This window comes from Euphorbia lathyris, chromosome 10 (assembly GCF_963576675.1).
Source record: "Euphorbia lathyris chromosome 10, ddEupLath1.1, whole genome shotgun sequence".
Taxonomy (NCBI): Eukaryota; Viridiplantae; Streptophyta; class Magnoliopsida; order Malpighiales; family Euphorbiaceae; genus Euphorbia; species Euphorbia lathyris.
The window spans coordinates 72,395,577-72,467,665 of NC_088919.1; the positions used below are offsets into that span (position 1 = coordinate 72,395,577).

The following is a 72,089-nucleotide window of genomic DNA, read 5'->3' on the forward strand; positions in this document are numbered from 1 at the left end:
ATATATATATATATAGATATGCAGAGAATTAGAGAGATTTTAGGGATTAATTTAAATTATATAGAACTTTTAGATATAGATATGCAGAGAATTAGAGAGATGTTAGGGATTAATTTAAATTATGTAGAACTCTTAGATATAGTACGGATAAAATAATCTTTTTATAAATAAATATAATAATATAACTAAAGTTAATATATTATATTTTATATTATATTTTTTATCAGTAAAAAAGGAGGAAGTGACACCTCAGCTCCATCGTTACTGTTTTATATTATATATAGATAGATTATATATAGATATGCAGAGAATTAGAGAGGTTTTATGGATTAATTTAAATCATATAGAACTTTTAGATATAGATATGTAGAGAATTAGAGAGATTTTAAGGATTAATTTAAATTCTGTAGAACTCTTAGATATAGTACGGATAAAATAATATTTTTATAAATAAATATAATAATATAACTAAAGTTAATATATTATATTTTATATTATATTTTTTATCAGTAAAAAAGAGGAAGTGACATCTCAGCTCCATCGTTACTGTTTTATATTATATATATATAGATGAAAATTTGTATTTAATTTCATAGACTTTAAATTATATGTAAATTTGTGTTTGTATGTAATTTGTATTTTTAATTTAAATTAGACTCATTTTTATTTAATTTCATAGGCTTTTATCGAGTCAAGATTCCCGAGCTTTTATTTGATATTCAATTTAGTTTTATCTTAATAATATATTTATTTATTATTGATATTATTAAATTTATTAGAACCATTATTATTATTATAAGTTTATTAATGTCCAATATTATCATTAAAATTATTTTAAAGTCTAATATCATCATTATTGTAGCATTCAGTTAAGTTCAATAGCATTCAGTTAAATTCAGTTCAGTTCAGTTCAATTCAGTTCAGTATTCAATAGCATTCAGTTCAGTTCAATTCAGTTCAGTTCAGTTTTTTTCAGCGATAAAGAATATGAGTAACAAATTAACTGAGAGTTATTTACATATTTTCATCTCATTTTATGTTAATATTTGATAGAAGGACTAAACCATTAAAAGTGAAAAATTTAGAGACCTTATAATTAAATAGTGGATTGATTAATGAGTTATGAAAAACTATAAGGACTAAATAATTGTTTACCCATATAAATAAATTTATTTTTATATTTTTTTAATATTTAATTGAGATCCGGTCGGTTTCGGTTAACCACTGTCTTTGGAATAAAAAAATCGTAATCGTAATCGTAACCGTAACCATTAACCATTATTTTTAAAAGGCCTAATGCTCCTCCAGCCCCCTTAACTTGTTCAAATTGGTCATTTTACCCCTCCAACTCATCGAATGTCCTATTTACCCCCTTAACTCTATAGAAATGGTATTTCCCACCCCCTTAGCTTGTCCAAATTAGTCATTTTATCCATCCTTAACTCATCGAATGTCCTATTTACCACCTTAAGTCCATAAAAGTGGTATTTCTCACCCCTTATGATCACATTTACCCTCTTAACTCCATAAAAGTGGTATTTCTTACCCCTTTATAGTGCAAAATTAATAGCACTTATTCAAATGAGTTTGAAAACATATATTTTTAATATCAGCCTTTTATTTTGTTTTAATTTGATAATTATATCGATCCTTCATGTGTTTATTATAATAATATTGTATTACAATAATTAGATAATCAAAATTTAACTAGTAAAAAAAATTGAAAAGAGAAAGAATGAATAAAAGATGCAAATAACAAAAACAATTTTTTTTGATAAAAAAACAAGAACATTAATATTGTATTTCTCACTTATTGTTTGCAGATGATAACTACTTCTTCTTTCGAGCAACAATGGAGGAATGTGGAGCAATACAGAATATCTTCCAAGCATACGAAAGAGCCTCTGGTCAGAAGATAAATTTTGATAAGTCCAAGATAATGTTTAGCACGAAGGTATCTCAAGGACTAATGACGGAAATGGCTCAGTTTCTAGGGGTGCAAATGGTGGACAGCCAGGACACTTATTTGGGGTTACCCTCCGCAGTTGGTAGAAGTCGAACAGAAACATTCTCCTACTTGATTGATAGGCTGCGCAAGAAGATTAGAGGATGGAATGGAAAGCGAGTTTCACAAGGAGGGAAAGAGACACTGATCAAAGCAGTAGCACAGTCATTGCCATCATATGTAATGCAGGTTTTCTCTCTCCCTAAAGCTATATGTGATAAAATTGAAGTAGCGTTAAACGGGTACTGGTGGGGTCGTGGTGTAAAGTGGAAAGCATGGAAACATTTATGTGTTCGAAAGGAGTGGGGTGGCTTAAATTTCAGACGATTCCAGGAATTTAACACTGCATTTCTCGGTAAGATAGCCTGGAAACTGACTACCCAACCCGATTCCCTTGTGGTCCGTATTTTGAAGGCGCGCTATTTCCCCAGGACTGACTTCAGGGAAGCAAGATTGGGATATAATCCTAGTGCAATCTGGTCCAGTGTAATAAAATGTCGTGATCTGATCTCTAGTGGAGTTAGAAGCCGTATTGGCAACGGAAAAGCTACTCGAATATGGAAAGACCCGTGGTTAGATTCAGACTCTGGAATTCCGGGCGGTTTAACTACTCAAAACGAGGACTGGACTGTTGACAGACTAATTCACTAAGGGCAATGGAACTACGAAATACTTCATGACCTGTTCTCCCCGGAGGATTGTCAACAAATATTGAGTATTCCTATAGCGGTTAATGATGTAGAAGATATGTTGTGTTAGCGTTGGGAGAGGAAGGGACACTACAGTGTAAAAACAGCTTACTATGCTCTGGTATCTATATATCCAAAGCCCCCCGAGGAGACGTGTCGAGCCCCTTGGAGTAAGATATGGCAAATCCCTTGCCCACCGAAAGTAAAAAATTTCTTGTGGCGAGCCGCCGGAGATATACTTCCAACCAATTATAATCTACAAGAAAGACATGTTGATATTGATTCTACTTGCCCACTATGCGCCCAATCTACAGAAACTGTTTCACACTTGTTCCTCAGATGCTCGGTTACAACAGCAGCTTGGAATAGGTTATCGCTGGATATTAGACAGCAAAGGAACTCAACGACGAACTTTGCAATTTGGTGGCAAGCGGCTGTACAGAATCTGTCTCCGGATAAAATTGCAGCAGTAGCAATGTTACTTTGGTTTATCTGGTATAACCGTAACAAGGTGGTTTGGGAGCAATCGGTTTTCATCCCCTCGGATATTGCAATGCGTGCTGTCCGATTTTTAGACAGCTGGAAACACGCCCAAAAATGCTACAACCCGGAGCCTCGGGATACTCGTGTTATTACCTGGTCTCCTCCGCGCTCGGGGCTAAAAATTAATTTCGATGCATCGGTGAGATTAGAGGATGGCAGATTTGGGTTTGGAGCGGTAATAAGAGACTTCAGAGGACACTTTGTGGCAGCCAGGTTCGGAAACTACGCAGGGACGTTCTCACCACTATTGGCGGAAGCAATGTCATGCCAAGAAGCCCTTAGTTGGATAAAACTAAGGGGAGACAACAATATTTGCGTGGAAGGTGATGCTCAGATGATCATTAATGCTTTACTCCACGATGAGGAAGATGATCGCTCAGGTTTAGGACTCGTTCTGGCAGATTGTAGAAATATTGCTAAGGACATCCCTACTTGTAGTTTTCATTTTGTTTGCAGAGAAGCTAATCGAGTAGCGGATGAAGCTGCTCGGTTGGGTTTCTATGCCACTTCGTTGGTTGTAACTTACTCAACACCTCCATCCATTGTAAGCCTATTGGCTATTTAATTGATTTATTCAAATATTCTTTCATTCAAAAAAAAAAAAAAAGTTAAAGACATTATATGTAGGGAAAAGGTACCAAAATAGGCCTATGATTTTGGTAAAGTATCAATTTAGGTTCCACATACAAAATATCACTAATATAGGTTTAACGTTTAAAAAATGTATCAATTTAGGCCTCGATGACGGATTGTAAGGGGTGAGAAAAACCACTTTTATGGAGTTAAGGGGGGTAAATAGGACATTCTATGAGTTGGGGAATGGGGGTAAATGGACAAATTGAGGGGGTGAGAAATACCACTTTTATGAAGTTAAGGGGGTAAATAGGATATTCTATGAGTTGGGGGGATAAATGGACAAGTTGAGGGGGGTGAGAAATACCACTTTTATGGAGTTAAGGGGGTAAATAGTGTTGGTCCCTTATAACGTTACAAGTATAGTTCCAAAGGGGGGGGGGGGGGTTAGGAACTATTCAAGAATTTTAAGCTAGGGCAGACTTCTTTTTCGTGAGAAAAAGGTTTGGACAGCGGCGCTGAGTGAATAGCAAGATACTGGCTTAGTCAACTAGTGACTAGGTCAGTTTCTTTACTTGAGTCAGGAGATAGCACTTAGAGTCTATTCCTGAGCTCAGATATTCAATGCCCACAACTCAGCTTGACCTCTTTACTTGGTCAGTTTTTGTTTAAGCAAGCAATAAATATATAAAGGAGTTAAAGGTTAGAAATATGTTACTCAGCAGATTTATCCAGGTTCGGCCTCCAAGCCTACGTCCTGTCCCCGGAACACGTTCCGAGATTTCGAATTCTCTACTGAGCTATTTAACGGTAGAGCATCAAACCTTTTACAATCTTAGCAACTGAGTATAACAAGAGTACCTTCCTCTATACCTCTACTCAATCCTAATCTCTTGCTGAGTACTATAACCGAGTACTCAGCCTCTCCTTTCTAATCTCTAGAAATGATAAGTGTTTGTCCTAAACAATGATTGCTAAGACACCTTAGATGATTGAATAATCACTCTAGACTTTTACACAAAAGATATGAAATTTAGTGTAAGATTTGCTTTGCTTTTTCTTGCAGAACTTTGCGTAGAAATTTGGTCAGCGTAATGGCTTGATCAAGTTCTGTGTAGGTGAAGTATCTGGATGGCCCTATTTATAGAGACGTCTGAACACATCGGTCATTTCGAATTTCGAAATAACCGTTGGAGGGAAACGGCTTCCTGTTGTTGTCATCCTGACTTGCTCAGAGCTCTCGGCCAATCAGATTTGAGTATCTTCTGTCCTCGGTCAGCTTTTGGCCAGCTCGGTAGAATATCTCTCTATTTACGGTAAAGTCAACTGGACAGCATTCTGTGTCTTCTGAACTTTACCCAAAGTGGAATTACTTTGTCTGGAAGTTGTTCTTGCTCAGCTGCTGTCTTGTACTGTTTGTCGAATCAACTCAGCAGCTTCGTCCCGAAGTTGTTCCAGGAAGGTCTTCTAGATCCTTCTTCCGCTGAGCTGTGTTTTGTACATAACGACAGCGTTTTGACATACGCGGGCCGAGTTGCCTTAAACTGTTTGACTTGGGCTTTGAGTTCCGTATTGGGCTTGGGCCTTTTAATCCTTGTGTCTTATAAACAATTTAACTCAACATTGAACAAACACGTTAGTAGAATAAATCAAAGCATTTAAACTTAGTGTGTTTAGAATATATTTTAATTACACTTAAACAATTTTGTCAAATCAAAATTATGTGGAAAGGTGTTTCAACAAACTCCCCCATTTTGATGTTGGCAAAACTATTCAGCGAAGAACTCAGTATTGAGCTCCCCCATGATAGTTGACCTAATATTACTTAGCAAACTCCCCCGTAAGGGTTGAGCTACTGACTTAGTTTTACTCTAAACATTTAAAGGTTTAATCGAGTAAGTCAGTTTTCATATATAGGTCAGCTCATGAAACATATTCTATTTACTCAGTGTTTAAGCGGAAGGTTTTAACATTCAGAGGGCGCTGAGTAATTTGTTGTTCAATGAGTTTTATAAGACAATGTTTTATAAACATACAAGTCTACGTCAAACATATTATCAGCATTGGATGTGATTGAAGATACATAATGACTTAATACTCAGCATCATATTGAATAACTCATAACTCATGTATTGGATAAAAAGATGCAAGTATTGATATTAATATAAGTAGTCAGTATACAAGAAAAGATAGGCTAAAAGAAACAGGATAACACAATCATAGCATAAACTGATCTCGCCTATTTCTATTTCTTTTTCTTAGACTGTGTCTGACTACGCTCAAGCTGTGTTCTAGCTTGTTCTTTCTCCCCCGTTTTGTCAGCACGGGAGGAGGAATCCTAAAGGCATCAGTTAAGACGGCTCTGGTCAGTTCTGTGGACAGTGCCTTAAGTCTATCAGCGCTTTCATTGACTCCGTCAAAAATAGCAACTCCATCATCTGATACCTCGGCGGGTATATTGAGTTCAGCAGCACTGATCATGGGAGAGCTGAGTTGTATCAACAGTAGAAGACCCAGCAGCAGGTGGAGTGGTTTGATGAAGGTCTTTGATTAAAGTTTGCACCGAGTCGATGATTCTTTTGCCAGACTCGGTGGCATGCAAGTAGCTGAGAGAGCCTTCATGAACTTGCCTGGTTTCCTCAGTTTGACCGGTTGAAAGAGGAGTCAGTGGGATAACATGGTCAGTGACTGGAAGTGTGGTTCCAATCTGTACTTGAGTCTCAGGTAAAGCTGATTGATCGGCAGAAGTGTTGATTGGAGAAGAAGTAATCCGAATGCTGTCTGTGCTGACTGGAGCATGGATGTTTTGAGTCAGCACTATGCTTGTTGTAACAGCATTGACGGGTATTGGCTCTACTTGGCTTGTAGAGTTTGCAGAAGCATTTAAGTCGGCGTGTTCCTTTGGTGAAGAAACAGAGGCTTTCTTTTCAAGGGAAGCCGATGGAGTTGAAGATGGTTGTTTTCTAAAAAATTTCAGCTTGAGTTTAGAAGGGTCTTGGGTCGGCTTCTGAATGACAAAGTCAGGGACAGATGGTTTCTGAACAGGAGGGTCAATGACAGACTTCTGACTTGCCTTGATTAATCTTCTTCTTGGAGGAGGAGTGTCAGCTTGTATAGATTCTCCTGAGTGAGAGGGAGAAGTTTCCTCTTGATCAGCATTAAGCTGGTCAGCTTGTTCTTGTTCATCTCCAGCAGCTAACTCAGTGTTGGCATGCTCAACATCGACATCGCTAGCTGTCTCCTCAGTGTCCTCAACGTCATCCTGACCGCCTTCTTCTTGTTTTTCATCTTCTTCACTATCGCCATCTAACTCTTCCTCAACTTGTGCAATGAACTGATCGTCCAGATGCACATCATCTTCTTGATGCTCAGCTACAGTTCCTAGACACTGTGTATAGTGAGAATCACCAGGAACAACGACGTCAGTAGGAATAGCATCAATAGGAGTTGGTGCAGAAGACTTCTGCTTCTTTTGAGGTTGCTCATCAGCATTTGTTGTTTCCTCAATTTTAGGCTCATCTTGCCTGCTCCTTTTCTTAGCTGACTTAGGTCTCTCCTGACCAGGTTCAGCAGCTGACTTAGGCTTCTTGGCCTGAGACTCAGCTGTCTTTGAAGGAGTCCCAAAAGCTTTCCTCTTTCGGGCAGCTGGAGCCTTTGTCCTTTGGCTTTGCTTTGGAGCTGTTTCCTGAGCTTGTTGTTCAGCAGCAGCTTTTCCTTTCTTTAGTGGCTGATTGAACTTCAAAGCCCTCAGCGAAGCCGCGGTTATCTCAGATCCTCTAGCCTTAGTTTCCTCAGATAGATTAATTTGATGATCTAAGAGGATTCTGGTGATGAGTGATACCAGCCTGAGAGTTCCAAAACTCCTTTGGAAGCCAGCAATCAAGAATACTGGCATGTTTATCGGCTTGTACATCAGCATATGCCATATGAAGCATTGCTCAAAGTTGGTTGCTGAGGTTGTGCAGTTGATCTTTGGATAAATGAAGAAGGTCAGTAGATAGTGAGCCATCTTTTGGTGCTGACCCATTGAGGTGCTCGAGACTTCTCCTGAGTGGCCAGCGGGCTTACAGAAGGTGGTATCGTACCCAGTACCTTCATGATCTCCAGATCGCCTCAGTTTTGTTCCCTCATTCTTTAACTTCAGCAGGTTAGCGAGATAAGTAGGGTTTATGAAAATTGTCTTTTCCTTTACCACAGTTACCAGGTAGTCCTGGTTATCATCAGCGACTCGGAGATTGTGGTAGAACTCCCTTACTAGGTCAGGATAGGTGTGATCCCTAATGGAGAACAGCTCGATCCAGCCATTTTGCGATATCCATTCGCAGAAGGGTTGCTCAGATGTCACGAAGGCCTCAGAAACCCATCGTGAGAAGTCTACTTTCCATTCCCTCACGTTTTCGAATACCTTTGTATAGGTTCTGGCCTTGGTCGGCTTACCCTTAGTTGAGGTAGCTTGGCCAGCTTTGCCTTTGCTCGGCGTAGTGACCTTGGTGGTTTCAGGCACAGTAGTTTGCCTGGAGGGTTCATCGGAGCTGGTCTTAGTGTGACCGGCACCGGAGATGTTGATGGAAACTCTAGTCATTGTTTCAGAAAGAAGATTGGGAGGCTTTGAGAGTCTTAGAGAGAGAATGCTTTGCCAGAGAATTCGGTAAGTGTAAAGAGACTAAAAAATGGGGATTTACCCATTATTTATAGCGGTGAAGTGTGGATCTTATCGAATCCATGTGTCAGTTTTGCCTTGGGATTGTCAACCGACAAAGATCCTGGCTTTTATGACACATTCAGTGCATACGTCATCCTAGGTGGCTATTCGCGTGCTTTTGCATTTAATGCAATGGATCTAACACTCAGCGTTTAGAATACAAAGCGTTTTATATTCTGAGTGGTTAGTAGTATATGAAAGGATGATTTCTCAGTTTTGAGATTACTACTCGGTGTGCATATTTACTCAGTATTGATATGTATTTTGTGTTAAGTACTCAACATAACAATCACTCAGCATGCATTTGCATAAATCATTCAGCATAGTAATTCACTCAGCATAAATTACATTTTAGAACAGGAATTTACTGAAGAGGATTAAACATACCAATGGCTTCTCCCAGTATGCTGAACTGTTCACGAGCCAGTGGCTTTGTGAAGATATCCGCAAGCTGCTCATCCGTTGGGACATAGGTCAGCTTTATCTCACCCTTGAGTACATGGTCTCTAATGAAGTGATGTCTTATGCTGACATGCTTCATCCTGCTGTGTTGAATTGGGTTCTTTGATAGATCAATTGCACTTTTGTTGTCTCATTTGACCTCAATTGTCTTTGTTTGAACACCATAGTCTTCAAGCTGTTGCTTAATCTATAGGACTTGAGCAACACAGTGACCAGCAGCAATGTACTCAGCTTCAGTGGTAGACAAGGCTACTAACGCCTGCTTCTTGCTGAACCAGGATACAAGACAGCTTCCTAAGAAGTGACATCCTCCAGAGGTGCTTTTCCGTTCTAGCTTGTCTCGACCATAGTCAGCGTCAGTGTATCCAACAAGTGTAAAGTCATGAGTGTTGGGATACCATAAACCTGCGTTCACTGAGCTTTGCAAATATCTAAAGATTCTTTTTACAGCTATGTAATGAGATTCCTTAGGGTTAGATTGATATCTAGCACAGTAGCATACTGAGAACTGAATGTCCGGTCTACTTGCTGTTAAGTAAAGTAGAGAGCCTATCATACATCGATACAATTTGTTGTCTACCGACTTACCATTCTCGTCAGTGCAGAGGACAGTGTCAGTGCCCATAGGAGTGGATATTGGCTTGCAATTTTCAAGATCATATTTCTTCAATATCTCCTTGGCATATTTAGCTTGACTGATGAAGATGCCATTCTTTCCTTGTTTGATTTGGAGTCCAAGGAAGAAGTTGAGTTCTCCCATCATCGACATTTCAAACTCAGTCTGCATTTGCTTGCCAAATTCCTTGCACATTGACTCATTAGTAGCACCGAAAATAATATCATCAACGTATATTTGAGCCAGCAGGGTATCTTTACCTTTTCTCTTAATGAATAAGGTTGTATCAGCTTTGCCCCTGACATAGTTTCTAGTCAGCAGGAAACTGGGCAGCCTCTCATACCAAGCACGTGGTGCTTGCTTGAGGCCGTACTGAGCCTTTTTGAGTTTATAAACGTGGTTTGGGAATTTAGGATCCTCAAACCCTGGAGGTTGATTAACATAGACTTCCTCGTTTATAACTCCATTAAGGAATGCACTTTTAACATCCATTTGGAATAATTTAAAGTTCATGTAAGATGCATATGCACATAAAATCCTAATAGCCTCTAGCCTTGCCACTGGGGCAAAGGTCTCACCGTTTTCAATACCTTCTTACTGACTGTAGCCCTCAGCTACAAGCCTTGCTTTGTTCCTGACTACATTTCCTTGCTCATCCAGCTTATTGCGGAAGACCCATCTTGTTCCAATGGTTTTCTGACTCTTTGGATGTGGCACTAGTTCCCATACATCGTTTCTTCTGAATTGGTCAAGTTCCTCTTGCATTGCGCTCATCCAGAATTCATCTTCCTCAGCATCAACGAAGTTCTGAGGTTCCTGAACTGAGACGAAGGCTACGTTGCTGAGGTACCTCCTGAGTTGGTTTCTTGTCATCAGAGTATTCTCAGCGGCATCAAGGATTGCACTCTCTGAGTGCCCTCTTGGAATCCTTATCTCTTTTGGTAGATTGATGTCTTGTGCTGTCTGTGTTTCAACAATCTCTGCAGGAGTAGACTGGTCAGTGAAAACAATTTGAGGTTCACTTTTACCTTTGGTCAGCCTTTGAGGGAATGACTCAGCGGCTGTTTCTTGATCAACTGAAGCTGAGTGTGGATCATCCTCAGTCAGCGGTTGGTATCTACCTGCAGGGTTAGTTTCATCGAACTCTACATGTATTGATTCTTCTAAAACTTGAGTTCGTTTATTGAAAACTCTGTATGCTTTGCTGTTTGTTGAGTAGCCTAAAAAGATAGCTTCATCAGCTTTTGAGTCAAACTTAGCTAGGCTATCCTTAGTGTTTAAAATAAAACATTTACAGCCAAAGGCACGAAAGTATCCAATGTTGGGCTTTCGTCCTTTCCAAAGCTCATAGGGGGTTTTCTTTAGTATAGGTCTAACAAGAGCCCTATTAAGAATGTAGCACGCTGTGTTAACAGTTTCTCCCCAGAAGTACTTTGGAAGCCTATGCTCACTCAGCATTGTCCTGGCTATTTCAACCAGTGTTCTGTTCTTCCTTTCAACAACCCCATTTTGTTGAGGCGTTCTAGGAGCAGAAAAGTTATGGTAAATGCCGCTGGCTTCACAGAATTCAATAAACTGTTGGTTTTTGAATTCTCCACCATTATCACTCCGGATGTGAGCCAGTTTTAGGTCTTTATCATTTTCAAGTTTTCTAACCAAATTTGAAAATGTCTCAAAGGTCTCATCCTTGCTACTCAGCAAGATGACCCAAGTGTACCGAGAGAAGTCATCTACAATGACCAAGGAAAATCTTCTTCCACCCAGACTCAGTGGCTGGACTGGACCGAAGAGATCCAAGTGTAGTAATTCTAACGGACGCTTAGTTGAGACAATGTTTTTGCTATGAAAAGATTGTTTGGTTTGTTTTCCAGCTTGGCAAACGTGGCATAATTGATCTTTTTCAAATCTAAGTTCAGGCAGTCCCTCAACCAATTGCTTTCTTGCTAATTTGGCCAAGAGGTCCATGCTTACATGACCAAGTCTCCTGTGCCATAGCCAGGAATTTTCTTCCCTTGAAACTAAGCATATAGTTTTTGAAAACTTTTTCTCTAAGTCTAGCATAAAGACATTATCAATTCGAGGGGCAGTTAAAATTAACTCATTTGTTTTTCCCTCGTATATTTTACATCCAGTAGCATCAAATATAACTTTTCTCCCATTGTCACATAGCTGAGCTATGCTGAGTAAGTTATATTTGAGTCTGCTGACTAGGGAGACTGACTCAATAGTAGGATTACCTCCGATGGTTCCTGACCCTACTATCTTACCCTTTTTGTTGTCTCCAAAACTTACGCTTCCTCCTCGTTTACGCTCAAACGTGATGAACTGAGTTTCATCACCAGTCACGTGCCTCGAGCATGCGCTGTCAATATACCACATCTTTGACTTCTCAACACACCTCAGGCTTACCTGCATTGTAACTAGTTACTTTTAGGTACCTAATTCTTTTTGGGTCCTTGCTTGTTAGGTTCAATAGGTAAAGCATCATATTTTATTTTATGGCGGCATACATGGACAATATGGCCATTCTTTCCACAGAAGTCACAACTGACCTTCTGTTTAGGATTTTTCACTGACTGGTCAGCACCCCAGTGCTGAGCGTGCCATCACACCTTTGTGGTGTGTCCTCTCTTTCCACAGAAGTCACAGCTGACCTTCTGTTTAGGATATCTCACTGACTGGTCAGCACTTAAGTGCTGAGCGTGCCAGCACACCTTTGTGGTGTGTCCTTTCTTCCCACAGAAGTCACACTGGAAATTCCGCTGAGGATTCCATCTCTGCTGACCAGTACTTCGGTACTGAGTATTCAGAGGAATATTTCTTTTGTTTTGGACCTTTAGTTGGTTCTGGATATTTATGACGTCCTTTCTCAGTTTCTTTGAATCTGATTGGACTTTAGAGACAGACTTATGTATGATCTCCATATTATCATGCAAAGTTGAGTTGCCCTGAAGAAGGAATCTGAGGTCACTTAGCTTGACCTCTTCAACCTCGTCACAGCGCCTGCTGAGTGCTCTAATTTTCTTATTACACTTTTTGACAAGTATATAGAGATCACTCAGGGCATTACCCATTTCGTTTCTGAGATGGGAAAATGATATTACCTCATTTGATTGCTCCTCATCATCAGATGCAATGGAGGGGTCAGCATGCTCAGAGACGCACGGCTCAGCAAGTTCGTCAGCCATGAAGCATATCTTCGCTGACTCGGTGGCCTCAGCTTCTGTTGATGAAGACTCATCACTGTCGCTCCACGTTGCCACCATTGCCTTTTTGCCGTTCTTCTTTTCTTTCCTCAGCGTGGGGCATCTTGACTTGATATGGCCAGTTTGATGACATTCAAAGCATGTAATTGGCTTTGAGTTGTCCTTCTTATATTTGCTGTCGCTGGACTCAGCTTTATATTTATCAAACTTTCTGTAAGGCTTCTTAGAATATTTGTCATTCTTTCTGAACAGCCTTTTCATCTTCCTTGTGAACATAGCCATCTCCTCATCATCTGTTGAGCTCCCATCAGTGGAGTCAGGTTTCATGACAAGAGATTTTTGCTTCTTGTCTTCAGACTTTTCCTTCACCTCGAAATTCTTCATTGAGATCTCATGGGTCAGCAGCGAGCCGATGAGCTCATCATATTTATAGGTGGTTAAGTCCTGAGCTTCCTCAACAACGGTCTTCTTTGCTTGCCAGTCTTTGGGAAGGCTCCTGAGTATCTTCTTAACTTGTTCTTCCTCAGTGAAGATCTTCCCAAGTCTCTTGAGCTCATTGATGATGTTGGTAAACCTTGCATTCATGTCAGATATTCCCTCATCATTGTTCATTTCGAACAGCTCGTACAGTCTCATCTGCTGGTTCACCTTGGACTCCTTTACTTTATTGGTTCCTTCGTAGGTGACCTCCAGCTTCTTCCAGATCTCTTGCACCGACTCACAACCTGAGATTTTATTATATTCTGCAGCATCGAGCGCACAGTGAAGCATGTTTATAGCCGAAGTATGATTTTGTAGCTTCTTGAGATCATCCTCTGTCCATTTGGCCTCAGCTTTAACAACTGTTTGGCCAGCCACAACTTCGACAGGTACAAATGGACCTTGGACTATGGATAGCCAGACACTTATATTTGTAGCCTGAATGAAATTTTTCATCCTATTCTTCCAGAAGGTGTAGTTAGACCCGAAGAATAGGGGAGGCCGAGTAATGGACAGCCCCTCAGGTAAGATCTGAGTTGTTTGGTTTTCTGGGAGAAACCGAGTGCTGTTTTCGCCCATAGTGGGGATCAGCTCAAGGTGGTTAAACCTTTTACAGTGAGCTTTTAAGCTCTGATACCACTTGTTGGTCCCTTATAACGTTACAAGTATAGTTCCAAGGGGGGGGGGGGTTAGGAACTATTCAAGAATTTTAAGCTAGGGCAGGCTTCTTTTTCGTGAGAAAAAGGTTTGGACAGCGGCGCTGAGTGAATAGCAAGATATTGGCTTAGTCAACTAGTGACTAGGTCAATTTCTTTACTTGAGTCAGGAGATAGCACTTAGAGTCTATTCCTGAGCTCAGATATTCAATGCCCACAACTCAGCTTGACCTCTTTACTTGGTCAGTTTTTGTTTAAGCAATCAATAAATATATAAAGGAGTTAAAGGTTAGAAATATGTTACTCAGCAGATTTATCCAGGTTTGGCCTCCAAGCCTACGTCCTGTCCCCGGAACACGTTCTGAGATTTCGAATTCTCTACTAAGCTATTTAACGGTAGAGCATCAAACCTTTTACAATCTTAGCAACTGAGTATAACAAGAGTACCTTCCTCTATACCTCTACTCAATCCTAATCTCTTGTTGAGTACTATAATCGAGTACTCAGCCTCTCCTTTCTAATCTCTAGAAATGATAAGTGTTTGTCCTAAACAATGATTGCTAAGACACCTTAGATGATTGAATAATCACTCTAGACTTTTACACAAAAGATATGAAATTTAGTGTAAGATTTGCTTTGCTTTTTCTTTCAGAACTTTGCGTAGAAATTTGGTCAGCGTAATGGCTTGATCAAGTTCTGTGTAGGTGAAGTATCTGGATGGCCCTATTTATAGAGACGTCTGAACACATCGGTCATTTCGAATTTCGAAATAACCGTTGGAGGGAAACGGCTTCCTTTCGTTGTCATCCTGACTTGCTCAGAGCTCTCGGCCAATCAGATTTGAGTATCTTCTGTCCTCGGTCAGCTTTTGGCCAGCTCGGCAGAATGTCTCTCCATTTACGGTAAAGTCAACTGGACAGCATTCTGTGTCTTCTGAACTTTATCCAAAGTGGAATTACTTTGTCTGGAAGTTGTTCTTGCTCAGCTGCTGTCTTGTACTGTTTGTCGAATCAACTCAGCAGCTTCGTCCCGAAGTTGTTCCAGGAAGGTCTTCTAGATCCTTCTTCCGCTGAGCTGCGTTTTGTACATAACGACAGCGTTTTGACATACGCGGGCCGAGTTGCCTTAAACTGTTTGACTTGGGCTTTGACTTCCGTATTGGGCTTGGGCCTTTTAATCCTTGTATCTTATAAACAATTTAACTCAATATTGAACAAACATATTAGTAGAATAAATCAAAGCATTTAAACTTAGTGTGTTTAGAATATATTTTAATTACACTTAAACAATTTTGTCAAATCAAAATTATGTGGAAAAGTGTTTCAACAAATAGGACATTCGATAAGTTGAGGGGGTAAAATGACCAATTTGGACAAGTTAAGGGGGCTGGAGGAGTATTAGGCCTTTTTAAAATTAAAAACCATACACTAGTCCATCGGTTTTTGTTAACCTTATTTTCGATTTGGTTTCGGTTTGGTTTTTCGGTTTTCTGGATTTTTGTCTGCACCCCTAACATCTAGTATACGTGTGTACATATAAAATACTGTAGGATATGTATATATGTGTATATATATAAAATAATGTAGGATATGTACAATTCAGTGCGGTTCGGTCTTTTTACATGCTTCATTAAACCGAACCGAATACCGAAATGCACCTAAAACTAAAACCGACGCCGAACCAAATTGTAAAAAAAAAACCGAATCGAAAAACCGAATCCAACCAATTCAGTTCAGTATGCAGTTTTAAACCGAACCGATGCACATCCCTACATGTCATACGTAAAAAAAATTCTTTCTAATGTAGTTATCACGTTATTTCAGTAAAATTATTTTATTGAAGCTATTCGCACAATTTTAGATAGAAAAAAAAATCACAAGAATGAATAATATTATAAATACGTTGAAAATGATTGACTTCACCTATGACATAACAACCGTGTCACAAAAAAAATTATATTTGCTGATTATTTAATTCATCAGTTACTGTAATGTGGTAGTAAACAAATATTTATTTTTTTTTATTTTTTTGGTTGTCACGTCACGTGGCATATACGTGGTTGCCACTAAACCTATTTATAGCCGGGATGGGTCTAGTGGACTTTTATCTAAAAATGCTTAGCCTAAAACTAGTCTACTACGCTGTTAATTTAGGGGGGCTCGGGTCAGACTGGACCGGATTCGGATTCATCCCAAACCCAACTCATATAAGCCCACCTAAATATATATGTATAATTTTTAATAATAAAAATAAATTTTTTACATAAAAATAAATATTAATATATAAATTTATTAATTAATATTAATAGGCGGATCAGACTGAACCAGTCCATACTATTTCTATACATCCTAAACCTGTCTAAAAAATTGACAGGTTTTAATAGGTCTGGACCGGACTTAATCTGAGGACAATTTTTCATATTATAGCCCAGGAAATACGGGTTTGGGCTTGTCTCTACACATATGAACATGTCTAATAATTGTTGTATAACTATTAATATTTCAATAATTTTTTTTTTCCTGAATTAGTTGTATTGTAACGATGTTAAATAAAGGCCTATACTTGTCTAAATATTACAACTGCCCCTTCTAACTTTCTAATTTTCAATTGTAACAACTTACTCTTTAAACTTGTCCAATTATAAAACATAACCCCAAATTGAGAATTTTTTTTACCCCGTATTTGAAGCAACCGTAAAACGTTTTTTTGGATTCGTATCATGCCAAAGATCTGATTATCACACTCCACGAGTGTTGCAGCTTTTGTATTTCACGTGTTTCTTCAATTGCGGTCCATATCAGCAATTTGAGGTTATGTTTTACAATTGGACAAGTTTAAGGGGTAAGTTGTACAATTGGACAAGTTTGAAGGGTAAGTTGTTACAGTTGAAAGTTCGGAGAGGGGGGAGGGGGGGCAGTTGCAACATTTGGACAAGTTCAGGGGTTATTTGTGTATTAGGCCTTAAATAAAACATAAAATTTAATGCTTTTATTGAAATAAGATAAATATTTTTTGAAGCTTGATTTCAAATTTTATTGACATTGAGTTTAAGTTACCCACAAAAGAGACAATACTATTTCCAATAGATTTGAAGTTGGCTGTAATTTTGTGCTCTTCAATATATGTATACACATTGTTTTTTTTTTTTTTTTTTTTTTTACAACTATGTATACACATTGTTAAAAACGAAGGCCGCCTCGACCGTCTAGGCCTCACATTGGCACTCGAAATCGAGAATCTATCTGGATTTTCTCCGCTTAGTCCCTCTAGGTATTTTGTTGGCTCCTAGCTGATTTTTGGCCGCTTGGGCTCCACCTTAAACATATATTTGTTGAAATGTTGATGTTTACACATTTTTAAAGATATATGTTCCAAATATACGTGTTTTTCTATATTAAATAATTTTATACTATTGTTTTTAGACAATATAATACATATTAATTGAATTTCTATATTAACAAATAAAAATATTAAAAATACAAATATGATTAATCCCGAATAATCCCCGATAATCCTTGAGGGCACTGTCCGCCCGACTAGCGTCTAACGTTTTTTACAACCTTGTGTATAAATAAGAGGAAACAATTTATTAGTTCTCAAATATATAAATTATTACATAATATCCATTTGGCTCCCCAAACTAAGGCTTCAAAGTTAATTAGGACCTTAAACTATCAAAATCATCAATCATGTCCCTAAACTAAGCAAAAATCATCAATTAAATCCCCATTCTAAACAAAAATTATCAATTGAGGCCTCATCGAAAATCATTCGATTGAACAATTTCAGACTTTCTTCCCCAAACGCATTTTAAACCAACACAGATTATTACAGTCTATATCAAATAGTAACAATTTCTAATTTTAGGATAGACATTACACCTATTTGGGTCCCTAAACTAAAGTTTCAAAGTTAATTAGGACCCTCAACTATCAAAATCATCAACGTGACGTGTGGAGCCCACCTACATAAACTGTTAGCAAGAGTGTAACATAGACTCATCACTAGGACCGAAAAAAGTACGTGCTCACAGAAGCTTAGCGTGTCCCTTCCGGTGTATGCATTATTTAGCCTTTTATCATGTTTTAGGCTAAATTAAATTGTTAGAGTCGCCACCCGGGATTAATATCCGGAAACATATAAATTAGATGATATACAAGCTCACAACATACCATCTTTTCAGAGTTAGGTTCGTGAATTAAACATTTAAAGGGTTAATTAATGAATACATAGACTTGACTTTCATTAGAATATCCTTTATAATCTAATTCATTTTCAGTTTATATCAATTTATTACATGAAAGCAATAAATAAATACTGAATAATAAATTACATTTCACAAATGGCACAAATAACACTATACAACCGAGCTAGCCCTACGAAATAAATCTATTAAATCTATAAATAGATAAACAATAGCCGCGGGACATTGGGACATGTCTTTTGGATGTAACTACGACACCAGACTCAATCAATTAGGACTCAATCAGATCCTATTGATTAATCACATCGGCATGCATTTAAACCCGTAAACTAAATCTATCTATTCTAACATATTTAATATTTATTCCAAAAATACCCCTAAACCCGTAATTAATCACATTTTATGTGTTTAAACGTTTATGCGCCTATTTAAGCCTAAATAAATATAAATTTATCGAAATAGAAAACTACAAATTATTCCCTGAACTTATTGAAAATTATAGATTCTTCCCTGAACTAAACAGAAGTTATAGATTTCTGTAACTTTAAAACAGTAGGTGATCAGCCACCATCACAGAATTACAGAATTCCGCAATTCAGATACCTGCAACTACATTGAATTAACTTGAAATGAAATCAATTTGCACAGTAAACGGAAGGCTTTTAAACCCTTCAAAGTGTTACCTTTGGCACTATAATTCGGTTTTACATAGAGGTAGACTCACAAACGCAGACGAATGGAACAACAACTGAAACTCAAGAATAGATTTCCAAACTGGTGGAATTGGACCCGAACATAACTGAATTGATATTAATTGGTTGAATTAATCCCTTTCCTTGCCTTTTGGAAGGATTAGGATGAAGAATTGGGTGATTACCTGAAGAATCAGTGAGAGGAAGCAAGGCTTTCACTGACTTTCACTCACTTTCAAGTGTTTCTCTCTCTAGAAACTTTTCTCTTAACTTTCAATTCTAGTCTTAAATGATGATTTAAGATGATTTGGGATGAGTTGCAAGTGTTTGGGATTGATTTGGATGTGTTTTAGGATTGAAGGAGATGAAGCATAAACATTGTTCTTCACTTTCTCACTCTTCTTTCTCTCTCTATCTTTTCATAACTTCTTTTTGGGAAGTTATTGGGCAGTTTACAACAATTTTTATCAAAAAACTACTGTAATTTCCTGACAGTATCCGATCGGATATGGGGGTATTTGATCGTCTACCACCCTGTTAGGGGCATATTTGCCCTTAAACCAGCCCTAGATCATTTCGGTTTTCGAAAATGATCTTTTCGACCTCTAATTTTGATGATTCTTGTACCATTGGATTCATCTCAACAATATATATATTTCATATTTAAAGTCCAAGGCTAAAAATGACCCGATTAAAAGATATGACTCTAAGACCGTCTGGAGCTTCCGTTCGGGAAACTTGAAATGGTCATAACTTCTTCGGATTGAAGAAGATGAAGCATAAACATTGTTGTAGACACCGAGTCGGAGGACCTGTGATGAAAACCCACGATAAACGGCCAAGTCGGTTGATTCCATTAATTAGAAAATTTAAAAATAAACAGAAAAGCTCGGAGAGCCGGCACTTGAAAGCCCCGCTAACAAATTCGGCGTCTCCTGAGTGAGGTCGGGCACATTCAGTATTGCGACGATGAACGATAAGGCCCCGGAGGCCGAGCGTCGGCCTGCGAGCGACGAGTGACGCTCCCAACGGTGATCGTCGCTCCGTAAACCACGATGCGCGGCACGTCGGACGCCCGTCCGACTTGCCGGGCGTCAGACGTCGCTCGTCGGAGAGAGGACGTCGCCCGTCGAGCGCCGGGCGCGGCCTGACGCACGGTCAGCGTCGCTCGACGGCCGTTCGACGACTGCCCGGTCGTGTCAGGCCTCGCCTGACCGCCGTCGGGCGGATGCCCAACAAAGGTTGGGCGAACGCCCAACATAAGTTGGGCGTGCGCCCAACATAAGTTGGGCGTTTGCCCAACCATTTTGGGCGTAGCCCGACGCCCGTCGGGCCACGCCCAAAATATTTTGGGATCCGTGCCTATAAAAGGCACGGATCCCCATGCAAAAAAGAGGAGGGATTTTTGGAGAGCTTCTCACTCTAAACATTTTTAGAGAGAGAAAATAATTTTTTTTTGGAGAAAACATTTTTTTCCTAAAAAAATCCAAATTTCCTAAAAGTTAAATATTTTACCAAAACACCAAAAACACCGAAAAATCACGATTCGTGGAATCAACCGACTTCAGCTGTCAATACCGATCTTGAGGTATTATCCGAGGACTAGACTCCTGTCATTTATTTATTTCCTTCATTTTATAATTTTAATTTCTTTAGTTATTTATTTATTTCTTTATCACATTTATTTACTTTCTCGTATTTATTTAATTCTTGTCTCGTATTAAATAAACGTTGGTTTTGGTTTTGAAATAAAGAAAAAACCTCGTTTTAACATCCCAACACGAACCGTGATCCCGTTTGAGGGTAGTTCGGGATTAAAACGTTGTACATATATAGATTTTAGAAAAGCCTTTTGAATTAACGTTTTAAAAATAAAACATCGTTTTAGGAGTCTCCGTTGTAGACTATGATCCTATTTGGGTAGTTCGGAGGTCCCAAAATGATAGAATAGATCTAATTTAAAGTGTTCAAATAAATCTGAAAAGTATAGGGACTGCTGTTGATATTCTGCCTTTTCTGTCATTAACAGCAGATTAGCAACGGATTTTCCATCGGTAATCTGCTGGAATCCGAAAAACTACCCTTTTAACCCTCTTTTCTCAACTTTTTGATATTTATACTTGTAGGAGAGGGCTCTTGTGAGAACCCTCCCCTAGGTGAGAACTCACCTTAGGTGAGAACCACCCAAAACTACGTAGTTTTGGGTGTTTTTCATTAACCAAAACGTTGTGTTTTGGTAATTCATTGCGCGCCTTTCTGAAGTTGAAGAGTTGAGTCTCTTCGTTCCTCGACTTCGTTCCTCGACTTCGTTCCTCGACTTATTGCTCTTCCTTCCTCGACTTCCTCATTTCTATCTTCTGTCATTTCTTTTCTAATCTAGCGTCGATTAACTTTGGTTTTTATAGAAGATTTGCACTGTGTATTTCATCGATTCTACCGTGTATTTGTTCCTCTTAAATCTGGTTAGTTGCTTATCTTTTTCGTTTTTTCTGTGTATTGTTTTTGTTTGCATTTTTTCATTTTTTGGTTTTTTTCTGTGAATTTGTTCTTCTGAACGAGGTTTCTTGCTTTATGTGTTTCGTTTATTTTGTTGTTTTATGTTCTTTGTTGATTTTGAGTTCGATTTTGTACAGTTTTTTGATTTTCTAGGTTTTCGTTTGTTTGATGTTTATAAAGAAGTTTCTGTGAATGTTTTTCTTTGATTTTTGTATTAAAATATATTCAGTTTGAGAATGTTTTTATGTTGTTCTGTTATTGTTCTAAATTTTGTATTTGTTGTTCTAAAATTATGAACGTATGTTCTGTTAATGAGATATTGTTTTGTTTTATGTTTGTTCTCTATTTTTAAGTTTTGAGACCTAATTTTTGTATCTTTTTGTCTTTTAAGTTGTTCATTTGTGTTAACTTTGATATTTTGTTGTGGTTTTATTTTCCAATTTAATGAGTTTCAAAATGATTTTATTTTCGTTCTATGTTTGTTCTATATTTGCATGTGTTTTGTTTTAGAATATTGAACAATTGTTCTGTTAAAACAATATTGGTTTGTTTCGTGTTTTTGCTTGTTTGAACTTTCAAAGTTTGTTGCTGTATGATTTTGTATGTTTTTTGTATTCAAATGTAGTTAGTTTTAGAACGTTTTTGAGTTTGTTCTATTTTTGTTTTATGTTTTTGCATTTTTTGTTCTAAAATATTGATCATATGTTCTGTTGTTGAGTTATTGCTTTGTTAAATTACTTTATGTTTGGTTGATGAGTTATTCGTTTTGTTTTATGTTTCGTTGTGTATTTGTTTTATATTTGCATTTGTTTGTTCTAAAATGTTGAGTATATGTTCTGTTTCTTTAGAAAATGGGCGGCAATGGAGAAGAGATTTTTCCAAAGAATGTTGTTGATCAGAATTTGCTGGATGATATTATTGAAGGATATTGTTCTGATGAAGATAAGAAAAATAAGAAGAAAGGTGAAACTATTGTTCCTGTTGAAGTTAGAACTGAAAAAAGACGTTCTTCTAGAATATTTAAAACGGACTTCTAAAAGACCTTCAATTTCGAAAAGACCTTCAATGCCAGCCATTCCTGCTGACAATGATTTGTTGTCTAGTTATGTCGTTCCGTCTAATAGTTCGTTGAGGCGGCAAACCAGGAGTGAATCTATGAAAGGTGAGTTGATTCGGCAAACTAGTAGTCAATCTAGGAAAGGTACATTTAGGCGGCAAACAAGGAGTCTATCTAGTAAAGGTGTTGATTCTTCTCAAGTTTCTGAAGGTTTGGTTGATGCGTTAAAGGAAGATGTTGATGCTTCAAAGGAAGATGTTGATGCTAAGAAGGTAAAGAAAGTGAAGTTTGCCAGAAACTTGTCTGTTGCTTCTAGTTTTTTAAAGAAGAGGAAGAAGGTTGTTAGTGTAGGTGATGATGAAAATGTTTTTAAACGGAATAAGGTTACTCTTGGTCAAAGAATACCTCCTAAACAGTTTATGGGTATTCTTCATGATATTCTGGAAACTCATAAGGATGCAATTAAGCGGATTGGATTTGGTGGGTTTTTGCATCTAAGTTTAGATGTTCATAATGCTACTTTTTGTGAAAAACTTGTGAATAGTTTTAATGTTGATAGGTGTAGCCTTATGCTGGATAATAATGAAGAATTGAAGTTTGTTAAGGATGATTTTAAGGCTGTTTATGGCTTGCCTTGTGGAGGTCTAGAGATTGAGGAGCCACAAGATGTTGGGGAAGACGAGTCTTCAGATTTTTTTGCTCAATGGAGGTCGTATTTTGGACTTGAGATTGGAAGTCCAATTAATAGTACTGTGATTGCTAAACTGAATGATCTGAAGACGAAACCATTGTGTGATGAGTTTTTGTTGCATTTTGTATTCTGTGCTGTGAATTGTTGTATTCGTTCTACCAAGAACCAGGCTATGAACTATAAGTTTCTTTATAGTTGTAGGAATGTTAAGGAAATTGCAAATCTGGATTGGTGTTCTTTTGCATATAAGCATTTGTTGGATTCTGTCAGTGAATGGAAAAGGAGTCCTACTTTTTTTACAGGTCCCCTTCCTTTCTTGTTGGTAAGTGTAATTTTCTTTTTTTGATTATGTGTTTGATAATATTTGTTTGTTGTTTATTTTTTAATTTGGGTATAACTTGTTCATTTTTGTTATTTTGTTTGTAGATAAGTTATTTTGATAGGCTTCAATGAGCTAATGTTGTTAATCCAAGAGATTTTCCACTAATATCTGTTTGGAATAAAGAACGAATACAAAAGAGGATGGTTTTGAAAAAGATGAGGAGACTTGGAAGTGGGATTATGTTAGACAGAATAGTGGTGGGAGAAAATTTGGTAAGAGAAAATATGGATATGGATGAAGGAAATGTGCCAAGAGAAGATAATCAAGATGCTGAAGGAGGCAATAGGAAGGAATGTGGAGAAGCTTCTTCGAGTGGACCTGCTCAAATTTTTGTACGTTATTACATCTTTATCTTTGTTTTTAAATTTTAGAACATGCTTATTAGATTTTAGAACATGCTTATTAAAATTTAGAACATGATTAATATTATTTATAACATGCCCTGTTTTTTTATTATGGATTTGTATATGCAGGAATTTCTTGCTAAGTTCCAATCATTAGCTAAAGAATTGGGTTCTAAAGTTAATGAAATGTACTGTATGTTGAAAGAAGCTAATGTTGTTTTTGGTGAAGATGGTACAAGTGTTGAGATGTCTAATCTGATCAACAGCTTGTGGAGTAAATATACTCGAGTCAATGAAGATCCGGTTTCTCAAAGTGAAGGAGGGAAAGAAGAAGTAGTTAATGAGAACAAAGCGGAAAGTAAAAAAGATTCAGGAATGACTGGAGATGTTGATTGTGATTTGCCTAGTCAAGATAGTCATCCTTATTTTAATTCTGAATTTTTTGATGAGATAGATGCGTTGGTTGAAAGAATTAAAAGAGAGAAGAAAGATCAGAGAGAGAGTAAAACTCCAATGAAGAAATCTGAAGAAAAATATTCTTGTCCGAATTTTAATTTGTTGAGTCAAGAGTTGCCTGATTTTGTTGGAACTGAAGGTGGATCTACACAAGCAAAAACTTTTGTTGAGAAATCGGATGGTGCAGATATGAAGAATAATTCGGATCCTGAAGTAATGTATGTGAAAATAATTATTTTATATTTTGTTTATGTTTTTTAATGTTTGTTATATTTTAGAACATATGCTTTATTGTTTAGAACATATGCTTTATTGTTCAGAACATACGTTTTATGCTTCTTATTATGTTATTCCTATTTGATTTTTTAAGTTTGTTTGTTTTGTCAACAGGTTTGTTGTTGATGATGAAGTTGAAAACGTGGTGATAGAAGATGCGGTGGATGTAGATTTGCAAGCTTTGCCTAGAAATATTCCAGATAAGTTACGGATGTTGTTCAAATGGGCAAATGCGGAGTTGGTGAAAGGGAATTTTGTTAGCTATGTTGTTGGTGAAGAGTTGTTTGGACATTCTGCTAAAGCATTATTGTTGAGGCAGGATATATATTCTATGGTTCATATGGAAGAGATAACTTGCAATGTTATAATTTTCTATATGAGGTATTTTGTTTTTGAAATGTTATAGTTTTATTTATATTAGCTGTAGTTGATTCTTACTATGTTCTTTTTTGTTTTTATGTAGCTACTTGTTTAATTTGTTGAAGAACAGAGGAATGAAGAATTTGTTTTATTTTGTTGATCCTCATTACACTTATTCCATTGGAAGTTCTAAAACAGTAAGCCATCGCTCATCTGAGTTGATGAATCGATTGAAGATGTGTACGATGGATAAGTCTATCTTTTTGTGTCCATATAATACAGGGTATGATTGTTTTAGTTATTTTATTTAATATTTTTTTAAGTAATTTTCTGTAATTTTTGTTTTGTACATGTGTGAAATTTTTTAGAACGTAAAGGTTAGGTTGATGTACATTATTTTAATTTTGTGCTTGTTGTGTTGTAGGGTGTGCCAGAGCAAAAAGATCACAAAACATGTGGTTTTTTTGTAATGCGGTTCATGAGAGATATTGTGATGGACAAGGATTTGAAGTTTGCTGAAAAGGTATAGTGCATTTATAATAAAGGTTTTGTTGCATTATTTTGAAATTATAGTTTGTTTTATGGTTTTAATTTTTTTATATTTTATAGTGGAAAAGTAGGTGTGGTATGAAATATAGTCAATTTGATTTGGATGAAGTTCGGGAAGAGTTTGTTGAAGAAGTGTTGAGAGTAGGAGTTGCTGGGCTTGATGAATGTTTTGCTGATGATGTTTCTGATAGTAATGCAAGGTAAGTGATTTCTGTTTTTGGAACATATAGTTTATATTTTAGAACATGAGAATGGAATTTAAGATTATGTGGTTTCTGTTTTTGAACCTGGTTAATTTTGTCCCCTTTTGTTATTTTCTTTTCTGTTGTTAATAGGAGAGTACACAAAGAAGTAGTTGAGGAAGTGCAAGAAGTTGGTGTTGGAAATCGTTCAAAAAGGATTTCAAAGTTGCCTGGATATTTACAGTGTCCATTTTTGCTTGAGTCTCAGCATTTACTAAATAATATGCTTAGTTCGCGGAGAATGTTGGTTGAATATGCTTTTTGTAATGAAGACCCACAGTAAGATCTTAATTGAATGTTGTTTGTTTTAATTTGATTTTTCTTTAAGATATACTGAATGTTTTTATTTTATTCTGTTTGTTTTTTTTGAAGTGAGTTGTTGTATAGTGATTGTTTGTCCACAATCAATAGAGAGGAGATTATGAGTTTGTCAGGAAGCAATCATTTGGTTAGTAATGTGGTTGATGCGTGGTCTCGAATATTGAATTCTGAAGAGAAGAGCAAGGGTCCAACTTCTGTGCATAGATTCTTCTTCTCTACTGTACCATTTGTATGTGTTTTTACATTTTGATATTTTTTTTGTTAGAAAGAAATTGGATTATATTAATATGAATGTTGTATTTTTGTATAGGTGATACTGTGTACTGATAAGGGAGTTCCTGGAAGTATTAAGTACAGTGACAGACACAATGCTTTTTTTGAGAGGATTAGTTATGAACTTCGTCAGGCTAAAGTAGATAGTTTACAGAATTATCACTTGGTAATTATATTAAAAGTAAATTGTGTTTTACTTTAATTGTTGTTTGTAATTATTATGATTGCTAATGGTTTATTTTTGTAGGTGTTCTTTCCGGTTGTTTATGCTGCACATTTCTATCTTTTCGTTATCAACCATTTTACTGGAAAGATAGACGTTATTGATAACAAGACTCTTGATAAAGGTGTAAAAGTTCATAGTAAATATAAGGGTTTTGCAAAGGCTTTGGTAAGATTACTCAACTGTTTTTTAGTTTTGTTATTGTGTTCTATATATTTACTGTCACGTTCAGAAAATCTAAGTGTATGTTCTGAGTAGTTGATGATATATTTTAATATTGATAAGATGTTGTTCTATGTTTTTCAGGTGAAAGCATATTATCTTTATATGAAAAGAGAAAGCCCTAATTGCTTGAATGATATCAGTGCTTATGCTTCAAGACATTTGAAGTTGAAGTGGAAAGACTCAACCAACAATGATGATTGTGGTGTTTTCCTTTTGAAACATATGGAATCCTATTTTGGACAAGATGAGGCTAAATGGGATATTGGAGTTCGAAAGAAGAATGTGAGTTTTTTTTAAATCTTTTTTTTATTATAGGCTGTTATTATTTTGTTAATGTTAGTAATAATGAATGGGATATTGCAGGTTGATCAGTTGAAGAATTTTAGAATTGAGTACTGTTGGAAGATTCTGTCAAATTCTGGAAACAATGAAGCTGCTGTTGTAAATGAGAAGGCATTAAAATGGAAGAATGAACAGTTAAAATAATTGTATATTCTGTAATTGCTGTAATTATATATGTTAGAACGTAAGACATATTATTTTGGAACATGAAACATATTTTTTGGAACATACACGATTTTGATAATAGTAATGAAGTGTTTGAAACACATATTTTGAATTGGATTGGATGAAATAGTAGTTTCTTTTTCTGGATGTGATATGTCAGTGTTGAGAAGGAAGGATATAATGAGAACCAAATGAGAGCAGTAAAATTGATTAGGTTGATAATTATGAAGATTGGAAATGGGTACAGGGTGATGAATATTGTAATTTTCAGAGAATGTTGAAATGGAAGTTAGATATTTAATGGGGGAATCAGGTCTATTGAGCCAAACCTTGAATTGTGATTTTGTTCAACAACTGAATGTGTAGGATTTGGGAATTTTCTGAGTAGATTGTATATATCTGTTTAAAGTGGAAAGGTCTGTAGGTTAGTTGCTTGTTTAACAAAATATGTGTAATCATATGTAAATTAATCAGAATAGCATTAGAAGCTTGAAGTTAAATTTTAGTGCTATTCATGTTTAGATCCAATATAAACATGGTAGATCCACTTTGTCATCAAAATAGTGTACGGTATAAGAAAATATTTATGTTTCATCTTCTTACATAGGAAAAAAATTATTGTATGTTCTAAAAAAATATCATATATTCTAAAACATGTATCATATGTTCTAAACCTTATATCATATGTTCTAAACCTTATATCATATGTTCTAAACAATATATGAGATCAGTTGTTCTCTTTTTCTGGACAGTTTCTGCTATCATGGTTAGCAAGCTGGTTACAGACTCTGCATAACCTCTTTTTTTCTGGTTTTCCTCAACAGCTTTCTCTCTTTCACCCTTCAATCTTTTATCACTGTTTCCTTTTGGAATATGTATACCTGTACCTTTGTTCTTTGATATTTTCGGTGCTTTGACATTAATTTCAGTTGGTACACTAGTTCCAATCAATATTTCAATGTCTTGATTTTTTGAAAGAGTTCTGTTTTTCTCAGTGTCTTTTTGAGTGTTTTTAGCTTCTAAATCCATTCTGATTCCTTGAAACTTCTTCACAATATCCTTTATATTTTCCTCACTACCTTGAGCTAAATAGACGCAAACATTAATCTCTGACCATAGTTGATTCAGCAATGTTTTCTTATCAATCGTAGCAGCACATTCTTCCATAAGATTTCCTTGCAGATTTATATTTTTTTGACTTGTTGCTAATGTAGTCCATCTGTTAAGCACATACCTGTTAGGAATTCATTCAAGCATTTTTGCCTTCCAAACCCACACCATGTGTCTACATGGTAAGCCCTGTCTCTCAAACTTCTTGCACGAACATTTTGTTTCATCTTCAATGTTGCTGTACATAACCTGGAAGTTTTTTGATGTCCTTTGCTCTTTGATAGTGTAAATTTCGAAAGGATGTTGTTTATAGAATCCGTCTATTCCACAAAAAAAAAGAACCATTATAAACCTCTTCCTGAAACTCATAAAAGACAGTGGTTGTATAAACATCAGCTCCATGTGTTTCAATACCCATTGGTGTTTTACATACAGGTCTTTTATGTTTGGCATCATTGTCATTGTGAGCTTGGTTATGCCTTTGTGCATCCATTGCACTATCAAATCTCATATAAAATTCTACAAGACTTAGATGAGAATTTGTAAAAGCAGTGAAAAAGTTGTTCTCACTCTCTGATCTTGATGTAGTTCTCATAATTCCTCCTAGGAATAAGTCCCTGAAATACGCTGAAATCCACATTTTTCTGATTTCAAATATTTGACATAGCCATTCATGTTTCTCCAAATTAAACTCTGAAATGATTGCTTTCCATTTTTCATCAAATTCTGCAGGTTCAATCTCAACACTCCAAACAATTGGTTGAATCCTTTTTAAGAAATTGGTTTCTTGCATAATTGCACGACCTATTAAAAAAAGGAGTTAGTATCTTCATAATATACAAATATTTTGAACATGGCAATAATATATTGGAACATACAATGTAATACCTTATCAAAACATATATTAGAACAGTCAAACATTAAAAAATTTAATTGTAAACAAAGTTTTAGAAGGCTTACCTAATTTATCATTCATCTTTTTCATAATGTGCCACATACAGAATCTATGTTCTGTTTTTTTGAAAACCTTTTTGATTGCAATCTTCATTGCTGGGTCTTGATCTGTTATTAAGCACGTAGGTTCATTGCTTCCCATTGCGTTAAGAAACGTTTTGAAAACCCACTCAAATGATGCAATATCTTCTTTAGCAATGAAACAAGCAGCGAACATAACACATTTTTTGTGGTGGTCTACTCTAGTAAAGGGTCCAAAGATCATGTTATATCTGTGGAAATAATATACAAATATTTGTAAATAAGACGACGTTTTAAGGATATAAGAATAAGATTTTAGAACATGCAAATAAGATATTAGAACATGCCAAAAAATAATTAGAACATTGCAATAAGAAATTGGTACTTGTAATATAATACCTATTTGTTTGGTATGTTGTGTCAAAAGATACCATATCACCAAATAGAGCATAATTCTTTCTACAAATGGGGTCTGCCCATAAAGCTTTGTAGAGATGATCGTCTTCATCCATATCAAAGTCGAAAAAGAATGCAGACCATAGAAGTTTTTTCTTGTTGAAAATGTCAATAAACATTTGGGCATCTGACTCATAAATGTAAGCCTTTAAATCTCTATGGAAGTTTTTGAAATCCTGCTTAGATGCACCTACATTGTTGTATCCTCCAACATTTTCTTTTATTTGTCTGTATGTTCTTGCGGGTCCAACATTCATCTACACAAAACACATTAAGAGATTTTATAAAGAAAGTAAATACAATTTGAAAAATTGTAGATGTTATGTTCTATGTTTCACTATGAACTGTTAAAAATGTACAAGTAAAGATGTTTATAAACATTTTAAATTTAGAATATGACTCACCTTAGAATTATCGACAATCATCTTCTTGTGTAGTATTGTCAGATTTCTTCCCTGTTTTTGAAATTTCATACAGCGTGGACTGTAAAGTGGGTGTGTATGTTCCTCTTTTAAACGAAAGACAATATATTTTCCATCATTGCAGTACTTTAAAACAATTTGTGCTTGACATCCAACACGTGTGATTAATCTTCTTCTTGGTGTTTGTCCTTCAGTATGTTCAACAATTTTTTTCTGCTTATGGCCTACTTTATTGCACAAACAGTATTGAAAAATCACAACATTTGAGTTTTTTCTTTTTTTAACTGTAGATTTTCTAATATTAAATCCTGCTTCAGTGGCATATGCTTTGTAAAATTCAATACCCTCATCAATAGTATTAAATTTTGTTCCTACAGTAGGTATTTTTTCTGGAGAGCAACATGGCTTCCATTCTTTTGTTCCTTCAGGAGTCAACCCAAATTCTACTTGTTGAGTGTAGGATATAATTGCAGTAGAAAATTCATTAGGCTGCTCTTCATTTGACACTGCATTTAAGTGGAATTTTTGAACATATGTGATAATATATAGAACATATGAACAAATGTTTAGAACATTATGTACAGTTTGAAGAATGTATTGAACTATATATTTCAATATACTCAATTTTATTTTTTCAACAATTTTTAGAACTAATTATAAATAAGAAACGGATAATATGTACTATTATCTATAGAACACATGAACAATTATTTAGAACTAGCTTTTTTATATTATGAAGAAAGTTAATTGTGAATGTACCTCTTTCAATAGTTGAAGACAGAGAACTTTCATGGTGATCATCATTCTCCTGTAGATCATTATCTATTACTTCATGCAATTCCATTGTTTCCATCTGAATAGAATCTGAATTATTTCCAATTTGTTTCAGATTTAACCAATTTCTGAATAATTATAAACATAAAAAACAGAACAGAAATTAATATTCATTTATAGTTGTTGGATATTACATTACCTGATTGATGCAATTGAGATCAATTGTTTTGAATCTTTTTCTTTGATTGTAGATCGTCTTTGTTAATCTGATTTGCGATCTGTATTTTTGAATGACAGAGCCATGAGGATGGATGAACGATGATGAGGAAGGAGGCTGATCTAATTAAGGAAAGAGGAACGATGATGAGGAAGATCTGAGGTTGAATGACAGAAGAATGATGAAGATCGAATTGATGGAGGGTCTGCGATTGTTGATCGTGATTTTGCGATTGTTGAATGATGAAGAATGATTTGCGATTTTTGATGGTGATTTTGCAAGAGTGAATGGCGTGATTGTGTAATTGGAATAGCTGTTGGTTTTTTAATAACCAAAACTACGTAGTTTTGGGTGGTTCTCACCTAAGGTGAGTTCTCACCTAGGGGAGGGTTCTCACTTGATCCCTCCCCTATACTTGTATATATATATATTTAATTATGTAATATATTTATAAAAATTATTTTTGAGTCCTATAACTATTAATTACGTATTATGTAGCTATATATTTCGTATTTGGACTTAGTCCATTTTGATTTGGTTTTGTAAAGTATTATATTTGTATATACATATAATTTTTAGGTTATTTGGATTATATTAGTTATTATTAGGTGAAACCATTTTGGGATAAATGATATTCTCTTATTTTGGAGTTTTGCCTATTATTGTTACATAGCTTTAATTAGAATAAAGAAGGTATTATATTTAGTATTTCCTATTTTCATTATTATACATATACTTAATAATGTAACATAGTATTTTTATTTGTTTTTCTTTAAATCTATAGATATATCATTATTTTTAGTTAAAAATATATATATATATATTCATTTTCCTATTCTTTTGACATTTATGGGCATATATTTTAAATGAGTTTTACTTGGTGAATTTTGGTTTAATTGGTTCATTATTGTGATTATGTTTAAGTGAGGAGTAAATTGAGTGAAAAAGGAGAAAATAAACCACAAAAAGAGATTTTAATTTGCTTATTTAAACTTAAGTTTTCTAGAAGTTCCTAATGTAAATAAAAGGCTTTCTTATCACTTAAACCGTTCCCTAAAACATCACGTGTTAAAACCTTAATTCGTTCCAACGACGGATTAAGCGAACCTTGTAATTAAAATTGTTTTCTCCTTGTAAATAGTGGAGTTTTGAATGGTTTTCCTAATTAAGCGGTTTTGTACAAAATAAATGGACTTGTATGCTTAACCACGTTTTTGGATTAAAACTGTTTGCTCAATGTTTTCAAACGCTCGAGTCGTTCCAACGGCGATTCAAGTGAACATCATTAACGGGGTTTTGAAACGTACCAAAATCGTTCCAATGACGATTAAGGTATGAACCATGTACATAAACTCGTTTTTTGGGAGTGAGATTAGCGTAGATGTAATATATGATATAAAGCATAAATCACACTGTGAATAAATCAATTCTTTCTTCTCCCTCTCTCTCCTATATACTTTAAATTTATGCAAAATGGGTGATTCTTAACTAAAATGGCTTTCAAATAACATGCTCAAAACGGTTTTCAAAACGAGAAAGAAAAGGTTTCAAATGAATTTTAAACTTAAAGAAATATGCGATTAGTCCGTTATCGCCTAACACGCTAAGTAGGAGGCCGGTGGTTCATAACCGGGCGATGTCGGGGTGCCTAGTAGCCTTTCTCCGGAAAGGAGCTAGCCTTCTTGGCTCGTACCTAAGTTTCCCGAACCCTCACCAGTCTCTCGCAAGGGATCGGTGTTCATTTTCCCATTCGTGGATGGCGACTCTTCCATACTCCGAGCTCCGGCCCTGCCGAGCAGCTTGATTCCGCGATTGGTTGCTTTCGGCGCCAATCACAGCCTACGTCGCCATGAGGTGTCCACCCCCCGGTCCGCCCGGGCGAGGCCGTCGGCACCTTGTCTAACAATTGTTCTTCACTCAGAATGGAAAATAGGTGAATTTAAGTTCTAAGATTGAGAGAAATGAGTTTGGATTTCGGTCTTTGATTCTGTTTGGAGCGACGCGGGGCCCACTTGCAACATATTGAGTATAGGTAACCTGAATTTCATTATTAAGGTCGGAAGATGTTCGTGCTCACAATATGGTAAATGTTAAGTTTAATATTGCACTGTGTTTTATGTATAGGGTTAAATTCGCTCTTCCCCAATAATTGTAACGATAAATTTCTATGTTAGCCTTTAAAAATCAATTTGTAAAAACTATCGCTAAACCAAAACTGATTGATAACTGAATATTATATAACCAAATGTTTTTGGTTCGGTTCGGTTACCAACCGAATAACCGAAATAAACAAACTTATAATTTAAATATCTAAATTACAAAACTTTATAAGAAAATATATTTATTTGTAAAAATGTTTTGCACTGATTAGAGATTCATAGTTATTTTCCTACAAATAAAAATAGTAAATGACTTAAAGTTAAAATGTAATGGGACTATGGATTTATGGGCTTTATTTATTTTAGGTTTACTCAATGTAAAATAGAAGGGTTTTTTTTTACATAAATCATTTTAGATATAAAAATTATAATTACATCATATTATAAAACTTAATTCTAACTATATCATTCTTTTATAAAAATCATAAAATAAATATGCTTTTATACTCTAATTTATAAATTTTAAATCCCAATTCATAAATTCTAATCCTACAAAATATATGCTATATATGTTCCTAATTTATAAATCCTAATTCGTAAAATATATTAAAAATGGTGATTTTCTTGATTTGACATAATTGTAAATAATTCTTGAAAACGGTATTTTTATGTAAATTTCCTAAAATAGAATTATCATATTTATATTTAAATTTCGGTTCGGTTTCCATTAAACCGATATCTTCTACAGAATAATTGAACCGATTACCGATTGTCAGGACCGTCTTCAGCATTTTGGAGGCCCTAGACGCATTGTGCACTTTTTTTTCATATCTAAATCTAATACTATTTTAGAAATAATAAATATTAAATAGTAAAACCAATATATTATTAACTACAATTCAAATCATATAATAATAACATAAAGCTAAGAAATTATTATTCTTCTTGCTTTTGTATATGTAAAATCGAGTTTTCTTTTATATATTTAAAATCAAGTTTCTTCTCACCAATCATGCGAGAAGCAAGCAGACGACAAAGTATTAATTTCTGGAAATTAATCTTGGACGGCTGAACTCGAACCTAATCGTAAGATTCTATGGAAAGAAAGAGAAGAATTTATCTTCGAGATTAAAAATTGGTTGAGTCGCGTATTTATTATGAATTACATGCTTAAATCACTATTTGGACATCGATTGATCTAAGGAATCTTGTCATTTGACACTTGATCTATCCAAAATTTTATCATTTGGCCACTGAACTATTCCAATTGGTGAAATTTCAATCCAATTTGGATGGAAACTTAATAGAATTATTGACATATGATGATATTTTGATAATTAGACTTGATAAATTTTAGTTTAGAGATTTGTTTTCTTGTTTTAATCTCATTAATTATTTGGGTAAATCAACTTTAAAACGTACAACATGTCAAGCTTATAAGTCAAAATATCACCACATATTATAAGAAAATAATTTTATCAAGACTTCATCATAATTAAGTAGAATTTCATCAATTTGAATAGTTTATGGTTCAAATGTGACCAAATAATAAATTAGTGGTCAAATATTAAAATTTTAAATAAATCACAGTCTAAATAACATTTTATACCAAATTACAAATTGTAATTCATAAGTGAATTCCAGGGAACTATTCCAATTGGTGAAATTTCAATCCAATTTGGATGAAAACTTAATAGAATCATTGACATATGATGATATTTTGATAATTAGACTTGATAAATTTTAGTTTAGAGATTTGTTTTCTTGTTTTAATCTCATTAATTATTTGGGTAAATCAACTTTAAAACGTACGACATGTCAAGCTCATAAGTCAAAATATCACCACATATTATAAGAAAATAATTTTATCAAGACTTCATCATAATTAAGTAGAATTTCATCAATTTGAATAGTTTGTGGTCCAAATGTGACCAAATAATAAATTAGTGGTCAAATATTAAATTTTTAAATAAATCAAAGTCTAAACAACATTTTATAAATTTGTAATTCATAAGTGAATTTCATCTTATAATTTATAAAAAAATAAAAAAATTTAAAAATAACTATAATAACAAAATAATAATTTATACATTTGTGTTGTCAAAGAAAAAAATAAAATAAAAGAAAATGTGAACAAAAAAAAATGATAATCCAGGGAATTGAACTCTTACCATTGTAAACATCTTCACTATGTCTTTACCATTCAAGCTAGCACTATTTCTTGTTATATATTTAATTCTATATACCTTTTAACCATAACTTTTTTAATAATTATCCAATTTTAAAAAATTTCCGATCGGAGGCCCCCGTAAGTCGGAGGCCCTAGGCCGCCGCCTAGGCAGCCTCCCCCTGGAGCCGGCCCTGCCGATTGTCAAACTAAATCATTATGAAAATTGAACCAAATTAAAGAGTAAAAATAACTGAGAGCTTACCTATGATTATAGAGGTCATGGGTTCGAATCACATGGGGTGGGGTGAGTTGAGGGTTTTCCTTTCTCTTTAATGTAATCTTTCTTTATTTAATACAAGTGCATTGCGCACAACTTTTAGAAAAAAAATAACTGAACTAAATTAAGATTTCGATTCGATTATCAATAACTAGTTATTTTGCTTCAACCCTTACATCATAGCTAAATTCGCTCTTCTCTAATATATATGATTCTCAGTGAGAATTATATGGAAATCAATTTATGGAAATATCAAAGAAATACATACAATTTATTTTTTTTGATAATAAATACATACAATTTATTAATTGATCACAGATTAAAAAAAATGTAATTATACAACATAGAGAATTGATCACATAATAATGATTCAAATATTTGCAACATTAATATATAATTAATATAGAAAATGTTTACTTACTTTAAATCCTAAATTAAATTGGTTGCTTGTGCATGTCTTTCATGTTGGCATTCAGGGTTAACCCAAACTGGGTGAGAGGAAGATGGGCCCACTGCATGCATCGGAAAAGTTAAAAAAATAAAATAAATTATCACGTATTTTAATCGATTTGTAAAAAAAAAATCCTCGTTGTTTAAAAATGTATAAATAAAGATCAATGATTTATGAATTTGCAGTTAAAAAATTTATGAATCAATATTTCATTGAAAAATTGATACTTATGATTTATGATTTAGTTAATTTATAAAGTCAGATTTTATATATAAAGTAATTCATAGTCAGTATTTTTTATTGCTCAAAATTGCTCCATTTTTAGGTAAACAGTCACTATATTAATTTTTGACGGATCACCTGAGTTTGCAAAACTGCACAAACCACAGATTTTTGTTTATGAATTTTTAAACCACGAAATTGTTTTTACAAATCAGGAAAATCATAAAGTTTATTTTTGTAATTTTTCCTATATTGAAAGCTCAACACATTTGTTAATTCATGTATTTGGTCCAAAACTTCAACTGCGCTTCGAGATTTTTAAAAGTTTCAAATGACATATCACATATTTTAGAGTTTACTATTTAAAATTTAAAATTTAGGATATATATTTTAGAATCTAAAATTTTGTATAAATAATTAATTGAGAAATATACAATCAATTAATTTCACATGTTAATATTTTATTGATTAATGTGTCACACATTATAAAATTATTTCCTTGGCGCAAAAATGACATGATACACCAACTTTTCTCTTTTGTGGATCTTTTTTCTTCCTCCTCCCATCCAGTTAGGTTTTATGTGTTTTGTTGTTGTTATTTTTTTTATCGGTGTTTATATATTTTTCCGGATTTCTTTATCTATTTGAATTGTATTTGTTCTCAATTATTCATTTATTTATACCTTTTTAGGATTTAGAAAGAGTAGAAACAATTCATTTTATCCATAGATCAATAGATTTATGTGGTTGCAAAAAAAAAAAAAAAACTCTGATCCAAATGTTCGAAAGAGTCTAAATAATGAAGATTGGATTGTAGTTAATTTTCTGCGGATTTAGATTTAAAATATATGTTAATTATTTTATGCGTCTTTTTATACATTTTATTTTGTGAATTTTGTGAGATTTTATTGTACTTTGTTTTTTTATTTAATGAAATATTTTCATAAAATAATAATAATCACATTTTCCCTTCTCTTAAGTTTGCTATTTACCACCTCCAAATTACTTATCATCGCCCTCTTTCGGACATTTTTACCCTTTTCATTTCTTAAACTCAAAAACTAAAATTCTTTCAAATTTCTTCGAAATTCAAAAACCCGAACAACATTCATGAAACTTAAACACGGTAAATGAAAAAGACTAATGATTCCCCAGATAAGTATTTTTATTTGAAAATTGAATCGAAAACACGAGTTTCATCTCCGAATTCGGGAAAAAAATTCATCGAAAATGTACTAAACGGGTGATTCACACCATTCCGCCTAGGTTGAAACGGATGAACTATCCGTTTCTGCCTAGGCGGAAACGGGTGGATCACCCGTTGCTGCCTAGGCGAAATGGGTAGGCAGAAACGGACCCGTTTCGCCTAGGCAGAAACGTGTGATCCACCCGTTTCGCCTAGGTAGAAACGGGTGATCCACCCGTTTCCGCCTAGGCAGAAACGGATAGTTCATCCGTTTTTACCTAGACGGAATGTGTGAATCACCCGTTTAACACATTTTTGATGAATTTTTTTTTATATATTGATTAAATCGGTTAGTTTTTTGAGACGAATTTCAATTAGTGTAAATAGGAACTGTAGTTATTCGATTTTCTCGACATTCTCGGGTCCATTTTTCATAAATCCAATTTTTGGCTCGGGAGAGAAAGGATATTAAGTTTTTGAATAGAAAAATGAAAAGGGCGAAAATGTCCAATAGGAGGCGGTGATAAGTAATTTGGGGGCGGTGAATAGCAATTTTTTTTTTTTTTTTCGCTCTTTTATTGTCGTTTTCTATCTTGACACAATAAATGTTCTAGTTAATTTATTGACCTTAACATGAAAACATTATAATTGTACAAATATTTTCTTTATATTAAGTGGTATGCATTTCTTTTTTATTTTTATTGGTCTTTAGAATTTCTTGCTCCAATTATTAGTTAGTTAGTTAGTTAATTAATTAATTAATATGATCAGAAAGAAAGAAAACTTACATTTTTAGCTGCAGTGCTGAAAGCTTCTCTATGACTAATCTTAGGATTATTAGCTTTTATCCTTCGAATCTCCTCCCTATCAAAACATAATATATGCTTATGTACCATTAATTAATTGCATAAACATTTTTTTTTTCTACACATGCATTTTATTTGGTTTGTGATATTATACGATTACTATCAGGATACATGTGTCTTTATCTCGAGCTAACAAGAAGGACGTGTAAAGTAAGGAAGACCTACAGATCATACTGAATTGAAATAAACAACCTTTATAAAACATGGACCAATAAAATACATTTTGAATCCTCTTCGGATGAGAACCCCTGATTCATGCTTAGGATTAAGGAATCACAATTTAGGTATATCAGTAACCACTTAAAATATATCCACATTCAGGAGTCGACACCTGTCCTCCAAAGAAGTTAGGGCTCACACCTTACACCAATTACTAGATTTGCATCTGAATATGACATCACAATCAAGGTACATACATCTATCACAATTCTTACTTAATTTCTTAGTGCTCTCATATTAAATTCTTCTAGTTTAGGCATTAAAGTGGAGTCGTCAGTCAATGACCTCGCCTTGATGATTTTTCTGTATTACTTCAGACATAAAAGGAGTTTCAGTCATCATCAGAGCACTATCGCCTAGAATTAATCATATCAAATTGGTGCGGTGAGCGTGGACCGAACAAACAAGCGACCACGACTCATCAAGAAAACTTAACAGACCCATCGTCCTCACACAAGTTGATGCTAGCGGTAATGTAATCGGTCTCCTATAAAGCTCTCGTGACCTTGATAAGCGTATTGAGGAAAGCTTGGGGGTCACTCGACCCTTCCAATAGGGAATTCATGGACCATATAACCGAACATGTCCTTACAATGTTAGCATTGTGCAAGAGGCCACTAACATGAATGTAACAATAATTGACGAGTTACAAGAAAAATTGAACACCACCGAGGAAGCTATTAGGTTGGCGAAAAGAGAAGACTATATCGCATGCTCTTCCATGAATCTTATTGTCTACAGATGTCATCGTAGGAGGAATATGTTTCCAGAATACTGGCAGCAGTACGCTAACAGAAGGTCTAGAGAGAAACAATGAACTCCTCATAAACTTCAAAACTATCACTCTCGGTCGCTCTCTTCCTCTTATAATGAGAGCAGTTGAAAGGATTCCTACATGGAAGATCACCCCCACGCTTGACTTGGAAAGATGCGGCCAGATCTAACTCTCTGTCATATCAAAAGTGGCTTGGAAAAGAGTTTGTGTCCTTCCCAAAAAATCGCAGATCGCACAAACACCCGGACGTGTTAAGATCCTCAGGAAACAAGCGCAAGGCTTGGAGATACCCAGATGAATCATAGTCCCTGCAGTGCAGGAGTAAGGTACTAAAAATCTCTATTGGGTCTGGATCTCGAGAAAACAACAGCGAGAGAGAAAGGTAATTATACCCTTATCTCCCCAGAGATAGATGGAAAACTCACCAGGGTACATCCTTCGATAATGAAGATATTTAGAGGCCTATGAAAAAGTAATAAATGAAGGAGATCATCTAGAGGGAGTTGAGGAACGTTATGGTAAATGCAGGAATAAACGCTTATATGTTGGAGGTAACCAACCTTAACTCCCTATTATGTTCCCATATCTTACATGGGCTTATGCCTAGAGGTTTTAAATAATCTCTCTAGAAAAATATAAGAGGATGGGAGATCCAAGGGCGCAAATAAAGAATTCAGAAGAACATAAGAAACTATGACGGCTACAAATGACGTTATATGCCGAAATTTTCCCACCACTTAAAAAACGGTAAACTTTAATTAGTATGAACAACTACCTGCTGGATCAATCTGAAGTTTCAACCAAATGGTAAACGAGTTTTCCCAACACTCGATTACCTTAATACCTAAAAGTAAAAAATTCCAAGATCTCAAGTACATGGTATATGAACCCAGAGAAAGCCTATAGGCTTGGGTAGAGAAGTTACAAAAGATCACAATCCAAATCCGACATCTCATCATTGGCGATGCGGTATACGCCATAACGAAAAATTGCTTAAGAGAATCCTTCTCCCATGAACTAATTACATGACAACCTAAATGTTCCCCGAAATTATGCAATAGATAGAGACTTTGTCAAATAGGACAGTCACAAACTCAACCCCCATGATGAAAAGCACCAGTGCAAAGGATCGTCTTAGTGCAGAATACATTTTGAAACAACACCACAGAGGAGACAAGGATATAGATTGCAAGAAGCAGAAGGAACAACTGAAGCACAACTTCATGCCTCCAAGAAGGAAGTGAGGTACCATGTATAAAAGAATAAGCAACACATTGAGTATCCCCCCAAACTGAAATGTTAAGCGCACCGTAAAAATGTAGCATATTATAAATTCCATAAGAGCGAGGGTCAAGACATCGAAGATTATAGGAAGTTGGAAATCGAGCTGGATAAAATGGGAATATTAGATTGCTTCTTGAAGAAGTCATCAAAGGAACCTTCTACGAAGCGAAAGAAATCATTGAGTATGGAATGCACTCCCTGATGGGTTATAAATTTGATTGATGGAGATCCACAAAGAGATCAATTAACAAAAAGAAAATGAGCATATGAAGATAAGAAAAGGCTTCAAGAGGTCATCTTTGAGTTCTTATTCAGTAGTTAAAAAAAATATGCCTAAATAAGATCACAATGATGGTCTAGTCATTATGGTGATCAAAGAAAATTTCACAGTTCAAAGAGTGTTCATCGACACTGGTAGAGCTGTGAACATTATCACCAGAAAGGCTTACGATGACTTGAAAACAGAGTCAGATAAAATGGTTCATACTCTCCCCCTTTGTTGGAATCAATGACCACATGATTGCCATACTCTATAACATCAGGTTAAAAATAAAAAATTGGCGATGGACACCCAAAATGGAGAACTAAAGTAGAGTTTCTTGTAGTTGCCACTATTTTTCCATACAATGTCATCATAGGGAGGCCTTTGTTATCATAATTGGTCGTAGCCCTATCCATCTACCACCTGACATGAGAGATACCCACGAAAGGAGGAATGTCGTTATCCTAGGGGAACTAGATAATCGCTAGGGAAACATACATGACCTCACTCTAAATGAAACCCACTAACTTTGAGGTACCGGAAGAAGAAGGAGAGTGGATAAAACTTCTAGGGGACATTGAAACTATTTGGTTAACCAAAAGAAAGTAGAATAAAGTTACAATAGAGCTACCATCGACGATAAAAGAAAATGTAGTGGAAACCTTGAAAAGAAACATCTCAACTTTTACATGGTGCCCAAAGGATGTTACATGAGTGTCACCAAATATTATAACTCATACTCTAGACGTGTATCCCTATGCGAAATAGTGAGATAAAAGAAAAGAAACCACATGACTGAAAGGCAAAAGGCCATTACATCAGAGGTTGACAAGCTAATAAGATGCAACCATATTGAAGCGGTACACTACGCCCCGTGGTTATTGAACGTGGTGTTAGTAAAAAAGGTCATTGACAAGTCGCGATTATGTGTTGATTTCACTGAACTTAATAAGGCTTTCCTAAAGGATTCATATCCACTGCGCTTTATATACATGTTGGTAGACTCTACAGACGACTATGCCATATATTCTACATTGGCTGCAGCAACTAAATATCATCAAACCCCGATGGTCAAGGCATACAAAGAAAAACTAGTTTCATCACCTCTTAGGTAATGTAATATTACGAAGTAATGCAATTTGGCCTAAAGAATGCATGCACAATAGACCAGAGACTGATAAATTAAATTTTCAAGGATCTTATTAAGGAAAAAATTAAAATCTACGTGGATGACAAGATTGTCAAGAGCAAGATTATTGAAGACCGTGCTTTAGATTTGCAAACGATCTTCGACACAATAAGAGAATATGAACTTATGCTTAATCCAAAAAAATTCACCTTGGGTGTAAGCTTGAGAAAGTTATTGGGATTCATAATCTCGCAGAGGAGGATAAAGGCTAATACCGAAAAAAATCCCATTTATTATGGACATGGATGCACCAAAAAAGATAAACAATGTCTAGAAGCTTAATAAAAAATCAACGCTCTATGATGCTTTATTTCCTGCTCAGCCAATTGGTGTATTCCTTTCTGCAAAAGCTTAAAAGGAGCCCAAGTTATCAACTGGATGGATGAATTACAAATGTCCTTCAAAAGGTTAAAGGAGTTATTAGCTTCACCTCTATTACTAAGTCAACCACTTCCAGGGGAAACCTTCGACATGTATGTGAGTGTCATTGATGAGTGTGTAGGGACGGTCCTAATAAGAAAAGAAAGAGCTAAGCAATTCCATCTTTACTATGTGACTATGGTGTTGAGAGATGAAGAGACAAGGTATCCAAAACTATAGAAGCGGTTTTTAGGGTAGTCATCACAGTCCAAAAGCTCCGACATTACTTTTCAGAGTCATTCAATTATGGTACAAACAGACACACCCCTAAGAACGATACTCCATCATCTGGGAGACCTATGGTAGGTTGGAAAAATAGGATGTATTGTTAACAAAGTTTGATGTTATGTTCAAGCCTTAAAAGGCTTTTAAAGCTCAAGCGCTTGCAGAATTTCTAATTGAAATCCTTAAATCTGAGTCAGATGTCCAAGTAGAACTGGACGTACGAGAGGTATTTGTTGATGAAGGCTCTAATACGAGAGGTATTTTCCCTTCAATATGCTTCAACTGTGGCCTTTCATGCTTCCAAGGAGATGAGGTCATGCTTCAAGGAATCATGATTCTAAACATCATAAAGCCAGATAGAACATTTTTTAAAAGCGATTCGAAATTGGTAGTCAGCCAACTCTTGAGTAGTTGTGAGGATAAAGAGACTATAATGAAGAAATACTTTCTTTGGAAAAGCAACTCATGGCTTTAGGGCAGCACGAAGAAAGGAAGTTAGAGATCAAACACATTATTAAAGAGGAGCACTACGAAGTCGATCAATTGGCCAAATTTTTATCAACCTAGATGGATCACATATCTCCCCCTCCAGAATCAAGGTCATATACCGAGGGCCTCATTTAAGAAAAATACGTCATCTGTGGGCTTTACAGGGACTAACTAGTAAAAATCCTAGAGTCGGGAGCGATCTTAGAAATCAATCATGTTTGGGTAAAAAATCTCAACAAAACCATCCATGAGGTAAAGGTAATGGCTATAGTCTTGAGCAATGCATGATTCTATCCAATTTTTCCCTATTTGACTATAAGAGCCCTGTTAGAGGATAAAAATGAATAGATCAAAGTCGTACAACAATTGGACTGGTATGCAGTCGTGGATACTACCCTTCATCAAGGTCTTCCAGTCACCCATGGCTAAAGTGTGTTGGCTTCACGGACGCTCAATACATCATGAAAGAAATTCAATAGGGCATCTTTAGAAGCTATGAAGTCAAAAAAGCCTTAGTGAGAAAAGATCGATTATAGGGATTCTACTGGCTTAAGATAGCTCAATATGCAGCACAATTTGTTCGTAAATGTCAGCCATGCCAAGCATTCTTACAGGATATAAAGATCCCAACATCCGCAAGAAAGGTCATACCCCTCAACATGGAAATTCACGTAATGGGGCATTGATATAATATGGGCTTCTCTTGAAGCTCAATGTCAGAAGAAATACCTCATCATATTAGACTACTTCACCCAATGGGAGAGGTCGAAGCTGTTTCATCCATCACATCCAAATGCATAATTGACTTCATGAAAAAATCCCATACTCAGTAGATTCAGAATCATCCATACCATAATTTCTCAGAACATTAGAGAGTTTGATTTTCAAGCCTTTAGGACTTATTACGAGAAATTGCACATCAAGCTCTAGTTCACCTCAGTCTTTCATCCTCAAAGTAACGAGATGAATAAGGTCATAAATCAAACCATTATTCACGTGCTGAAAATGAGGCTGCAAGTTGTCAAGACATCTTGGGTAGAAGAATTTGATAGTGTCCTTTAGGTATGTTGAATCACTTCTAGAACCACTACAAGGAACACCATTCTCCTCTACGTACGATTTAGAGGCTTTCTAATAGAGATAGGTGCATTTGGCCCAAGAACAAATTTTTACTCAGAGGTAGCTAACGAAGGAAACCTCTGGGAAAATCTTGAACTGCTAGAAGAGAAACAAAAGCAGGTGGAAATTAGAATGGCTACATATAGTCAAAGGTTAAAAATAGCTCATGACAAGAAAATGAGACTGAGGAAATTCTACATGGGAGACCTAATACTCCGAGGCATTAAAGCCTTAAGTTTATGAAGGAAAAGGAAAAATGGGGATCAACTAGGAGGCTCCCGACATTCGGTGGTCGATCATGCAATCCTTGTAAAGATCGTTCGGTCCCAATGTACTTCTATTGCTTTCTAAGTCTTACCCTTTAATAATCGAAATTTATATATCAATGAACACTATCATCCGGAATTCATCGTATCACTCTTACCCCTCTACCGCTAGAACCACCCCTACCATCAATTGCTTTTGTCCTGTCGACCGTCAGAACACTATCACCCGGAATTTTGTCTATCATCATCAGAACACTATCACCCGGAACTAATCGTATCACTTTGCACATAACAAAAATGAAAATTACACCAAACAAAGCCTTAACCTTTTTAGTAGGCATGAAATGGAGATTAGTAAACTTGGGAAAGTGATGGATATATATGTATATACTAACTTGATAAATTTATTGTATGCTGAAGGAGCCCGCTGTCTTTTCCCCAAGCCTCCTAATTAGGTCAATACTTTGCAATTAGATCAATATGTCAAATCAATATAATTCAATTTTAGGGTTAAATGCATTATTGGGTATTAAACTTTCATCGTGTTCTCAAAATAGGGGTTACATGCACCATTGGTCACTGAATTTACATGGTTGTCTCAAAATGGCCACTCAACTTCAATTTATCTCAATAAAATCACTTAACTTTGAGTTTTGTCTCAATTAGGTCACTCCGTCGATTTTATTGGTTAAAACACATCGAAATAATGACATGGATGACACGTCAACATAAGTTAACTCAAATATCTGACCGAAACGAAATGTGACAACCGCATGTCGGATATTTTTATGAAAAAACTAAATTTTAGTTTTTTTTCATAAAAATAACCGACAAGTGATAGCCATGTGGCGCATATGTGGATGACATGTGTCATTTCGGTTAGAAATATGAGTTGTCTCATATTGACGTATCACTTATGTCATAATTCCGATGATTTTTAATCATTAAAATCGTTATAGTGACTTAATTGAGACAAAACTCAAAGTTGAGTGATTTTATTGAGACAAATTGAAGTTGAGTGACCATCTTAAGATAACCATTTAAGTTCAGTAACCAATGGTGCATTTAACTCCTCAAAATAATCACTAAATTTCAATTTGTCTTAGTAAAACTATTCAACTTTAAATTTTGTCTCAATTAAGTCACTCCAACGACTTCAAAAGGAAAAAGGCACCGAAAAAATAACATGACTGTCACATCAGCAATAATCAATTTTCATCGCTGACCGAAAGACACATGGTTTTCATGTAGCTGGCCGAAGCGACATGTGGCTGCCATTCAGCTGACACATGTCATTGAGATCAGCTAGGTAGCAACCAAGTGTCTTTTCGGTCAGCAATGAAAGTTGACTACTATTAATGTGCCAACCACGTTATTTTTCCAGTGTTTCTTTTTAATCTTGAAGTCCGCAAAGTAACTTAATTTAGATAAAATTTAGGGATAAGGTACCAAAATAAGCATATGGTTTTTTGAGAAGTATCAATTTAGGTTATACGTACAAAATAACACAAATATAGACTTAACGTCTAAAAAGGGATACCAAATTAGACCACGATAATAGAACGTGACATGTCATTCATATTACTCCATTAAGCTCCGATTTCTCTCTCCACGTACAATTGATAAAACTTAATGGAGTAATATAAATAACATTTCACGTTTTGTTATCGATACCTAAATTGGTACCATTTTTTAAACATTAAATCTAGGCTTAATAGGCATCCAACCCCCTAAACTTGTAACTTTTTTTCACCTGGCCCCCTCAACTTAGGAGACAACCTCTCAACCCTCTCAACTCTCCAAAAACATCACATACAACCCATTACATCCCTATGTTCGATCAAAATATTGACCCGTGTAGAAAACGTGCTTGATTGTTGACCACACCAATGTCACGTGTCACTTTTTTATAAGATTTTTCATGCTGGCATAAGAATTCTGATTGAAATCCATCTCTGGTAGTTGCTCGCCGAGCATGGGTCTCAATGAAAAAATTTAATAAAAAATGACACGTGGCATTGGTGTGGCCAACAGTCAAACGCGTTTTCTACACTGGTCAATATTTTGACCGAACATAGGGGTGTAAGGGGCTGTATGTGATGTTTTTGGAGAGTTGAGGGGGTTGAGAGGTTGTCCCCCAAATTAAGGGGGCCAGGTGAAAAAAAGTTACAAGTTTAAGGGGTTGGATGCCTATTAAACCTTAAATCTATATTGATGTAATTTTGTACGTGTGATCTAAATTGAGAATTTCCCAAAAACCTTAATATCTTATCAAAGTAAAATTTAAAACCATTTTAGAAAAATCATAGATGCATTTAATATTTCAGCCTTACATATCCACATCTTAACATATATATTTTTTTCAATTAATATAACAATGAAAAAGAAAAAGACAAGGAAGTGTGTTGAAAAATGTGCAAGTAGTTAAATTCAAGAAGCTATTATATACTATGTTTTCATTTCAATTTTAACTCTATATGTACATAAAAAAGAAAAAAACATCTCATCAGAATGACTGCACAATTTTATACACATACATATAGACAAAATTCATCTAACTATTTTCTTGTACATGAAATATAGGGAATGTACCCTAAAATTATCATTTTTTTATCACTCAAAAAATATAAATCATCAAATTAAACTTTACTTCAATATAATTAGCATATGTTTATCTAGTTCCTAATTTATATAGTTTTATAAACAGTGACAGATCTAGAACTTTCTAAAAGCAGTGACATTTTTATTAATAAATATTTTACGAAGTGTTTTAAAATCACTAATTAGATCCTTAACATATGCGAACGTAGTCAAGTCAATTAGATCTTTCTCATAATTGAAATAAAATGATAGTTTTATTAACAGTGACGTATCTAGAAATTTCTCAAAATAGTGACATTTTTATTAATTTTACATCGCTAATTAGATCTTTAACGCATGTGAATATAGTCAAGTCAATTGGATCTCAATTGGATCTCTCTCATAATTTGGTTCGAATTGAATCAATATTTTATGATATTTTAGGTTTCAGTTATCAATTTATTTTTAGAAAAAAAATTGTTTAAACCGAAATAAAATAAATATATAATGTCAAAAGAAACCATTTTAACTAAAAGTTTAAAAATAAAAAAGAAGTTTTTTTTAATATATAAAAATAGTGTTGGTAGTTGTCAAGAAACCTTTTGGTTTTGCTAAAAAAAAAAAAAAAAAAGAAACCTTTTGGTTAAAGCTTAACTTAGGTAAGATATAAAAATAGATTTTATTGTTATATTTGACCATGGCTGCCTTAAACATTTCGGGGTTGTGTGCTAAATGAAAAAAATTAGATCCTATTCATTAAAAAAAAATTAATATTTTCATATAATAATAATCTTTCTACAAAATAAAACATAAAAATACTTTAACTTGATTTTTTACATAATAATAATAATAATAATAATAATAATAATAATAATAATAATAAATTGGACCATTTAAGATTCTTAGACCATTGGACTCTAGATATTTAATATTCACTTAATTTTTGACATATGAAAATATAAAAATAATTTAGTTAAATATTATATAAAAAAAATTTAGGCCCCTTTAAATTCGGGGCCCTACGCGGAGGAGCTTTTTGTACTCTACTCCCCAACATTTGACACATCATCGGTTACTAGACCTATTCATGAATCCGTTGATCCGTCCAAATCGCTTCTTAAGAATTAGGCTTGGACATGCATATTTTAATGTTTGGTCCAATCCGGCTCAAACTCGCTCATAAAATGGGTTGCGTTCTACCTCAAATCCCAAGTCGCCTCGACTCGGCTTGCCCTTATATATACCTATATTTGATTTGTTAATAGTTTGTTAAATGTTTTTTTTTGTATTTAAGATTATGTTTATTGAGTTTTAATTGATTAAATGTAATTTGATGCATTTTTATCATTTATAATATAGTTTAATTTTAATTTTAACTTTAATAATATAAATAAATTACCTGAGCCAACTAGGTTGGGTAGACTTGGAAATTAGTTTTCTTAACCCAGCCTAGTCTGGTCCGAGTCAGATGTGAAAATAGTACATGTTAGGTTGGCTTGGAAAAAGTATTTATGTGTCAAGTCTAATTAGGTCTGGTCCGATGCAAATTATTAACAGGTTTACGAGACGTGAATGTCTCCTGGGCTTGAAATACGTACAACACATACTCATTTTTCTATATGATGAATTTTTATTTATGTAATCCTTCTACCAATTGGTCGAGCTAAGAGACTTTTTTTGTCACACAAAAGTTTAGGTCAGGTAGGTCTATCCACTCCCAAGTTCAACTCAAATCACTGATCCTCGCCTAGGGTTTACAGTGAAATTTACAGATTACCTACCAACAAAAAGTAAATTTTTACTGATTAGGGAATCGAACCTCAAACCTGTCAAGTAGAAACATCAACTCCTTACTATTCGGGCCAACTCTTATTAGCCTAAATATCCGATATATCATGTGAAAAACCATTTTACCCAAATGATATAAAGTCTAAGAATAACTGTTATTATTATCTCTAACATCTTGATAGAAGTTAGATGATTTCTTTTTCTAAAATAACTATGTATAGTAGCTTCTTGTCAATTCTAAACGAACATAGTATATCTAAAATATTCACACGCTGTATATTAATGTTAATGAATCCCTATATATATATATATATATATATATATATATATATATATATGTAAATATAAATATACATGAAGTGGCCGACTATTTTAAGGAGACAAATCTCGGTCTAACTCGTGTAACACAACCCTAAATTAACTAGGAAACGAAGGCTCAAATTGGAGTTCTTATATTAAGCACCGAGTTTTCCATGTCACTCGGAGGACCTCCAATTCACATTTGGACACGTGTATTATGACCCCACGTAATAATTAAAATAGTGGGGCCTCTTATAATATGTGTGGGTCCATGTTATACGTGTCAAAATATGTATGGGAGGTCCTCCATTTGACATGGAGAACCGGATGCTTCTAATAATTTGCCCTCAAACTGACCGTTAGTCCAAGTCTCAGTCCTAATCCAAACCGTAAACAATTCCTAAATCAATACGGACTGTTAGTCCAGCCGAACTGTTGACAATTCCTAATCCAATACGGACTCCGTTATATTAAAGTATTTGGATAACTTGTTGAAGACATACAGAAAAAGAGAGGAGAGTAATATTGCGTACCATTTACTGAGAGTGTTTTGGTTACTTCATTATCTGAAGAAGACTGTGAGACTCCAACTTTATTACACTTTGAAGACTCACTTACATCTTGAGAAAATGACTTCTCCTTCTGTCAATTTAAATAGAGAAAAGAATTTATCAATTATAAATTAAAAAACAAAGTTAAATAAACCATATTGTTAACATGGATCCAAAAAACGGATATGGATACGGAAATCGGAATCCTTAGAACATGACCTTCATAAAATAACCTTTAAAGAAACACAGACACGAGATGGACACGGACATGGAAAACCTTACTTTTAAGACATGATCTTCATAAAATAGCCCTCAAAGGAAAATAGACGCGGACATTGACTAGGAAGAATCAAGAGATTTCATTACTAATAGTTGAATCGCGTACAATTGTCTATCAATAACCTTCGAATACATAGAACTTTAGAAACAAAAAATTGTAACAAAGTCTTAAATATTAAAACTCTGGAACGGAATCCTAAACAGAAAAGGAAACACAAAAAAAAAAGGAAAATACGAAAATAACACAAAAACAGTAAATTACGTTTTTTAAGGCTTAAATGATAGAATTTGACCTTTGGCCCATTTTCAATGAAAATAGGGTTCGAAAAAGCTAAAAACCGAAACCTCAAACTTGACAAAAAATTAAGAAGCTATCATTGCATCAAATCTTTCTCATAAACTTACAAGCTAGCTCTTCAACCGCATCAGACACCAAACATACACGAACACTGACACAAAATGCTCCTAAAGAGAAGTGTCCGTGTAACATAGGAAGTGATGAGATGATGAGTTGGTGTCAAAGTGAGAGACAATAAATTAGCACAATGCAGACATTTTACATTCACTGCATTCAACATTATATTGCCTCTTTACAACCAAAACAAACCCTTAAATAGTGACTCTAGAACTGAATTCTAAACGGAAAAGGAAAGATAAAAGAGGAAAATACGAAAAATAGCGCCAATACAGTAAATTGCGTTTTTAAAGGACTAAACAATGGAATTTAACAAAAAAAAGACACTTAGTTTATGTTATGATTTTTGATCCCTGAACCATTTCCAACGAAAATAGGATCCGAAAACATCCAATACCGAAATGCAGGAACGCTTATAAAGAGAAGTGTCCGTACAACATAAGAATTGATGATATAACTTACATGGAGATGATGATGAGTAGGTGTTAAAGTGAAAGACAATAAATTAGCACAATGTCCACATTTCACAGTCACTGCATTCAACATGATGTTGCTTGGAACATCCACCTAAACATCAAACATAAACCAAAATTATTCCTTAGTTTCCATATAAAAACATGGGTAAAAAAGACATGTAGTTACTGAATCAAAATGTAAAAAAATTCCACTAATACATTGAGTGCGCCTGAGACTGTAAAACTGTAAAAAGTAGAGAAGAAAATGACATGACAAGAACAAGAAATGTATAAATCACTGCATAAAAGTACTGATAAAAACAGACTTTGATTTGAAACTTGGTTAATCCTAGACAAACAACTCATCATATGCTGTCAATTTTTCTGAAACTCATAAAGCTGTATAAATCTAACTAATTCTGAAATTTGATCCATCCAATCACATATTTTTCTGAAATCAATTTGTATTTTCATATGGTTTTAGGGCTTGTGATGACAAATTAAGCAAAAAGAAGAAAAAAAAGAGGGAGATCTAGTCATTTTGGGAGTAATTATATGAACAAATATAAACAAACCGTAGCAGGAAAAGATGAAAGAAAATGGGGGAAAATACCGCTAAATTAGTGTTGCAGAAGCTGCAGTGGCCATAACAAACATGTTCAGAAGCAATATTATCCACAGACATGGTGATATTTCTATTGATGGATCTAGAATAATGATGTTGTTGTATGGGATGTTTTCTTATATGGGAGATAAAGGAGGTTTTTATGTATAATGTAAGAGAAACTAAGTGTCTTGCTTACTAAAGAGATAGTACTAGTATAATTAGTTTAGGGCTTAATAAATCATTTCTACCCTCAACTTGTTTAAAAGCTGGACTTTTAAAATGTTCTGATAGCTCAACTTGGTTAAAATGACCAGGTAACCTCGTCAATTTGTTTAAAATGTACACAATTAATTACTAGCCAGGTGGCAAATGCAAAAAGTGTTGTACGTGTCTTTGAAAAGTAAAACGACTGAAATCGAGGATTGAGGTTCTAATATTAAAGAGGAAATGTTTTAAAGTTGAGCAAGTCAGAACTTCCTTTTTTAAGTATGTTTTAAGCTATTTTGTAATTTTTATAGTAATATTTCAAAGCGCGTGCAACACAATTTACACATATAGCTTTAAAAAAAAATAAAATAAACGACTGTTTAATTGACTACATTTTAAACAAGTTGAGAGTTTGTTATCTGGACTTTTAAGCAAGTTGAGGGAGCTATAGGAACACTTTGAAAGTTCAGAAGGTTAATAAACATTTTTGACAAGTTCAAAGACAAATAATGTGTAATACATTATTTGCCTCCGAAAATGTTCAAAAAGCTTGATTGACCTGTTAAACTTTCACTGTGTCCTGATAGCCCTTTAACTTGTTTAAAATGCCCTAATATAGCCTCCTCAACATGCTGAAAATGCAATAAACTAATCACTCGGGTACAAAGAAATAAGTTGCATGCAGCAGTTATGTTGCATGCGGCTTGAAAAACTAAACGACCAAGGTCAAAGTGTGGGGTTCTACTATCGGTGAGGAAACATTTTAGAGTTGAGCAAGAAAGAATTTTTTTTTTAATATGTTTTAATCTATTCTATGAATTATATAATATTTCAAGACGCTTGTAACATAAACACAGAAAGTGATGTATTAAGACCTAATTAATTAAGTAGGGTATTTGAGAAACTAAGTAGGTAGGTAGAGAAATAGGAAACTAGGAATCATGTGGATAATGGGACAAGTTGTGTTGTGTTATACTAGCTCCCAAACACATGCTTCTAAAACGCATCAAATGCTATTCTTTTTTATTATATCTTCATTAAAATTTATACTTTTGTTTTCATAAACTCCAAAAAAAAAAAAAAAAAAAAAATTAGAGGAATTAATCCTCAACTGTACATTAGGCCAATCCTTGACGATGATGATGGAGGATTATGTTCAAGTTTATAAATAATTAAGTTATAATTTAGGTTGAATTTTCAAACTTTGAAAGTATCTCGATAGTCTCTTAATTTGTTTAAAATGTTCTGATAACTCGTTTAACTTTAAAATGTAGTCAATTAATCACATTGTTACAAAGAAATAAGATGCATGCAGAAGAGAGGCAGAGATAAGAAGGGGCCTAGAGGGGTGAGGCCCCTTGACTGCCGGATCCACCCCTATCATGGGCGGTTTAGCCCCCTATGTTCGATAAATTAATGTTCAGATGGTTTAATTAGCCCGTTGAATTTGTATTTAATTACAAAATCTAAATTGACTAATATATAATAAGAAATAAATTTCTCAAAGTTCGTTCAAAAGATTCAAACTTACTTTTGTAGTACAAATCTACTACAATTTTGAGAAGTTTTATTGTGGTACGTACGAAAAAATTGGTTTCAGACCCTCAGATGATAACATGTATATATACGTAAAAAAGAAAGAATGATTTCGATTTAGCAAACATAAAAAAATAAAAACTACGCACACTGGTGTAAATTTGGCCCCCAATGGACTGCACTGCGCAGAAGGTGTGTTGCACGCGAATTAGAATGTTATTACATAATTTATAGGATAGATTAAAAGAAATTGGATCAAAATTCCAATTCGAACATATTAAAAAGGAAGTTCTTAATATTTCTTCTCTAATATTAGAACTACATATCCGACCTTGGTCGTTTAACTTTTTCAACATGCATGTAATACATCTTTTGCAGACAACTTACTTTTTTACGATTGAGTGAATAATTGACTATAGTTTAAGCAAATTGAGCAGTTATCGAAATATTTTAAGCAAGTTGAAAGATCTAATAAATATTTTTAAAGTTTATATGCATTAACGGGGCGTTTGGTATTCTATTAGGATAAATAAGTGGTTGGGATAAGGATAAAAAATATGATAGTCGAAAATTATTATTCAATGTTTGATACGTAACGTAGGATAGAGATAGGGATAAAACAATACATTTTACTATTTTAACCTTATTTAAAGTACATAACATTAATTTGAGAGATAAGATGAACTTTACTATCCTATTAAAATCGCATGAACTTATCCCTCATCCTTATACCACCCCCTCTTGGGTATAGGATTTGAGGGATAAGATGTTTATCCCTCGTCTGTCTCAGTCTTCTATCTCCCAAATAAACACGGATAACTTATCTCATGTTTTTTTATCCCTATCATACCTTCTATATCCCTTCTAATAAACACCCCGTAAGCCTATAATTCAATTGGTGTATATATATATTCGTTTTTTTTTTTTTTTGAAAAAATTCAATTGGCTTATATAAGACTATTTAATCTGTACTATTTTTTCCTTTTTTCATTTAAAGAAAAAAGAAAAGAAATGATGTTTGTAATTGTATGATTAAAGAACGAGTGGTGAGAATCTTCGACCTCCATAGTAAGTCAAGTGGAAGTGGGGTTTCTTTTGGAAGAGAGAGAGAAAGAGGGGCGGCATGACATATCAACATCATCAAAAATAAATAATTGAGAAAGAAAATAATAATAATAAAAAAAACAATCCTATAAATCAAAATCTAACCTTTACTATCATGTCAAAGATCATTTATCTATATCTAATCAAACATATTGATTAGTAGGTCCAATCTAGGGTATAAGGAGGATTGATGGGGGATAAACCCTAAATGTGGCACTTAAGAGAATTATAATGGTTGAAAAATAAATAGAACCCGTTACGATAGACCTGCCGTCGTAATAGTATCATTACAGTTGTGGTCCACCGTAATAGTATAAAACAAAACGGTGGACCGCTGCTGTAATGAGGTTGTTTTTAACTATAAAATAAAAAACAGCTTATCTAAGAGAATTATTTCCCAACTATTACTGGATTGGGAATAATTTCTTTAAATGATCATATTTTGGGATTTAACCTGGATTGATCGCTCATTGGCTGTCGGAAAATTAGGGTGTCAATTATTAGGTTAGTGTGAGCGGCCGCAGAACATGATTATCTTTTTTTCTTGAGGACTTCGGCAAATGAGATTTTGTTTTTACATAACATTGTCACTTACCGTTTTTAAGGACGATATTTAGCGTGTCCCATACGGTGTATGCATTCAGTTTATTTACTAACCCGTTTATCATGTTTTTAGGCTAGCTTAATTATTTTAGATTCGTCATCCGAGTTTTAATGTTAGGACATACTTGGAGAGAGGGGGGGGGGGGGGGGGGGGGTGTAATTTTTCAAATTCTAGCCCGTCAAGGCTTGGTAAATTTTTTATAACCTCCATCGCGTTAAAACACCGCCGTTTTAGTGTGTTGGTTAAGTGCCCAACATGAAATTTAACTTTTTAATGGTAAAGATATAATAAAAATAAATTTAAAAGTATTAGGAAAACAAATATTCTATTTAAATTAATTAATAATAACATAATTCTATAGTTATTAAAAATAAAATTCAAATAAATAAAACTTATTAAACATTAAAATGTGGTTAGTGGGAATTAAACCCAAGACTACTTGGATTGGAAAATGCATCTTAACCATCCCATCTACTTTAAGATATTAAAATAGTCCTACATGTAAAATATTAGATGACACATGCTCACAATATACTATCTTAGAGTTAGGTTCGTGACTCAGATATTTAAAGGGTCTAATTAATAAACGCGTAGATTTATCTTTATTAAAATACCATTTATATTCTAACCAAATTTCATTTGATTATCGATTCACGTTCGAAAGCGATAAATAAATACTGAAATGATAAAAATATATTACATCATAACACAAATGGCGCAAGTAGCGTTATTACATAAGTTCTAGTCCTATAAAATAAAGCTATTAAACCTGCAAAACAATAAACGTTAGCCGCGAGATATTGAGACACGTCTTTCTGATTTAACTACGATTCCGAACTCGATCAAATAGGACTCAACAAAACCTAAAGATCTAACACATAGCATGCAATTTAATCCACATCCTAGTTTAATGTTCTATCTGGTTTAATATCTCTAAAAAAAACTAAAATACCCTACTACCCTGAGTTTGGCTTTATTCCATTTAAACAATGCACTAAAACATATAAATATACCATAATAATAAATTTACCGAAATACAGATAATCCTAAACTATCTGAACCAAGACAAAAAATATGTTTGTCTGTCATTGATCTGACACATGGTGTCTGAACGGGAACACGGTCTCCGATCGGGGACCTGTTACAACTAGCAGATTCCCTTCTTTGGCGGAAAACTCGAAACAACACGAAATAAATTTAAACAGATTGCAAATTAAGGAAAAGGCTTTTAAAACCATTCAAAAGTTAGCTTTTGAATGCTTTTCTAGTTTGTTGTGCGTGGTAGACCGACGAACATGGAACAAGAACTTGAATCAGCAACCTGAACCTGAAAATCGGTGACTCCGAAAGATCAGAAAAAGGTCTCCATATAAGTTTAGAACTGAAATGCAATTATAATGAAAGGTTTGGACCTGAAATAACGATTCTTGGAAGTTTAATGACTTCAAGAATCAAAACACAGTGAAATGGATTGTGGAAAACCCGATTTCGCCTACATAAACTAAAAATAGTGTTTGACTTGGGTGTTTATACTCTCAAAATGTAATTGAATTGGCAAAAGACGTATGTTTTCTATCTTTTCACTCACTTTCACTTGGTTTTCACTAAATTTCACTAAGTTTCACTTACTTTCACTAACTTTCTCTTTCTTTTCACTCAAAAACTCTTTTCTTTTTCAATCAAAAAGTATGATCCCATTTTTTGGCAGTTTTTGCCAATTAAATATGTTTTTCCGCTATTTTTTCCGATCGGGTACTGAATTGGTAGGGACAGTATTTTTATTTTCAGAAGACAGTTTTGATAAAGAATAAGCTTAAAAAGAAGAAGATGGGGTCCGAATCTTAGCTCGTTTTCCCGTTCAATATGACGTGAAATCACATTGTTCTTGATTTGGACTAGGTTGGTTGCACAAACAGTCAGCTAATCGATGATTTCCTTCGCAGAAATCACATGGAACAACTTGCACATTGTTAACCGGAGCTGCACTCAGCCTAGTGAGTTGTTTGCTCAAGAGTTCAACTTGTACGGTGAGTTTGGACACTTCGTCTGCTACGGGTGAACTAGTTTCCCTTCTTCCATCTTCTCGGACAGAGAGCCATTTGTAACTGGTGTTGACCAATCTTTCGATTAATTCGTACAGTGCTTCTGGCTCAAGTTCCTCAAGATCCCCATTGGCCACTGATTCGAGTTGTATTTTGTGCACATTGGTAAGAGTGTGATAGAAAGTTTGGATCTGCATCCACATGGGGATTTTGTGGTTCGGAACTTTCCGTAACAGATCTTTGTATCGTTCCCAAGCTTCAGACAATGACTCGTCTTCTTGTTGTGCGAAGTGAGACACGTCATTTCGTAGCTTAATGGCTTGTCTTGGTGGGAAATATTTGGTGAGGAATGCATTTGCCATTGCATCCCAAGTACTGATAGAACCTGGTTGAAGGCTCTTCATCCAGCTTTTGGCTTTGTCTCTCAGGGAAAAGAAGAACAGTTTGACTCGGATGACATCGTCTGAGACTTCCCTGTTGGTTCTGAAGGTGTTTCACATTGTGACAAAGTCCTGGATGTGCGAATTTGGATCTTCATTGGGTAGTCCTCCAAACTGAACAGCTGTTTGGAGCATCTGGATCATGAAGGCTTTCACCTCGAAGAGATTGTTGCCTTCCTCAGGGATTACTATGCAGGAGGAGTGGCCTTCCGTCGAAGGCTTTGAGTATTCCTTCATTCTGAGTGGAGGGTCAATACGTTGGTCTTCTTCATCCATATTATCTCCCTACTGTTCTTCCCTGTTCTCCGGTTGTTCTGGTTGAGGTCCCTCCGGTCGCCTTTTAGCTTCAGGGTGTTGGTCTATTCTGGGCTGATTTGGTTCCGCCAGCCTTTGCCTTGTTCTTATTCTCCTGATTGCGTTTCTTCGTCTGAGAGTTGCTTCTATTTCAGGATCAAGAGGAAAAAGTGGAGCACCTGTTCTTCGCATACGCTAAGAACAAGCAAATAGATCAAGTAGGCCCCTGCACACTAGAACAAACAGGTTAAACTGACTAATATACACTTTGGGAGAGAAATGTTTGGCTTGCCTATCCCCGGCAACGGCGCCAAAAACTTGTTACCCTAGCAAGTGCACTAGGTCCAAGTAATAAAGTGATAAGTAGATATCGTTTCCACGAGGATAGAACAACCGCACGCTTACCCCCTTCAAAGTATGTATAGCCAAGTTTATTAAGTAACCAAAATCTTAAGTTGATTAGAAGGTGGTTTATTGCAATATGAAACATAAAACAATCAAAGAGTTTAATTGAAATTCAGATGGAAAAGCAACAGGTATACAGCATACACAGAATGGTTCCAGAACAGGCATTCCTTTCCTTGTTCATTAGGTGGGAACAGCTTTGGCTTAAGGTATCTTTCACGAGAATCGGTTGAGTCAGGTCTCCCTTGTTCCCAACGTTCTTTAAAAACAATCAAAATAAGTCTCCTTGAGATTAATATATTCTTAAGCTTTAAGAACAGGAAAGCATTTAGTTGGAACAACTAAAACCCTTAACATTTAATTAATTACGTCTCCGTGTCATAATTAAATGTGTTCAATGAAAGTTCAGCTTTGCAAAAAGAGTCTCCTCGTGATTGCTCAGCTTAAAAATAGGTTAGCTACTCCTATTTATCATTAATTACTCATTGAACAGCCAAGCCATACACACTTAATGAATTGTGAGAGGAATTATCCTGCTATGTTTACCTGTTTCTGCTCCGCTGCATACCTGCTTAGTGAATTACTCACTCATGATTGAATGAGATAAAACAAAGCAACAATGAAGAAAACAACAATATTTTAAAACACATAAAACAAGGTTTCACACAAGGCTTCAGATCCGAAAATCTGAATGAATCACATACAAAACGAGGGCTCCTTAAATAGCCCGAAAATTGTTCAGAAATCATTGTTCAGGATATAATAAAATAAAGAAGATATGGTCTGGCAGACTGTTCTGACAGTCAGGAACAGTCTGCAGCATAGCAGTCCGCCCATGCTTGATGATTTCTTCTGTGAGGGATGGTTGTTCTGCCTCCAGCATTAATTCTTCTTTCGGAAAGGTCTTTAATGATTTAAGGATGATTGATTCAAGTCCTTCGGGTACAAATTGTTCCCATGAGTTCTTGTTCTCTTCCTTGTTCTTCGCTTGTCCGCACTCCTTTCCAGCTTGTTCACCGTGTGGATTCTGCTACCGAACAGGCAGCTGCATTATCACAAACAATCTGCAAAAACAATGTATTATGAGAACGATATGTTGCATTATTGTTCATGTATGCCCAAATTGTTACCAAATATTATACACATTTTACACTCATCAAAATACCCCCAAAACAATGTGTTGCTTGTCCTCAAGCAATTGTCTTCATAGAGATTGTTCCTTCTTTTCATATCACCACTAACTTTCACGGAGTTTAGAACATCTAGGAATATTTGCAAAAACAGGAGATAATATGTAATAAAAAAGGAACCTTATCGTTTCCAACTGTTCATGTTCGCTTCTACAATTAAATCTTAAATTTCAATATGTTTGACTTGCAGTCCGATCACCAAGTCCAGGTTGATGTGTTTGGGGTATTGCTTGTTTCCCTCATGCAACCAATGCAGGAACATGTGTGTCCCTTGAACTTGAGAATCGGTCCATTTGGACACTTCGAAAAGGAACTTATACCCTCATTGGGACTTTTTGCAGGTTGTAACGGGGCTAGGGTGATTGGGTATGTAGTGAAGGTAATTTTTGGCTACTGAGGACTGTCAAGCTTATTTACTCTTGTTTTTGAGCCAGAACAGAGATGTGCACTTTCCATGATTGTTCTTGTGTTCTGTTGAATGATTGGACACGAGCTAATGATTTCTACCATTATTGGCTTGTCGTTTCATTTTAGTTTTTTAACAGAACAAACTTTTAAATGATGATTTTCTTGGCTCAAGCTTTCTTTATGGATTCGACGGTCCTCTTGGGGTTCTTTTGAAATTGAGGATGGTTTGGTGGAGTTTAAGATGGTTTAGCGAAGGAGAGTATTTGAGCTTAAGTGGTTGTTCTACTGGTGTGGAGAAAAGGGTGGTCTAAAGTGTTTGTTGGGGGGTATCCTAATGCCCAAATCATGCTGGTGTTTAGCTCCTTTCCTAAGGTCTGAACACGCATCCAAAACAAGTTCTGGACTCTTTGTTCAAGATGGTCCTCTAAAAAAGAAATAGTTACTGATTGTGTTGGCTCAATTCCTCACTTGATTGGTGTGTTGGACTCTTAGATCTAAGGGTCGTTTCCTAAAAAATGTTGAATTTCAGATTTAATGTAACTTACGAACAGTCAGTCTTTATGAGTTTAGTTCTTTTGACCTCTATTAACTCCTTTATGCAATTATTCAAGCTAACATATCCTTCATTATGGCTTCATGTGATAATTCAAAGGGGTAGCTTTTCTAAAAAAAAACAATAACTTGGGGGGGGGGGTGTTTTAATCGTGTAATGGTTACCCCCAAAACAATCATGAATGGTGGTAGTGCATAATATTAGAACAATTAAAATACCAGCATATTTAGTTCTCAATTAACCTTCCCCCTACACAAAATGTTGCATTGTCCTCAATGCAAGAACAGAGATGGGACGAAAGTATACTCAGCCGTCTGTGATATGCAAAGAAAACAGAAATAAAAACACCTTACCAGATAAAAGAATCCACACGGCGAGAGAAGAATTAAGCTTCAGTGACAGGAGAGGAGACTTTGTCCTCTCCCTTTTGCATCGGGGTATCACTAGCATTATTCTTACCATCTGTAGGCTCGGGGAACATGTTCTTGGATGGGGATGGTGCTGCAAGAGTGCTGCTTGCTTGTTCTTTGGAAGGTGCAGACCTGTTCTGCAGTTCTTTAACCCACTGCTGTAACTCAACTATCTCCCCATCGTGAGCCTTAACCCGTTCACACAGGTGCCCGTTGTGCTTGAATAGCTGTCCCACATAACTCATCATCTGCCTCATGGAAACATCCCCTGCATCAATTGGCCCTTCTCCACCATCAAGCATCCTGCGTTTGTTCTCTGGGAAAGCCATCTGGATGGGTTCAACATAGTGCGGCTCCCCAGAGGCCTTTCTCTTTGCCGATTGTTCTGCAGGTGGTTCCTCAGCTACCAGAACCCAGTTTCGACCCACTTTGTGACAAATGGAGAGCTTCTTCATAGCCTTACAGTCGAATGGATCCATGGTTTTAGCTAGAGTGAGGGAATGCTGGAGGGGATTAAACAGTCCCATGGTTTTTTCTATCTTAGTGATGAAAGGGCCGCATAACAGGCACTTACTAGTTGTTCCTTCAATAGATGCATTCCAGCCTAATGCCCCACATTGATCTTCTTGGCATTGACCATACACCAAAGAACAAACAGATCATTACTGGGGATGTTGCTCTGGTTGGCCCTGCCGAATAAGGTTGATGCAATGTACTTTTGAAGGTAGCACAGAGGGTGCGTTGGCAGCTGTGAGGCTTTCGAATCACTAGGGTTGTAGGAAGTGTTTCTTGTGAGTTCAAGCCAGAAGTCTTCTGCAACAAACTCCGGCGGCATTGAAATGAGGCTGTTCTTATAGTCCTCACTCATCAACTCTTCTTCCGTGACTGCCCCCAGGTAAAAGTTAAAAGTGTTGAGTGAGGTGAACATATCCACACCCATAAGACGGAACTTGTACCAGAACTTGTCATCGGGGTCGGTGATTTTTGTGTCTACCGAGAACGTTGTCATGAACTCGAGAGTCAGTTCATTATAGGCGGGCTCATTTATGCTGCTGAACTCGAGTAGCCCCACTCCATCCAACAACTCACGAACATCTTCCTCCAATCCCAGGGTGCGGAGGCTTTTCCAACAGATTGTTCTAGTGGCTTGAAATTCCATGGTTTGGAACAGCTCATACCTCGTATTCTCCTTAGGGTTTATGAAGCTGGCCAAACGGTTTCGTAGGCATTCGCCCTGATCAGAGGAGAGGATAGTGTCGGAGGGGGTACCCTTCTCTTTCTTCACCGGATCAGTTCTTATGCTCCTCGGCATTTTCAGAGTAAGGAAAAGGGGGGGAAATTTCTGGAGATGAGAAAATGGGAGTTTTTGAAAATGTGGCGAAGGAGTACCGGAAGTGTGGGTATTTAATGGGTAGGTGGGGTGGAAGTCGAAAGGTTCCGTGAAGAAAGAGGGGAGTGGGTAGTTTCTGTCATAACTGTTCTGGCTCTCTTTGTCCTCCTTGCCCCTTGCATTGATTGGTTCTTTTCCGATTTTTGGAGGGCAAAACAGTCTTTGTATCACCTGCATGTCAGTTGGCTGCTCTGCACGCGATATCTTCATTTATTGTTAGCACAATGGAAATAAAAATAAAAGAAAAAGATACTAACATAACAAAACACAAACAGATACGTTGTTCTCCAATTGGTGTTTGGAGAGGACACCAGCGAGGCTGCTTGTTCAAGAGGCCTCTAGGATACGGAGAGTCTCCGTATGGTTGTTCTCCGGGGCAAGGTAGCGCTTAAGCCTTTGCCCATTTACTTTGAACCGTTCTTGTGCTGCGTTGGAGATTTCGATTGCCCCATGAGGGAACACTTGAGTGACTGTGAAGGGCCCAGACCACCTAGACCTAAGTTTTCCGAGGAACAACATGAGATGGGAATTGTAAAGCAATACCCTTTGACCTGGTGCAAAAGTTTTACTTTGAATGTGTTGGTCATGCCAATGTTTGGTTTTTTCCTTGTACATAAGGGTGTTCTCGTATGAGAACAGACGGAATTCTTCCATTTCATTCAACTGCAGCTTCCTATGGTCTCCGGTAGCTTGTTCGTCGAAATTCAAGAATTTCAAAGCCCACAGGGCTTTGTGTTCTAATTCGATGGGCAGATGGCATGCTTTGCCAAAGAGGAGCCTATAGAGGGACATGCCTATTGGGGTTTTAAAAGCTGTTCGATAAGCCCATAGGGCATTGTCCAGCTTGTTCGCCCATTCTCTACGGGAACAACCTACAGTTTTCTCTAAGATACGTTTTATTTCCCTGTTTGAGATTTCTACCTGTCCGCTTGTCTGCGAATGGTAGGGAGTGGCTATCCTATGGGTGACACCGTATTTCCCTAAAAGCCTTTCAAATTGTGAGTTACAAAAGTGGGTGCCCTGGTCATTTATGACTGCTCTAGGTACTCCAAAGCGTGAGAACAATTGTTTCAAAAATTTGATAACAATTCGGGCATCATTTGTTGGGCTGGCTATAGCTTCTACCCATTTGCTCACATAGTCTACGACTACAAGTATGTACTTGTTCCCATAAGACGTTGGGAACGGCCCCATGAAATCAATTCCCCAAATATCAAAAATTTCACATACCATGATGTTCTGCAAAGGCATGGCATTTCGTGACAAGATGTTACCTGTTCATTGACATTCATCACAACATGATACAAACCTATGAGCATCCTTGAACAATGTTGGCCAGTAGAAGCCTGCCTCCAATACTTTTGCGGCTGTTCGATTGGCAGCGAAATGTCCTCCTGCTTCCCTGGTGTGGCAATGGTTGAGGATTAGCATGCCTTCTTCCTGTGACACACATCTTCGAACAATTTGGTCTGCACAAATTCTGAATAAGAATGGTTCTTCCCATAGGTAGTATTTTACATCCGAGAAAAACTTCTTTCGTTGATTGTATGTCAGTTGGTACAGAATGATCTTTTGAACCAAGTAGTTGGCTATGTCTGCAAACCAAGGAGTGCTCCTGACATGAATGCTGCACAACTGTTCGTCCGGAAATGTTTCCTTGATGTCATGTTGTTCTTCATGCTTGTTCGACTCTAATCTGAATAAATGATCTACGGTAAGGTTCTTCGCTCCCTTTTTGGCTCGAATCTCCAAATTGAATTCTTGAAGTAGCAGAATCCATTTGATGAGTCGTGGCTTGGCATCTTGCTTTGAAAGGAGGTACTTTAGTGTAGAATGATCTGTGAAGACAATGACTTTGGCAAGAACAAGGTACGAACGGAACTTATCGAAAGCATATACGACGGCAAGCAGTTCTTTTTCCGTTACAGTATAATTCTGCTGAGTCTCGGTGAGAGTCTTGCTTGCGTAGTATATAGGTTTGAAATGTTTGTCAATCCGCTGTCCCAGGACAGCTCCGATGCAAGTATCACTCGCATCACACATCAGTTCAAAGGGGAGCTCCCAGTTGGGCGCAACTAGGATAGGAGCCTCCGTCAGCTTCTTCTTCAATTGTTCGAATGCTTGTTTGCATTTCTCCGTGATCTTGAACTCAGCATCTTTGTGGAGTAGGCCAGATAACGGCAGTGCGATCTTGGAGAAGTCTTTGATGAACCTTCGATAGAAGCCGACATGTCCCAAGAAACTACGTACATCCTTGACTGAGGTAGGAACAGGCAGTTTTTCGATGACTTCTACCTTAGCACGATCAACCTCGAGTCCTTGTTCTGAGATTCTATGTCCCAGGACTATTCCCCCATTTACCATAAAATGGCATTTTTCCCAATTGAGAACAAGATTGGTCTCCTTGCAGCGTTTTAGAACAACCTCAAGATTGTTCAGACAGCTTGTGAATGTTTCTCCGTATACCAAAAAGTCATCCATGAATATCTCGATTGTTCTTTCGATCATATCATGAAAGATAGCCATCATACATCTTTGAAATGTAGCTAGGTTCATTGCACAATCCGAATGGCATTCTCCGATATGCATAAGTTCCGAACGGGCAGGTGAAGGTGGTCTTTTCCTGATCTAAGGGGTGTATCGCGATCTGGTTGTATCCTGAGTAGCCATCAAGAAAGCAATAGAATGCGTATCATGCTAATCTTTCCAGCATTTGATCGATAAATGGCAGGGGGAAGTGATCTTTCCTAGTTGCTTCATTTAGCTTTCGGTAATCTATGCAAACTCTCCAGCCTGTGACTGTTCTAGTTGGGATTAGTTCATTCTGCTCGTTCGTGATGACAGTCATGCCTCCCTTCTTCGGAACAACTTGTACCGGGCTCGTCCACACACTGTCTGATATGGGATAGATTATTCCAGCATCCAGTAATTTAATTACTTATGCCTTTACCACTTCCTTCATGTTTGGGTTTAGACGCCTCTGTGGTTGTGCTGAAGCTCTATGAACTTCTTCCATCAATATGCGGTGAATGCATACCGCTGGACTGATTCCTTTGATATCAAAAATCTTCCATGCCAATGCCTCATTGTTCTGGCGAAGTATGGCCAATAGTTGTTCTTTTTGTTCGGGTGTTAGTGCGGAGGAGATGATGACAGGAAGTTTATCTGGAGGGTTCAGGAATGCATATTCAAGGTGAGATGGGAGTGGTTTGAATTCAAGCACGGGTGGTTCTTCTATGGATGGTTTCATCACTGTTGTCGGGGTGTTGTTCAGAGGTTCGAAGAGGGGTCGGCAGTTTGCAAACATGACGAAATGAGTTGTCGTATCTTCCTCGAATCTTTCTGCATCCTCCTGTTCAGAGTGTAGATGTTCCTGCAAAAAGATTTGCTCATCAACAGAATCCATAAAATAGCAGGCATCATCACTAGATGGAGGGTGTTTCATGGCCTCATTCATTTTGAATACCACTTTTTGGTCATGTATTTTTAGAATCAACTGTCCGTTTTGGACGTCAATTAGGGCCCTACTAGTGGCTAGGAAGGGTCTTCCCAGAATGATTGGTACATGTAAATCCTCGTCCATGTCCATGATGATAAAATCCACAGGTAAAATGAATTTATCAACTTTGACAAGGACGTCTTCCATGATCCCCATTGGGTATCTGATTGTTCTATCAGCTAATTGAATGGACATTCTTGTAGGTTGGGGTTCCCCTAATCCTAACTGTTTGTATATTGAGTATGGCATTAGGTTTATGCTTGCACCTAAATCACACAATGTGTTATCAATGTTAAGATTTCCAATGGAACAAGGGATAGAAAAACTCCCTGGATCTTTTAATTTCTACGGCAGAGGTTCCTTGTTTTGCAAAATGGACGAACAATCTCGATTCAGCTGCACCAGCACCACGTTCTCCAACTTCTTCTTGTTCTGCAGCAATTCCTTCAAGAATTTTGCATACATGGGCATTTGGGCTAATGCTTCAGTAAACGGGATGTTGATGTGTAGTTTCTTGAATACTTCTAAGAATTTCCCGAATTGCTTGTCCATTTGTTGCTGCTTAAGCCTTTCTAGCGTAGGTTCATCCTGATTCCCAAGGTTGTTCTCCTGAATCGAAGGTTGTTCCTTGGTCTCTTCTTGTTCTGCTGCGTCTGGCTGCGACTTAGAGGTGGTAGGGAGTGATTTCATAGCTCGATCTGGTAGTTCTGTCCCACTTCTTAGTGTAATAGCTTGGACTTCCTCCTTGGGGTTCACCTCTGTTTTGCTCGGAAGGACTCCCTTGTTTTTGGGTATGACTATGTTAGTGAGCTGATGGATTTGTGTCTCCATGTTCTTGAAAGAATTTTGCGTTTGCTGCATGAATTGCATTAGCATGTCTTCCAATTTCTTATCCTACCTTGGCTGGTTGTTCGTTTGGTATCCGCCCTGATTGTTCTTATTAGTCTGGTACTGTTGATTTGGTTGTTTGTCTGGTTGTTGGCTCCAACCGAAGTTTGGATGATTTTTCCAGGCAGGATTGCAAGTGTTTGAATAAGGATTGAGCGGTCTCCGACTTGTTCCTGCAAAATCACATTGTTCTTGATTTAGACTAGGTTGGTTGCACAAACAGTCAGCTGATCGATGATTTTCTTCATAGAAATCACATTGAACAACTTGCACATTGTTAACTGGAGCTGCACTCAGCCTGGTGAGTTGTCTGCTCAGGAGTTCAACTTGTGCGGTGAGTTTGGACACTTCGTCTGCTACGGGTGAACTAGCTTCCCTTTTTCCATCTTCTCGGACAGAGTGCCATTTGTAACTGGTGTTGACCAATCTTTCGATTAATTCGTACAGTGCTTCTGGCTCAAGTTCCTCGGGATCCCCATTGGCCACTGATTCGAGTTGTATTTTGTGCACATTGGTAAGACCGTGATAGAAAGTTTGGATCTGCATCCACATGGGGATTTTGTGGTTCGGAACTTTCCTTAACAGATCTTTGTATCGTTCCCAGACTTCAGACAATGACTCGTCTTCTTGTTATGTGAAGTGAGACACGGCATTTCGTAGCTTAATGGCTTGTCTTGGTGGGAAATATTTGGTGAGGAATGCATTTGCCATTGCATCCTAAGTACTGATAGAACCTGGTTGAAGGCTCTTCATCCAGCTTTTGGCTTTGTCTCTCAGGGAAAAGAAGAACAGTTTGAGTCGGATGACATCGTCTGAGACTTCCCTATTGGTTCTGAAGGTGTTTCACATTGTGACAAAGTCCTAGATGTGCGAATTTGGATCTTCATTGGGTAGTCCTCCAAACTGAACAGCTATTTGGAGCATCCGGATGATGAAGGCTTTCACCTCGAAGAGATTGTTGCCTTCCTCAGGGATTACTATGCAGGAGGAGTGGCCTTCCGTTGAAGGCTTTGAGTATTCCTTCATTCTGAGTGGAGGGTCAATACGCTGGTCTTCTTCGTCCATGTTGTCTCCCTGCTGTCCTTCCCTGTTCTCCGGTTATTCTGGTTGAGGTCCCTTTGGTCGCCTTTTAGCTTCAGGGTGTTGCTCTATTCTGGGCTGATTTGGTACCGCCAGCCTTTGCCTTTGCCTTGTTCTTATTCTCCTGATTGCGTTTCTTCGTCTGAGAGTTGCTTCTATTTCAGGATCAAGAGGAATAAGTGGAGCACCTGTTCTTCGCATACGCTAAGAACAAGCGAATAGATCAAGTAGGCCCCTGCACACTAGAACAAACAGGTTAAACTGACTAATATACACTTTGGGAGAGAAATGTTTGGCTTGCCTATCCCCGGCAACGGCACCAAAAACTTGTTACCCTAGCAAGTTGTTAAGCCCAAAATATACCTAAAATATCATCAATAATTACATCAATATTGCTACAAATTTATGCTATTTATAACTGTTTAGAAAGCTTTTACTCTCGAATATGTTTCTTTCTTGTAAGGTACATAAATATTTGGTAAATCCAAATAGGAACGAAAAGAGCTCAAAAACAGAAGAAAAACCCTACAAAAGGAGTCGAAGACGACAGAAATTAATAACGCCAAATCGAGGACGCGAACGAAAGCAGAAGAACTGAAAAACGTTCCGTGCCGCGACCGCGGCCCCCACATTCTCGGTCGCGACACGCGTTCCTCAGTTTCCCCTTCCCTTCGTTTGAAGACCAATTGATGCTCCCCCATTCTCGGTAGAGAATTTAATATTCTCGGTACGAGCAGGAGTTTGTAGAAGCCAAATTGCACACTTTCGTTTTCGACGAAACACGATCGTTCGGGTGGATAAAGACGTCCTTTCGCAGCGGATACGACTCTCCACAACGGACACGACACTTCAATCATGACTCTTCAACATCTATAAATAAATTATTGAGTTGAGAGTTGAAAAATGATGAGAGAGTTAGAAGAGAAGATTAGTGCAGAGTTTATGCAGAAACTCTGACTCAGAAATGAGTCAGAGATTAGATTTCATTTCTGTAAAAAGCAATATGTTGTACACACATTGTTTATTCAATAATAACAAGTTCAGTAGCGTTTAGACATTGTTCCAGTTTAGTTTTCATTTTGGTAGTAGACCGACCCAGTCTCTATTACGAAGATTCAGCGAGAAGATTGAGTAGAGGATCTCGGATAGGGTTTTGTCATGTTCAAAGCCAATTAATTAGAGGTTCCGTCATTTATTTCATCTTTATAATTCGTACAAAGTTTAAAGTTGTTTTCTTTGCTTAATGCAAACAAATACATCTGTTTACTTTTCTAAAAAGTACTAAACGTTCCTATCTTGCAAATTCATTCTTAAATCAGAGTATTTTCTAACGTTTTCATACTCTAACCTAATTCTCATTCTAGCAATTTCAAAACCAAAACCGATTAAACAATTTTCCATATTATAAACCTTAAAAGTAAATTTAACCGATTATAAATAAGTTTTGTTCGAAAAACGTTCCCTGTGTAGAAAACGTTAGAGTTTGTCAGGCTCCGGGGCGGATCCTCTACTCAATCTTCTCGTTGAATCTTCGTAATAGAGACTGGGTCGGTCTACTACCAAAATGAAAACTAAACTGGAACAATGTCTAAACGCTACTGAACTTGTTATTATTGAATAAACAATGTGTGTACAGCATATTGCTTTTTACAGAATCAAAATCTAACTTCTGAATCACTCGACTCGGAATTTCTGCATAAATTCTATACTAATCTCTTTTTCTACACATCTTCAACTCTCCATCAACTCTTTATTTATAGATGAGGAGCAAACATACTGTTTGGTCTAGTCCTTGTATACTAATGTTCAATAGTCCTTGATCGGATACACCTTTTTCTACGGTGGTCTCTGATCGAAGATGGTGTTACCGATCAGACAGCGATATATATCCGATCAGTGACACCATAACAAAGGAAGGGAATTTTTTGGGACGTTGCCGATCAGTTTTGATCGGTAGCTGACCATCTGGAATCAGTCTCTGATCGAAGACGTCCATACCTGATCAGGTACCGACTTTAGGCAGACCCCTAATCTTAGAAATATGAAGAAAAATGTCATCTTTTCTGAAACCCGTGTTCATATGAAAACTCAAAGTAAAAGACTAGTTTAGAATATACCTATATTGCATATTGCTAACATGTTTACCATTTTGTTTTATAGCATAAGCTTTGTAGGTCTGCTGGTAACATGAACGTATGCGCGTGATGGTGGGGTAAATTTCATCAGTGGTGTACAACCTTTGCTCCATTTCACACTTTGGTGTACAACCTTCATTTTGTCTCACTAATATGTACGACCTTATAAGTGACCTCCCACTATAGTGTATAGCAGGTAAAAATGACCGGTCAACACCTGGTCAACGTGCCACCTTAGCATTTTTTATTCAACTTATTAATAAAAAAATAGACCCCACCACATGTCCAATTACTAAAATAGCCTTTATAGGTATATTGGCACCTCAAAATCGTTCCTGGGTTTCTCCTGGGTGTCTGGCGTCCATAACCTCCCGAGCTCGCTATCAGCCACCAGCCAAAACCTTAATCTTTTTCCTTTACCATCCAATCCACTGGTTCATGTCTTGCCATTTCATCTTCTTCTCCATTTGATTCGATTCTGCTACGATTTGGGTTTTTCATGATTCAATTGAAACAGATCGATCAGTTCTAATAATTGGTCGTGATGGAGGAATCGAAATTGGAATCGATGTCGGAGTCGGCCTCGAAATAGGCTTGGAGAAAGGGGTTTCATAGTTGTACTCAACAAGCGACTGCTTCTAGTGTTAATTACCAGACAGTGGGCTTTTGACCTTGATTGTCTTGCAAATGATGATGATGTCATGTTACTGAACTGGATAAAAGGACTGCTGAAATGGAGAAAGGTAGAAATATTGGTTGATCCAGATCTGGAAAAAAATATATGTAAAAGTAGAGATGGAGCAGCTAATACAAGTAGCATTGATGTATACTCAAGGATCGTCAATGGAGAGGTTGAAAATGTTGGAAGAAATACAAGTAGCATTGCTGTGTAACCCATAAATAACATAGAAAAACTTGGTAGTATTATTTAAATAAACTAATAATTAAGAAATATTATAATAAGACCATTATTTCATTTAGAGAAACCAGCCCCTTTTAGATTAGAACGGTGAATTCATTTTAAATTAATTGATAACTCTGTGAGTGCTAATCCATATTATTTTATATATATTCTTCATTGAGTTCACCAAGTCATGTTAATTAATTGAGGAAGCTCACGAGTAAGTCGCAACAGGAGAATCCAGAAATTCAACACAAATTCGATATTAAGAGAAAGGGAAATATATTGAGAGGAGCTAGAGAGAGAAGTTAGAGAGAGAAAGGGAAAGATATTGAGAGGATTGAGGTTGGTTTTAGAGAGAGAAATGTAGAGTTGGAAATAAGAAAATGGGAATGGAAGAAGAAGGGTATAAAGGTAATTTAATATAGATAGGTCAATTTTTAATTTTTTGACCGGTCAAACAGGTCATTTTTACCTATTGTATACCAAAGTGGGAGGTCACCTGTAAGTTCATATATATTAGTGAGACAAATTGAAGGTTGTACACCAAAGTGTGAAATGAGACAAAGGTTGTATACCATTGATGAAATTTACCCCGTGATGGTGGAGAGACATGCCTAATATCATCCATGAGAGAGTGTGTGCGACTGGATTAGTTCCATTCATAGAGATGTTCCATTCCTAGATCTCTGGCTTCGTCATGGACTGAGGGAGCTCAAAGGATTAGGCATCCTCGTACATGTATGTCTACTGAACTTTTGAATTTAATTCTTCCCTTATTGCACTGCTTATACTGACTTTATTGCTTATTCGAGATTTGGGCTTATGAGTACGGACTGGTGCCGATGCCCATATTGAGTACACATGCTACTGATCCTCTAGTCTTGGGAGGATATCTTAGGTCTAACTAGACTTGGACCCTAGATTTTTCTATAGATGGTATTAGTAACCATCTAGCCACTCCGACATAGGATCAAGTACAAAACAATACAAGTTAGTTTAAACAAATTGACTCAGTTTGAGTACTTACCTTTTCCATATGTAGTAGGTCTGTTCATTCCCCTGGGGGATGAGACTAGATGGAACGCTGATATGAGGAGACCTTCCCAGTTGAGTTCTTGGAGATTTGCAACTGAGTGCCTATTGACTTGGGTGTACTATCTAGGAGATAGGGTCCGTGGCTGGCAGGAGGGACCCGCTGGATGCACTATTCCTTTACCACCATCGGAGGAGGCGATCTATATGTCGTGCTACATCGAGGATGTGAACTTCAGAAGCCTGATCAGAGGAGTCTGAGTGATAGAGCATACCGAGGGTGATTGCCA

At 36.1% G+C, this 72,089-nt stretch overlaps 1 protein-coding gene across 1 annotated transcript; it reads right to left on the reverse strand.

Moving 5' to 3' along the window:
* Positions 1-35,970: 35,970 nt before the first annotated feature.
* Positions 35,971-51,882, reverse strand: LOC136209409 (protein YABBY 2-like). The gene is made up of 6 exons (XM_066000866.1): positions 51,685-51,882; positions 51,079-51,183; positions 49,905-50,013; positions 45,099-45,150; positions 38,378-38,453; positions 35,971-36,242 (listed from the first exon to the last, which is right to left on the reverse strand). Exons 1-6 carry the CDS (start codon positions 51,754-51,756, stop codon positions 36,165-36,167), a joined length of 492 nt encoding a protein of 163 aa, XP_065856938.1. The 5' UTR covers positions 51,757-51,882; the 3' UTR covers positions 35,971-36,164.
* Between the last annotated feature and the right edge of the window lie 20,207 nt (positions 51,883-72,089).

Bases quoted from the DNA above. Each gene is read 5' to 3' on its own strand.
- LOC136209409 (XM_066000866.1), bottom strand. From the start codon at position 51,756: ATGTCTGTGGATAATATTGCTTCTGAACATGTTTGTTATGGCCACTGC. The intron at 50,014-51,078 runs GTAAGTTATATC...TTAAATTGACAG, and splicing joins CTACTCATCATCATCTCCAT to AAGGAGAAGTCATTTTCTCA. The intron at 36,243-38,377 runs GTAAGTTTTCTT...CGATGCATGCAG, and splicing joins TCAGCACTGCAGCTAAAAAT to TGGGCCCATCTTCCTCTCAC.